Source organism: Lampris incognitus, chromosome 21, assembly GCF_029633865.1.
Source record: "Lampris incognitus isolate fLamInc1 chromosome 21, fLamInc1.hap2, whole genome shotgun sequence".
In the NCBI taxonomy this organism is placed as follows: domain Eukaryota; kingdom Metazoa; phylum Chordata; class Actinopteri; order Lampriformes; family Lampridae; genus Lampris; species Lampris incognitus.
The window spans coordinates 2922235-2994323 of NC_079231.1; the positions used below are offsets into that span (position 1 = coordinate 2922235).

Below are 72089 nucleotides of genomic sequence, written 5' to 3' on the forward strand. Positions count from 1 at the left end.
CAGTGTTTTGAGCCTCTGCAACGCCATGAAATTGACACTTAGGTGAAATCTGACCCTTGTGGGGAGACTGGGATTATATTAACGTTCACCTTTCCACCGCTACAGCCATTTCCCCTTGGGCGTGTCGTGTTTGGCCTTTGGCTCAGAATTCCAGAATTGAAATCAGAGCCGGAATTGATGGGCTCAGAATTGATGGGGGGATTTTCTATTTTTCATGGAAATTCAACAAGAAAACGGTTTATCAGCAATGGGACACATCAAATCTGTCCTGTCCCGTCTCGGTGGAGTCCCTGCCCTGCGTGACCCTCATACCGTCTCCTGTGTGTGACGGCGCCACGTGGTCACGTGACCCCGTCAGCACGTGTGTCTCAGCATAGCTGTAAGGACAGGCCCGGCAGAATTCCCTCTGACAGATATGACCTGTTACACAGCAGCACAGGAATCCCTGTGATGTGCTGGAGATCCCGTCCAGCGCAGCGCTGAGGGTAAATAAATAAGCTTTCAGAGAGTAAATGAGCTTGAGCAAAGTGGCCCTTTGAGTCCCCGTGTTTGCGGAGAAACCATAATGGATTCTTTAGAGCCGTGAAAGGTTTACGGGGCATGACAGCCATGTTTCGCCGAGACGGGCTTATCCCCGCACGAGGCGCTAAGGATATTAGGGAATCGGCGTTAAAGCGGCATGGAAATGATGACTGGTGCAAAGCCTCAGAGCTCACTGCTATTATAAGCCCCGATTCAGCGCCACTCCACGCAGGCAGAGAGCGGAGATACCAGCAGACTTGGCACAGCTCCACAGCCTGATATCCCCCATTATTTGCTGCTCCAGCGCTGCGTTACCCATCCAAATAAAGGCATGTCACTCAGCCCGGGGGTCGGCACAAATTGACTGGAGGTCAACGCTGCCAATTGTGGCGTTCTGCTCTCCAAATGAGCGTCTGCAGCCACCACTTGTGCTGCCGTAGTGGGAATCGATTGCAGAGTCTAACCCGGTGGCAGCTCCTGCCACATCTCTCAGGGGGGCAATTGCGACGATGGCTAAGGTGACCCGTTCAACGGGTAAATTAACCTAAGTCAGCAAGCTAACTTTACATTGTCACATTGCATTGTACAATTTGGTTTTTTCTGATCACCTCAGACAGCAATACCACCAGCAACCACTAGATGGACAAGGATCGTTCCTTAGGCCGCAGTGCTGCAGAATGTCCATCATTTGTGGACTGCTACATCCAGGAGTTGGTTGTACATGTCTTGAATAAAAATATTCTGGCTCTACAGTCGTTGTGACGACACACAGCTATCCTGTAGCCCTCGTCCAGCTGTGTGGAAAAGTTGACCCCCCCCCCGAAAGCCGAACGTTTCAGGCAACTGTCCATAGACGTGTTCCCTTATTTACATGCCTCAAATGTGCGTGCGCTGATTGTGAGGCAAAAAGGGGCCCGGAGTCTTGTGTTTGTAAACGTTACTACGCTCATTTCCGAGAGGTCATCGGGGAGAAATGGATTTAAAACGAAACGAAGCGTCTCACAGTTGTTGCGCTGTCGGTTGTACAAATCGTGAAGATGGTAAAAACAAGCGTCTGCATTTTTATCGCACGGCGAAAGGGAAAACTCCCATCGAGAAACGAAGAAGACGGGCGTGGAGTCATGTGGTCCGTCGGGAGGACTGGAAGACGTGGTCAGAAGAGCAAATGTCAAACGCGAAGGTTTGTGGAGGACGTTTCCTATCTGGTGTGTGTCCCTTTCTTACACAAACAAGTGTTGTGATGAACATACGCAAGTAAGAGCTCTACATGTGATGCTGGCCTAGTAGAGCAACGGCCAGACCCACGTGGGGGGGGAGTTCATGCCTAGCCCTCCTCAAGTTTGACAGCCACTCCATCAGCCTTCTTGTGTCGTGATGTTTGAGGTCATCATTTGACTCCAGGCTCGAGCTCATAACCGTACAAACCATTCATCTTTTGTTGAACACAAACGATTCAACAAACAAACTACGAGGGCTTAGCTTAGATTTGATGAAGAACACTCGTTTTCCTTCGATGGTGGATGGTAAAAGCAGTCTTGGACACGTCCACCCACAAAGTAATGCTGTGCGTCTAACCACGTGGGAGCCTTGGCCGGTTCTTTGGTAAATATACTTGGGGTGGCTGAGGTGCTGAGCCTCAGCCCTCCAGCAGAGGTCCATTATTGGTGAGCTGTTCTGTATTTTCTACTGCGTTGGTCTCGTGTGTGTGTTGAGATGTGACATCTGTGTGTTCAGTCTCACGGTCCGGGTACAGGCTGCTGAGACCTCCACTGATATTCATACTGAACAATAGGACCTTCTGTCAGCCACGCCTGGCATGGAAGGTCAGGTCCTGGAAAAGGTCCTGATGTTGCATTGTTGACAACGATGCCTGTGATGTCCTCTGAATGAGACGTCTTCAGTCTCAGCACCCCACCCTCGTTTAACGCCGACTCACCTGTTTTACAGCGAGGTCACCACAGACGATCGCTCCAAGTTCCAGCCTGCAACATGAGCCGTCCTCCATCTCCTGCAGGCACGGCAGAGTTCAGTCACCATGGCACGGGGCTCGTTCGTGTCCACACCGGACACGCCGGATGTCTCCGCCCAGTCCCCCCGCAACAGCTCCCCCGTCACAAACATGGATGATTAATGTCCCACCTCTCACCCCCCACGGTGAATTAAAGAGCCCGGGTCGAAACTCTTTTTCTTGGTGTATGGGAGCGCGCTAGTGGCTAAAAACTGGGGCAAACACTGTTTATCATCCGTATCGACTGGCGAGGCCCGGGGAGCTGCTGCCCCCTCGCCGTGATTAATCTCACCCTGCTCCTGCTCCAACTCTATCAAAGTAGTCTAAGTGAAGACACACACGGCATTGATCTGTAAGTACAGAGCACACACACACACACACACACACACACACACAGGAACATGGACGAGGACTAGTGCAGGCCAACTTCAAGTGAGGTTCTAGTCAAGGTGGAGGAGAAGTCTTGGTCCATGACTCGGTGGTTGCCATGCTCCTTATCATCCTATCATATCTCATATCAACTCCTTATCATCCTATCATATCTCATATCAGCTCCTTATCATCCTATCATATCTCATATCAACTCCTTATCATCCTATCATATCTCATATCAACTCCTTATCATCCTATCATATCTCATATCAACTCCTTATCATCCTATCATATCTCATATCAACTCCTTATCATCCTATCATATCTCATATCAACTCCTTATCATCCTATCATATCTCATATCAGCTCCTTATCATCCTATCATATCTCATATCAACTCCTTATCATCCTATCATATCTCATATCAACTCCTTATCATCCTATCATATCTCATATCAACTCCTTATCATCCTATCATATCTCATATCAACTCCTTATCATCCTATCATATCTCATATCAGCTCCTTATCATCCTATCATATCTCATATCAGCTCCTTATCATCCTATCATATCTCATATCAACTCCTTATCATCCTATCATATCTCATATCAGCTCCTTATCATCCTATCATATCTCATATCAACTCCTTATCATCCTATCGTATCTCATATCAGCTCCTTATCATCATATCATATCTCATATCAGCTCCTTATCATCCTATCATATCTCATATCAGCAGAGTAACTCAGGTGTTCATCTGCTGTCGAGCAGTTATGGATTCTGTCCCCATGTTATGAATTATATTTTGATTCATGTCAGTCTGTTTCATTTTCATATTTTCTTCACTATTTTACTGAGGTTTACATTTTTGTCGTCTTATTTATTTGTTTGTTTGTTTGTTTATTTATTTATGTCTGCCTTCTTTTGTCAGCATTATTTTTAACTGCACTTTCATGTAATGTAAAGCATACTGAACTGAGCTGCATTTTAATGTGAAAAATGTGTTGTTTACAGAAAGTTTTATCCAGCTATCTGTCTATCTGTCTGTCTGTCTGTCTATCTGTCTGTCTATCTGTCTGTCTATCTGTCTATCTATCTATCTATCTATCTATCTATCTATCTATCTATCTATCTATCTATCTATCTATCTATCTATCTATCTATCTATCTATCTATCTATCTATCTATCTATCTGTCTATCTGTCTATCTGTCTATCTGTCTATCTGTCTGTCTATCTGTCTATCTGTCTATCTGTCTATCTGTCTATCTATCTATCTATCTATCTATCTATCTATCTATCTATCTATCTATCTATCTATCTATCTATCTATCTATCTGTCTGTCTGTCTGTCTGTCTGTCTGTCTGTCCGTCTGTCCGTCTGTCCGTCTGTCCGTCCGTCTGTCTGTCTGTCCGTCCGTCTGTCTGTCTGTCTATATCTTTGTGATTGTTGTAGCTATGCACACAGGCTCTCCACCAGGGTGCACCCTTTCCCTCTCACTTTGTATTATGTTCCCCCCGAGTGATGCAGGAGCTCTCAGGAGGGCAGCCGTTTGGTCAGATTTTCTGATGACCAGCTTCAGATGAGTCCACAGGAATGCTCTCCCTGATTTTATTACTTGGTGTGATCACAACTTCTTGGACTTGGATGTTTCTAAAACCAGGGAACTGATAATTCATTTTAGACAGGTTTTTTTTAATGTATACTTTATTGATCCCCGTAGAGAAATTCTGCTCTGCATGTAACCCATCCTAGCTGTGAGCAGCAGTGGGCAGCTGCCGTGCAGCACCCGGGGACCAGCTCCAGTTGGTCTCGCCATGCCTCGGTCAGGGTCACCGACAGGAGTACTGACCCTAACATGTATGGCTTTCTGATGGTGGGGGAAACCGGAGCACCCGGAAAAACCCACCGCAGACACGGGGAGAACATGCAGACTCCACACAGAGGATGACCTGAGATGACCCCCAAGGTTGGACTACCCTGGGGTTCGAACCCAGGACCTTCTTGCTGTGAGGTGACAGCGCTAACCACTGCGCCACCATGGCACCAGATGTAACAGAGATGCAGCCAGGGTGTGCAGCATCACACATAATAGGGTGTGGGTCACGTCATACACATATGTGGGTACTATTATCGACCACCACCTTATGTGATGTGAACACTGAGGCTACTGTGAAGCGGGGCAACAGAGAATTCACCTTCTCCCTAAACTAAATTCCTTTTCTGTCAGCCCCGTCATCCTCTGCCGCCTTTCTCAGTCTTTTATGGGGATCTCCTGAGTTTTGCTTTCATCCGCTGGTTTCACAGCCTCACGGTAAAAGACAGAAAGAGCCTGAACAGCATTGTTAAAATCTGCCCTCACATCACTGGAGGGAAACAAAGATCTGAGGTGCTTTTGCAACCATCACATCCTCCAGGAAGAAACCAGTATGTTCTGGACTGGTTCTAGCAAGAGCATGTTCTCTGTTGCCATCAGGGCGTCGTCATGTTTTACCTGCTTGGAAATGCGTACAGCCATTACTCTAAACCACTCAGTCCCTCCTCAGTTCAGCTGCTAAATGCTCCACAGTGGGTTTATTGTGTTTACCAAGTTTATCTATCCTACCAGTATTGTTAAGTTTCTTAGAGATCTTATTCCACATTTGGCTCCCTGGAGTGTTATTATTTATTTTTTGTGTTATTTGTATGTTACTGTGTTTTATGTACAAGCTGCTCCAAACAAATGACCCCTACTGGGATTAATCACGTTTTTTGTATTGTATTGCATTGTATTGCGTTGTATTGTATTGCATTGTATTGTATTGTATTGTATTGTATTGTGTTGTGTTGTGTTGTGTTGTATTATATTGTATTGTGTTGTGTTGTATTGTGTTGTGTTGTATTGTATTGTGTTGTATTGTGTTGTGTTGTGTTGTATTGTGTTGTATTGCATTGTATTGTATTGCGACTTTGAGTGTTAGAAAAGCGCTGTATAAGTTTAATTTATTATTATTGTATTGTATTGTGTTGTATTGTATTGTATTGTGTTGTATTGTATTGTGTTGTATTGTATTGTATTGTGTTGTATTGTGTTGTATTGTATTGTGTTGTGTTGTGTTGTGTTGTATTGCATTGTATTGTATTGTATTGTATTGTATTGTATTGTGTTGTGTTGTGTTGTATTATATTGTATTGTGTTGTGTTGTGTTGTATTGTATTGTATTGTGTTGTGTTGTATTGTGTTGTATTGTGTTGTGTTGTGTTGTATTGTGTTGTATTGCATTGTATTGTATTGCGACTTTGAGTGTTAGAAAAGCGCTGTATAAGTTTAATTTATTATTATTGTATTGTGTTGTATTGTATTGTATTGTGTTGTATTGTATTGTGTTGTATTGTATTGTATTGTGTTGTATTGTGTTGTATTGTATTGTGTTGTGTTGTGTTGTGTTGTATTGTGTTGTATTGTGTTGTATTGTGTTGTATGTATATTGTGCATAGGAGGCTGTGCCCCTGTGACACCAGTAGGGGGCAGAGTATCCCCCACGTTACCGGGCCTCCCCTTCACTACTTTACCTGTTTCTTCCTCATGGAGCCCAACAGTTACAACGGCCGCTAGTCGGGCTCGTTAAATCCCACGTGTGTAACGACGGAAGTGGAGGATATCGTGAATAATTACCTGCAGATTATCCTCCGCATCAAACATAACAGCCCGATGTATTCTCCATTCGGAGGGTTTTCTGTTCCCCATAATTTATGATGGCAGGACATCTCGGTGCGTTTCATATGAAATTAGGAAACTATTTAATAAAAAACGAAGAAAATAGTTTTTGTAAGATTTTAGAAACGACTTCCGGTGGGTACGTCACAACAAAGATGGCGGCCTCCGGTCTGCGCACGGCGGCGGCCGTTCTGTCCAAATGTGGAGTTTGCGGCGGCGGCGGCGGCGGCAGCAGCGTGAGCAAGGCGGCGGCGGCGGCGTGTGTGAGCAGACAGGTAACGAGAAAGAAGGTTTATCTGGTCACCACACGTCTTGTCTTTACACCCACACCGAGCTCCGCACACGGCCATAGCCGCCATGCGGAGACGCCGACACGTCCTTGACTCGTAGCGGCTGGCTGCTAGGTAACAGAGTCCCTGGGCTAGTCGGCTACCCCTTCCTTCCATCCTTCCTGCCTTCCTTCCTTCCTTCGGTCCTGTAACCTCCCTTTGCTGCGTGCCATACAGCAACCTTTGTATGTATTTACTGGGTTATGGACCGCGTCCTCTTTGCTCTTATTTACAGTATTGTTGGATTTTCTCCTTCTGCTGAGTTTGAGGGTCCCACCGTACAAGAACCTGAATGTTTTACCGCCCGCCGTCTACATGACGCAGGACTAACCAGCATTACCGTCTTAGCAGTGTCTCTGTCTCTCTCTCTCTCTGTCTGTGTCTCTCTCTGTCTGTCTCTGTGTCTCTCTCTGTCTGTGTCTCTCTCTCTGTCTGTGTCTCTGTCTCTCTCTCTGTCTGTGTCTCTCTCTGTCTGTCTCTCTGTCTCTGTCTCTCTCTCTGTCTGTCTGTCTCTCTCTCTGTCTGTGTCTCTCTCTCTGTGTCTCTCTCTGTCTGTCTCTGTGTCTCTCTCTGTCTGTGTCTCTGTCTCTCTCTCTGTCTGTGTCTCTCTCTGTCTGTCTCTCTGTCTCTGTCTGTCTGTCTCTCTCTCTGTCTGTCTCTGTCTGTCTCTGTGTCTCTCTCTGTCTCTCTCTCTGTCTGTCTCTGTGTCTCTCTCTGTCTGTGTCTCTCTCTCTGTCTGTGTCTCTCTCTGTCTGTCTCTCTGTCTCTGTCTCTCTCTCTGTCTGTCTGTCTCTCTCTCTGTCTGTGTCTCTGTCTCTCTCTGTCTGTGTCTCTCTCTGTCTGTCTCTCTGTCTCTGTCTCTCTCTCAGAATCGGGTGTGTAACTGATCGGTTGGCCCTAACAGCTGCACCTACACCGGCTCTTTCTAGATCATGTTGCCCATCCCTGCTTCAGAGCGATGTTACTCATCCACACGTCTTCCCGTCCTCCTCAGGTCCAGACCAGGCAGATATGCGTCAGCTCCGTCCTTCACAGGAAGAACTTGGCCGCGGCGGGACCGGAGAAGTTCACGACAGAGTTCATCCAAAAGCAGGTGGAGGAGTTCAATATTGGAAAACGTCACCTCGCCAACATGATGGGTGAAGACCCGGAGACTTTCACACAAGAAGACATCGATGTAAGAGGCAGGAGAGTGAAAAAATGTGTGTGTGTGTGTGGGGGGGGGGGGTTCTGTGACATATAGGCGGGTTTCCTGTTTACAAACATTACAGGGTGCGTGCGCAGCCAGGGGGCATCTCATCTTTTGAGCGCCACCAAAGCGGTTCAACAATGAAAAGGTTCAACATTTCCCACCCATCCTGTTGGGGCTTGTGCAGCTTATAGCACAACAGCCGCGTGCCATCTGGGCTGTATCTGAGCTCTGTCTTGGTTAAAACCTCTGCCCTGTAGCTGCTTTCTGCCCCCTAGTTGCACACGCATCTCTGTGATGACGTTGCACGGAAACCCTCCTATTTGTGTCAGCTGCTTGTGAGAATGATGAAATGCAAGCTATTTTGTCCGCCAACCTCCAGAAAACGTTATTTCTGGTTGATAGCGCATTCATCCTGCTGTGTATCTTCTGCGTTAATTTATAGCTTGTTTTGGTTTTGTTTGCTGCCCTGTAATCTCATTTCTGTAACTGGTACACAACACATCGATTTGAAATGGTTTCGTGTGTAAACAGTCATGCAACAAAGTTTTTATCGCTGTTCTGCTGTTGAACTCTTTAGGTTTCTAGTTTCAGCCCAGTCTGATGAAGAGGGTCAAGTCAACTTTATTTCAGTAGCCTGAAATGGCAGCTAAATCAGAGAGCCTCCACATTCTTATTACTTTTTCCAACACAAGTAAATACAGTAAATCACAATGTACAGGAGTTCAGTGTGACCCATGGTTGCACTTTGCCGACTTGTTTTTATTTTAACAATGGCGGCCCGGTGCTTACTGTTATTAAGAAGAAGACCTGTTTGCACTAATCTCCGTCAGTGCTGAATAAGCCGTAGTGGCAACCAGCAGTGGTCTATGCCATGGCCCAGAAGAGTGGCTTCAAATGGCATTTTATGGCAGTTCTGCCCTTAAATTGTTGTTGGTGGATAATTTAAGTTTGCACAAGTCAGAGGAACAAATGAACACAGTAGCTGTGTTTCCATTAATTGTCAAGCAAACTTTTGAAATGTCGCAAAAAAGAAAATGCAAAATAAGCACATTTCCATCAACCGGTTTGGAGTGAATGGACTAGGCCAGTGTTTCTCAACCCAGTCCTCGAGGACCCCCTATCCTGCAGATTTTCTTTGCAACCCTGAATAGGTACCTGTTTATAGTTATTCAACCAATCAGTAATGAATTATGTCAGATGTTGCACACCTTGCATAATTAAGTGCTGTGAGATGATTGGTCGAGTAAGTACAAGCAGGGCTACCTATGCAGCGTTACAATGAAAATCTGCAGGATAGGGGGTCCTTGAGGACTGGGTTGGGAAACGCTGGACTAGGCTACGCAAAGCGTCGTTTTGTCAGAAGTTGGCGGGATATGCTATGTTACACATGGCTGTAATAAACAGTAGAAGAAGAGGTTGAGAACTGAAAACAACCAGTCACCTTGGCCATCTACGACAGAAAATGGAGAGAGGTCTTCAGGAAGTTGTTTCAGTTGGGAAAGTTGTAATCTTTCTTTCATGTCAGCTGTTACTGGCCCTGTTTCATGCTGTTCAGAGACGAGGACAAAGAAGTGTGCGTTTTGGGAATATCTGGGAAAACACCGATGCGGAAACAGCTGATCAGTCATGCGAGTTAAATGTTGACTTAGTTAGAACTTATTTAACACAAGTGTTTCCATATCCCATTTAGCGCAGTAACTTTTTTCGAAAAAGGCAAAAACCACCTCAAGCGAACGTAAAAACTTTTTTGTGAAATTCAGGAAGTTTTTTTGAAATGTTGCCGTTCCATAAGCCTTTTCTAATGCGATACTTCAAAGTGCAGGTAACAATACGTGATGGAAGCATGGCTAGTGTTATGACCACTGCAGCGGTGCTGTTTGAGCCAATATTAAAGCATCGTATCGTACATGTTTTAGAATATTTCTTCGTGATTAAAACCATAGTTAATGTACAGGTCAGCAGCACGCGGCCACTGGGCCCACATGGTTACTGTGATTGTCTTGGGAACGTCAGCCGGACGTGCCTCACATTCACACGTCATGTCACATCCACATATGAAGCCAGGACAGGTTATGACGTCTGCTCAGTTGGAGCTGTCCAGTACAGCCACAGAGTTCTGCTGGAGGCCTCTGAGAAATTCCTGTGGAACTATTGCAGTTTAATGCCTGGCTCAATGGCACCTACCTCAGCTGGAGGTGTTATGGGAGTGGAGAGGCTTTCTACAGTCACTTTCTCACTTGGTGTGGGATTCAAATTGGTGACATTTCAGTCACAGGCCTTTAATCTCTGTCGTACTGACTTTATGTAGTATTGACGTCTTGGGGTGAAGATATGATTACGTTATTGTTGCCGTGTAGACAGCTGGCCAAACTGTCCCTCTGTCTTAACTGTCCTCTCCCCACGACACACAGTCTCAAAGCCATAAATGGTTAAAGCATTCATTAGGACTCGATTGACTGTTTGAAGTCTCTCTCTCTCTCTCGCTGTCTCTGTCTGTCTGTCTGTCTCTCTCTCGCTTGCTCTCTCTCTTGTCTGTCTGTCTGTCTCGCTCTCTGTCTCTGTCTCTTGCTATCTCTGCTGTCAGCCTAGTCACCAGCATCTGGACTGATGGATCCCCCAGGCTGTGACCAGGAGGGGTCTGGGTCTGGGTCTGGTTAATATGCGGTGTCAGGGAAATTAGCAAAGCTCTCAAAACACAAACGTACACACACATGTGCACGCATGCTTGCAGGTGTTGAATGTCCAGTCTTGGCAGCAACACATTACATCCTGTTGCTCCTATCAATTAGCTCGATTTCCCGCCTTTCCCTGTGGTGGCTCCCCGGCATCCCACCGACGCTCATGAAGAAAGCTGTTAGTGCCTTGCTGTGAAAGCAGAAGTGACGGCTAGCGTCCCATCCTCAGATGTCTGCAGATAAAGATGAAAATTAGGGAGGACCAGAGGGAGAACCCCTAACCCACCTCCACCTCACCCCCATCTGTCCTGATCTGATCTGGCGTCAAAACTGTGACAGGCAAAACCAGTCGTGGAAAATCAGTGTGATGTGTGTAGCCCCACCGGGAAATGCCTGCAAGTCTTCTATTACACGATAACTCCATTTCGATAGTGATAGCATGATATTCACCGGCCCCATGGACTCGTTACAACGGACAACTGAACACGAGCGTCATACTACTTTCAACAAGTCTTAATTTAACCCAGTTATCTAAACCACATATGTGGAGGTGAAGGTTAAAAGTTATGATGTGAATGTCCAACATGATCAATGGTGGATGACATGGCTGATCTACTTCCTGGTTCTTCCTGCAGGAAGTAGCAGCCTATGCTTACCGTAGGTCGTAGTAACATCCATAAACTAGGCCCGCACAATAGAGAAGTCATAGATAATGGACCTGTCATGTATATGACATGCATGATGGGAAAACTACAAAAAGAAGACCCAGGTTGTGAAAAAACAGAATTATCCTGTAAACCTCATGTGGATTCAGAATCAGAATCATGTGTATTGGACATGTAGGTTTGCACATACATGGAATGTGACTCTGGTTTCTTGGCTCTCAGTGTACTTAACATAGAATAACAACACTACAACACAACAGTCTTCACATATATACACAAAGATTGACTTATACAGGTGAAATAAGAGGTGATAAAGTGCAGATAAAGATTCTCTGTTTTGAAACGCTGTTTGGTCTCTAGAAATAGTAATGGCGGCTAAAAAAACACTATTCATTTTGTCATAAATAATGGCTTCATCAGAGCTGCTGTAGTGGACTGGATCCTATAGGATCAGGACACTGGACACAGCTGCTGTAGTGGATTGGATCCTGTAGGATTGGGACACAGTGGACACATGTCAGAGCTGCTGTCGTGGACTGGATCCTGTAGGATCGGGACACAGTGGACACATATCAGAGCTGCTGTAGTGGACTGGATCCTGTAGGATCGGGACACAGTGGACACATATCAGAGCTGCTGTAGTGGACTGGATCCTGTAGGATCGGGACACAGTGGACACATATCAGAGCGGTCTTCAGTTCATCTCAGGAAACAAAAATATACGTATTCTTCTGAGAATGTTTTCTTCAACAATATTCAGTTGTATGATGAACTGTTAGACAGGACTTGGTATATATCCGTGAAGACGTATCGCCTCTCATCCAAGAGACTTCCTCAGTTGGTGCCTTTCTGACTAGACCAAGCTAGTCTGACTGGCTGCTGATGAGACTCAGATATTTATCCTCTTTGGAGTTGTTATCAGAGCTATTGATGTGCATGGCTCTTTGTGATCCGATGTTAAGCAGCGACGGTCGTTGGGGGTGTTGGTTTCGACTTCGTTAGTGCTCCATTCAGTGGTCATGAGAGCGGTTGGAGCCGTTAGTGAGCGACTGTTGTTCTTGGAGGCTAGGATTCTTGAGTCTCCTGGGTAGAGATGAAAGGACGGCATTGTAAGTGGGAGATAGGTGGTGTCGCAGACCTCCTCCTCTGTTGAGGGATGGTTTTTCCAGTTTCCTTCACCCCTCTTTCAAACCATCTATCTTCCCTGTCCAAAATGTGTACGTTGCTGTCCTGGAAGGAGTGTGTCTTCTCCTTTAGGTGTAGACAGACTGCTGAGTCTTGTCCTGAGGAGTTTGGCCTTCTGTGTTGGGCCATCCGTTTGTGTAGTGGTTGTTTGGTTTCTCCTATGTATAGGTCAGTGCAGTCCTCATTGCATTGTACAGCATACACCAGATTGCTTTTCCGGGTGTGTGGTACACGGTCTTTGGGATGAACCAGTCTTTGTGGGAGTGTGTTGCTGGGTTTGAAGTATACCGGGATGCGGTGTTTGTTAAAAATTCTCTTGAGTTTCTCGGAGACCCCAGAAACATACAGGATCACTGTGCTCTTCCTTCTGTTCCTTTTCTCCTCGTCGCTCACCTGGTTGGTCTTTCTGGAACATGTTGCAGTTTTCACAAAGGTCCAACTGGGGGAGCCGCAGGTTTTTAAAGCTCCCCTCAGGTGTTTGGGTTCTTCCTGTTGGGCCTGAGTGCTGCTGGGCACATTGTCAGCTCTGTGTTGCAGAGTTCTGATGACGCTCAGTTTGTGTTCCAGCTCTGCAGCTCTGATAACGACTCCTAGAGGATAAATACTGAGTCTCATCAGCAGCCAGTCAGACTAGCTTGGTCTAGTCAGAAAGGCAGAACTGAGGAAGCCTCTTGGACGAGAGGTGAAACATCTTCACGGGTATATACCAAGTCCAGTTGCACTTGATTCAACTCCTTTGGAGAACCATGACGACCTGGATGAATGAGAACATTCACAGACAACTGTTAGATTGTTTTTACTTTCTCTCTCCCCCTTCCTCTCTCTCTCCCCCTCCCTCCCTCCCTCCCTGTCGCCATCTTCTCCTTGAGGAGTTGTGCCATATTGTGTTCAGACCCCGGGGAACAGCAGGTGCTCCCTCATCTGTTCAACACTCCTGTGGTTACCTGTCTCCTTGTCTCTCTTTCCACTTATCCCGTGTCTTCTCCGCACATCTCTATCTTTTTGTTGTTTTTCTCCACTCCCTGACTCACACTCACACACACACACACACACACACACACACACACAAGCACTTGATAACCTCAGCTCTTAAACTGTCTCTCTTCCTCGCCCTGTCTGTCTTTCTGTCTGTCTGTCTTCCATCGTTGTGACGACCTCATCTAGCCGACACCTGCTGCCTCGTAAATGAGACAAACAGACTGTGTTGATGAGTCTCCCCATAGTTCACACACACACACACACACACACACACACACACACACACACACACACACACACACACACACAGAGCCTAGGGTGAACTCTAAATGAACCACTGGTTGTCTGTTGTGTTCGCTTCACTGTCAACATAGCCACTAGCCCGCATCCCACTAAGTCCGTTTTCTCCTCTAACTTCAGTTCCTACCACACACACACACACACACACACCCGACTCCCCTTTTGTTGAACTCCCCTAAACAGCTTGGGATTTATCTCCTGTCACTTTGCCTATCTGCTGTGACTTCCGTCTGTGTGTATCTGTTGGCGTGACCTCGATGTCGGCCATATCATCATCGTTGTCATCATCAATAACCTTGACATCACCACAACTGACAAAATGTCATCTGTTTTTCTTCTGTCTGTTTTATTAATCCCACAGAGGAGCATCGCCTACCTGTTCCCCTCTGGCTTGTTTCAGAAGAAAGCCAGACCTGTCATGAAGGTGAGCCCGCTGTCTGGCGAGTTTGTGTTGTGCTGCCGCACAAAGGCAAATAACAGCGATACTTCTGTGTATGATTTTTAAAGTCCATCCATCCATCCACTATCCAAACTGCTTATCCTGCTCTCAGGGTCGTGGGGATGCTGGAGCCTATCCTAGCAAATATATAATTAAAGTCAAATATACGTGTAATTTGTGTAAATGAACAGGAATAATAGCCAGAAATAGAAATGAAATATTCAACTTTTTTGTTTTTCCAGGTCTAAGTTGACTGCTGTCTGGCTTTTGTCAAGTAGTATTTCTCTGATATGCTCTTTTTTTCCTCACGTCGCCTCACAACAGCCGCCGTGGGCTATGTGCTGCAAACTGTGGCCGCTCACTCATGGACGACCTGAGAACGTGCACTAGTCTTTGATATATTAACAATAATGAGCTAACTAAAGCGCTTCCATTTTATTACATGTATCAGTCCACAATGACTCCATGAGACGTGTGACTCACGGAGCCCCCTTTTGCATTGAACACTGCCTTGCTCCACCTGCACCCGCAGCACAGGTGCACCGTGGGTCTGGACGGTTTCGTGCTTGTTTTCTCAGAATTTGTGGATTTCTAACCAATAATGCTGTATTCAAGTTAATTCTGTTGCTGCTCTGGTTAAGAGTGGTAGATAAATGATGAAAACAGGAAATCAAAATGTCCTCCTCATAGCATATTTTAGTCATGTATATTGACTCTGGTTTGTTTTCATTTTCAGCATCCAGATGAAATCTTTCCAAAGCAAAGAGGTGAGTAATCTGTCCTGTACATACTGTGAGTGCTGTCAAAGGAGATCAGCTTTGAGGAGTTCATCTGATTGGCCGCCTGAACGCTGACTCTTTCCTCCTTTACAAAGCTATCCAATGGGGACCAGACGGACGGCCTTTCCACTTCCTGTTTTACACTGGCAAGCAGTCCTACTACTCCCTGATGCACGTGAGTACCAAGCCCCCCTGTCGATTTAAAATGAGGTGGATGTAAATTTCATCCTGCTGAAGCCATCTGTCCAGTGGCCCCCTCACCCGATCTTCAGTTTCTCTTCTTACAGTCAGTCTATTGTCTATTGCTGAAACGATTCATTGATAAGTAGATTGACAGAAAATTGGTCAATAATGTAATTGATGAATTGTTTGGGTCATTTATCAAGTAAGAATATCAAACTTTTGTTGGTTTCACAAATGCTGGGATTTGCTCATCTTTCCCCAATTCAAATGATCTATCTGTCTAATCTATCTGTGATTTATAGTATATACACTACCGTTCAAAAGTTTGGGATCACCCAAACAATTTTGTGTTTTCCATGAAAAGTCACACTTATTCACCACCATATGTTGTGAAATGAATAGAAAATAGAGTCAAGACATTGACAAGGTTAGAAATAATGATTTGTATTTGAAATAAGATTTTTTTTACATCAAACTTTGCTTTCGTCAAAGAATCCTCCATTTGCAGCAATTACAGCATTGCAGACCTTTGGCATTCTAGCTGTTAATTTGTTGAGGTAATCTGGAGAAATTGCACCCCACGCTTCCAGAAGCAGCTCCCACAAGTTGGATTGGTTGGATGGGCACTTCTTTGAGCAGATTGAGTTTCTGGAGCATCACATTTGTGGGGTCAATTAAACGCTCAAAATGGCCAGAAAAAGAGAACTTTCATCTGAAACTCGACAGTCTATTCTTGTTCTTAGAATGAAGGCTATTCCATGCGAGAAATTGCTAAGAAATTGAAGATTTCCTACACCGGTGTGTACTACTCCCTTCAGAGGACAGCACAAACAGGCTCTAACCAGAGTAGAAAAAGAAGTGGGAGGCCGCGTTGCACAACTGAGCAAGAAGATAAGTACATTAGAGTCTCTAGTTTGAGAAACAGACGCCTCACAGGTCCCCAACTGGCATCTTCATTAAATAGTACCTGTTAGAGCCTGTTTGTGCTGTCCTCTGAAGGGAGTAGTACACACCGGTGTAGGAAATCTTCAATTTCTTAGCAATTTCTCGCATGGAATAGCCTTCATTTCTAAGAACAAGAATAGACTGTCGAGTTTCAGATGAAAGTTCTCTTTTTCTGGCCATTTTGAGCGTTTAATTGACCCCACAAATGTGATGCTCCAGAAACTCAATCTGCTCAAAGAAGTGCCCATCCAACCAATCCAACTTGTGGGAGCTGCTTCTGGAAGCGTGGGGTGCAATTTCTCCAGATTACCTCAACAAATTAACAGCTAGAATGCCAAAGGTCTGCAATGCTGTAATTGCTGCAAATGGAGGATTCTTTGACGAAAGCAAAGTTTGATGTAAAAAAAATCTTATTTCAAATACAAATCATTATTTCTAACCTTGTCAATGTCTTGACTCTATTTTCTATTCATTTCACAACATATGGTGGTGAATAAGTGTGACTTTTCATGGAAAACACAAAATTGTTTGGGTGATCCCAAACTTTTGAACGGTAGTGTATGTATACACGTTACATGGCCAATGTATGGGCACACCCAAACATCACACCCATATGTGCTTCTTGGAACATCTCATTCCAAAACCATGGGCATTAATATGAAGATGGTCCCCCCTTTTGCTGCTATAAGAGCCTCCACTTTTCTAGGAAGGCTTTCCACTAGATTTTGGAACATGGCTGCAGGGATTCACTCCCATTCACCCTCCTTGACAATCTCCTGATGTTTCCAGTACGCTTCTGCTCCCCTCACTGCTTCCTGAGGCTTCCACTTCCTGCCACACTTAACGGTCTTGTTAGCGTGTCTGACTTTCTCATCCTCAGACAGTGGCAGTGTAATGACTGCTCTTGCCTCGGTGGCTTTGAATTCTTCCACCACCATTGAGACTGGTAAGCAGAGCTTGGAGGTCTTGCTATACAGACTGACTGAGCTGAAAGCATCTTCGCAAGAATTTGCTGCACAGTCTCTCCATTGCTTCCACTTGAGTCATGGGGAAGTCATATAGCAGGAATGGCCATTGCGTTCTTGGTATGGTGCCATACTGGAAGCACCACACCTTAAACCTTCCAAGCAGCTGGTTGTTATCAGTTACCTTGAACCAGATGTTTAGTTGAACCATTGTGTCGTTGAGGTTGCCGCTGTCCTTCAGGGTGCTGTCGTAATTCTTTCCAAGGTATCGGATTCCTTGTTCTTGAATCGTTGGAATCTCAGCCCCTTGTGTAATGAAGATACTTTTTGTCAGCTTTCCTTTGAGGATACTTGGGCTCCTAGATCTTACCGAGTTGAATTGCATCCGTGACCATGTAGCCATCTTCTCCAGCAAGTTTAGGATCCACCGTGTTCCCTGGCTCAGTGGAGTCATCACAGTAATATCATCCATGAATGCACTGCAGGCTGTATGTCTTATACCGTCATCCACTTTTGGCCCTCTACATTGCATTCCTCCTGCTTTTAGTAGTTGGCAGCCACAAACAGGGCCACCGATATTGTGCATCCTGCCATGATGCCCTTCTCAAGCCTCTGCCATTTCCCACAGTGAAACTAATTTTCAGCGAATCCATGTATAACATCACAACCTTGACAATTTCTGGTGGTACTTGATAGTACTCCAATGCATTTTGGATCAGCTGGTGAGGTACGCTTGGGCAGGCTTTGGCGAGGTCTAACCATACGACTGAGAGTGTGGTGTTGTTGCTCTTTGCTCCCTTGATGACCTGGCTGATCACTGATGTATACGCCAGACATCCTGAGTACCCTGGGACTCCTCCTTTCTGGACACTTGTGTCAGTGTATTCATTGGTGAGTAGATAAGATGTTAGTGTTTTAGCAATGATGGACCAGCATATTTTCCCTTCAATGTGTAGCAGGGAGATCTCTCGAAACTGGTCAAGTCCTAATGAGTTTAGTTCTTCAGGGACAAAGCAACCTTCAGCAAGTGTCCAAAGCCAGGGTTCCTGTTTTTTCTTCCAGATTGTCTGCAAAGGCTTTGATAGCCTCTTCAGTAGCCATGGGCAGTTTTGTAGATCTTGTAAGTGGTGCCTGGGAGGTGGCGAGTATTGGGCCAGATGTCTTACTTGCCAAAAGGAATACGAAGCGGTGCAGTGGCCTTTCACTTCCTGGTGTAGTGATCACCATGAGTCCATCAGGACCTTAGCATAAGGCCACTCCTATGCAAATGTGTCCGCAGCAGCACCTTCTCATGGTACCTCCTGTTTTTACAAAGTCTGCTGCGGGGGTGACCGGGTTCACGGTGGTATAACTGGGTGGGTCGATTGGACTCGTTAGCCTTGGTTGGCAGCCAATCTAGGAGAAGGAAAACTCTGATTTAAAACCTCTGCTGCCTTGCGGGTATACTTGTCTACGGGAAAGGCTTCAGGAAGAAACCCTGAGGAAAAGTCTGCATCCGTCTCCTGTGCCAGTCGTCTCACTAGATTTGCCACTGGTAGTAGGTCGTCTCGGGTGAGAGAGTGGGGTTGATGATACGCAACTCTTCCTCACTTTAATTATTTTGCAAGTCATCTGTCATCCATCACAGGATGACTAGATGGTCCTCATCGCTGCGATGGATGAACAGCTAAGTGGTGCCTGATGGTCCTGGAGCAGATCCTGCTTGAGCATTTCCCACTACTGCCCTTACTTCAAGAGTGAAGTCTGCCATGTTGAAAGGGGTGCATGGCTTGAGTGTTGGCAGTGTCCCAGTGGGATGTCTCTGCTGGGGTCGCCATGTGCTGCTGCTACACTATTCTCCACTTCTTCCGTAGAACATATCAAGTCTCCTGCTTTTAGGCTTTCTGAGGAGGTCAGCTGTGAACCAGAAGGGGTTGTTAAAAAAGGCTTCCCTCTGTCAACGCTTCTTGCCAGATTGGCTCTGTCTTGCAAAGGTGGAGAGGGTTTTTTTTTTTTGCAGCTCTGAGCTTATTTGGTTCAGGGCTGCTTTTTCCCCATTGTCTGCTTTCCGCCACTTTTTCCTGAGCATCTTTAGTTCTTTATGCAATTCTATGATCTGGCACTGCCTCCTACTGGGATTACAGAGATTATTCATTATTTAAAGTTCCTTATGGAAAAATCCCTTAAGCATTGTTTATTTGGCCCTGGGGAGAGTGGTTTGTTTGTGTCTGCAACTCTTAGGGTTTTTGTCTGGATACATGCTCAAGAATCCAGGTAAGAAAATCAAGGAAGGTTGAATCAGTTCATCTGGACACAAAGTTTACTGACAGATACCTTTCTTCATCATCATCATCATCATCTAAGTGACCTCTTCAGTCTCACCTGACTGCAGGCGCCCCCACCCTTATAAACAATACAGTGACTGCAGGCACCCCCACCCTTATAAACAATACAGTGACTGCAGGCACCCCCACCCTTATAAACAATACAGTGACTGCAAGTACCCCACCCTTATAAACAATACAGTGACTGCAGGTACCCCACCCTTATAAACAATACAGTGACTGCAGGTACCCCACCCTTATAAACAATACAGTGACTGCAGGTACCCCACCCTTATAAACAATACAGTGACTGCAGGTACCCCACCCTTATGAACAATACAGTGACTCCAGGTACCCCACCCTTATGAACAATACAGTGACTGCAGGTACCCCACCCTTATAAACAATACAGTGACTCCAGGTACCCCACCCTTATGAACAATACAGTGACTGCAGGTACCCCACCCTTATAAACAATACAGTGACTCCAGGTACCCCACCCTTATGAACAATACAGTGACAGCAGGCACTTAGTTGAGTGATGAAACGTATCTGTCAATGAACATATCCACATGAACTGATTCAACCTTATTTGATCTTCGGGTTTTTATTTTATTTTATTTATTTTTGGTGTCAGGGTGGAAGTTGTATTTGAGGCTGGCGTGTCTGTCTTGTTTGGCTTTGTCCCGCCATGAGGAAGCTGCTCCTCACTGGGGGATTTTGGGAGGTGAGGAGGAGGAGGGGCGTCTGAAACCCCAAGGAGAGCCTTGCTGCCAAGGGAAGACTTGTCGCAATCAACTCCGCACACACAGGTCTCTCCTCCTCCTCCTCCTCCTCCTCCATCTTTCATTGTCTTAAAGCAGCAGTGCTGACCTTGTGCAAAGACATTTTGTTAATAATAAGAGTGGGGTGTTTTTGTTTCTAGGATTGTTTTGTTTTTTTCATTGTGCATATGTATACAATGAAACACACACACACACACACACACAGCATTGTGCCCTGCAGTGTAAATCTGTACCCCTGCTGGTGGATAAGTGTATCAGACGAGTGTGAAAGTCTGTACTGTCTGTCTGCATGTCACTCACCGTCTGTCACTTACCATTCCTGTCTTTTTTCTTCTTTTCTTTTCTTTGTGTTCTTTGATCTCTATTTTCTCCTCCGCTGTTCTCTTCCTTTCACCCAATCTCCTCTCTCCTCTACTCTCTGGCCTAAGTCTTTGTCATTTCACACATATCTTCAATTCTGTCTCCTTCTCTTTCTCCTTCTCTCCTTCGCTCTCTGTCGCTCTCACACACACACACACACACACACACACACACACACACACACACACACACACAGACTTAAGTCTGACGTACACACTCCAGTGGTGTTGAGGTGTTGCCAGGAGGGGGCAGTGGTGTGTAACATTGGAGTGAGTGGGCCAGCCAGCATGCTTAATAAAACTTCCTCCTTCACTGCTCTGCTGAACACCTGACGGACAGATGCGTCCTCCGAGAGCAACCAGGACCCCTTCACACCCCCCCCCCCACACACACACACACACACACATACCATTAACCCTCCACCCCATCGTTTTACCCCAGTGCCCCAAATCTGTGAGCTGGAGGGGTTTGAGCATAAAATGTATGCTAGCTGTCTTTTGTCCCCACCAGCCAGACTGTTTCATCTGTTAGACTGTATTTCTGTCTGTCAAACCGTCTGTCTGTCTGTCTAACTATCTGTCTGTCTATGTATATCTAACTGTCTGTCTATATCTAACTGTCTGTCTGTCTGTCTGTCTATATCTAACTGTCTGTCTGTCTGTCTGTCTGTCTGTCTATATCTAACTGTCTGTCTGTCTGTCTGTCTGTCTGTCTGTCTGTCTGTCTGTCTGTCTATATCTAACTGTCTGTCTGTCTATCTATATCTAACTGTCTGTCTGTCTATATCTAACTGTCTGTCTGTCTGTCTGTCTATATCTAACTGTCTGTCTGTCTATCTATATCTAACTGTCTGTATGTCTATCTATATCTAACTGTCTGTCTGTCTGTCTGTCTTTATCTAACTGTCTGTATGTATCTATATCTAACTGTCTGTCTGTCTGTCTATATCTAACTGTCTGTCTGTCTGTCTATATCTAACTGTCTGTCTGTCTGTCTATAAACTAAAAGGTTTGTAAAATGTGTTTTGATACTAGCTGTCCTGTCCTTTGTTATATTTTCTTTACATGTTGCTAACATGTAAAGCCAAACCCCCTTCACCCGTCATCCGTCTTTTTGTAATGTACAGATGTACAAATAAAATTGACTTGACTTAAAGAGAGACTGACATGCCCTTTCTGAACACATTTTTTAACATTGGGAGTTTGAGTCATAACTGAAAATAGGGGTGGTTTTATGAATTCAAAGCTATTGGCTACCGTCTTCCTGGGTGGTCGTTTGGGTGTGGCTCAGTGTTCGCGTGGGTGGGGCTCAGTACTGCTCGTCACTTGCTGTAGAAAAAAATGAGAAATTCAGTGGTGCGAGGATTTGAATCACTGAGCTAGCTAGCTAGCTGCCGTAGTTAGCCATGTGGCAGTGCAATACAACTTGGCGAATAATATGTTCGATGATACATATAATTTATATAGATCGATGATACATTTTTAGGTAAATAGAGAGATAGATAGATAGATAAATAGACAGATAGATACATATATAGATAGATAGCTAGATAGATAGATGATAGATATTTAGATAGATAGACGGATAGATACAGTTGTGTTCAAAATAATAGCAGTCCAACATCACTAAGCAGATCAATCACTGTTTTTGGTAGAAATTATATTTCTACATGTCAAATAACTTATTAGTAGGTGTAGTAGAGTAATAGAAAACCAACAGACACAACAGTCATGACATGCATTTTGCTGATTCGGTGTAATTGATTCATTAATTGAAAGGGGCGTGTTCAAAATAATAGCAGTGTGGAGTTCAATCAGGGAGGTCATTCAGCTGTGAAAAAACAGGTGTCAAACGGGTGGCCCTTATTTAAGGACAAAGGCAGCAAATGTTGTACATGCTGGTTCTAGTGCATTTCTCTCTGAAAATCTGAGTAAAATGGGTCGTTCCAGAGATTGTTCAGAAGAACAGCGTACTTTGATTAAAAAGTTGATTGGAGAGGGGAAAACATATAAAGAAGTGCAGAAAATGATAGGCTGCTCAGCTAAAATGATCTCAAATGCTTTAAAATGGCAAACAAAACCTGAAAGATGTGGAAGAAAATGGAAAACTACCATTGGAATGGATCGAAGAATAGCCAGAATGGCAAAGACTCAGCCGGCGATCAGCTCCAGGGAGATCAGAGAAGGTCTAAAGTTTCCTGTGAGTACTGTAACAATTAGAAGACGCCTATGTGAAGCCAAGCTTTCAGGCAAGAAGCCCCCTGCAAAGTCCCATTGTTGAAAAAACGACATGTGCTGAAGAGGTTACAGTTTGCCAAAGAACACACTGACTGGCCTAACGAGAAATGGCGCAACATTTTGTGGACTGATGAAAGCAAGATTGTTCTTTTTGGGTCTAGGGGCCGCAGACAGTTTGTCAGACGACCCCCAAACACTGACTTCAAGCCACAGTACACCGTGAAGACAGTGACGCATGGTGGCACAAGCATCATGATATGGGGATGTTTCTCATACTATGGTGTCGGGCCTATTTATCACATAACAGGGATCATGGATCAGTTTAAATACATCAGAATACTTGAAGAAGTCATGCTGCCTTATGCCGAAGAGGAAATGCCCTTGAAATGGGCGTTTCAACAAGACAATGACCCCAAACACACCAGTAAGCGAGCGGCATCTTGGTTGCAGACCAACAAGATTAACGTTATGGAGTGGCCAGCACAATCCCCGGACCTTAACCCAATAGAAAACCTGTGGGGTGACGTCAAGAGTTATGTCTCTGAGGCAAAACCAAGAAATGCAGAGGAATTGTGGAATGTAGTCCGACGGTCCTGGGCTGGAATACCTGTTCACAGGTGCCAGAAGTTGGTCGACTCCATGCAACACAGATGTGAAGCCGTTCTCAAAAACAGCGGTTATACAACTAAATATTAGTTCAGTGATTCACAGGAAGGCTACATCTTCAAGCATTTTTCAGTTTATACAGTAAATGTTTGAGTTTGAAAGAAAAATGCAGACACTGCTGTTTTTTGAACAGCCTAATATTCATTTTTCTTCACTTTCTGTAAAGGAATAACACATTTGATACATTTTTTGTTAATGCTTTGATTTGGAATCGAATGTGCAGTGTTCCCAAGGCATTTGCTTGAATGGAAATAAAAGCTACGAGAAGGATTTGAGCTTTACTCACTTTTTTACACACACTGCTATTATTTTGAACACAACTGTACATAGATAGATAGATAGACACATATACATATATAGATAGATAGATACATATGTAGATAGATACATATGTAGATAGATAGATAGCAGTATGTCGTAGCAAGATCGATAATAAAGTCTTAGCGAAACAGCACAAACTGGAGCCAAGTAGCTAGCAGGAGGGGGTGAAAGAACGGCTTCTCTGTGGTTTCATAGCATCTCGCTACGGACACACCCTATATGCAAATTGACTGGTGTCTCCGTGTCCACCGGCACAGTTTGACATTGGACACCATCTACAGTCAATCACAGTTCTCTCTCGAGTGGCCACAGATAGGCTGTTGTGGCCACTGAATTTCTTCGTGGTCACATTCCAACCGGGAACATAGCCTATCAGTAGGAACATACCCTATCAATAGGAACATAGCCTATCAGTAGGAACATAGCCTATCAGTAGGAACATAGCCTATGAACATAGCCTATCAATAGGAACATAGCCTATGAACATAGCCTATCAGTAGGAACATAGCCTATCAATAGGAACATAGCCTATGAACATAGCCTATCAATAGGAACATAGCCTATGAACATAGCCTATCAGTAGGAACATAGCCTATCAATAGGAACATAGCCTATGAACATAGCCTATCAATAGGAACATAGCCTATGAACATAGCCTATCAGTAGGAACATAGCCTATCAGTAGGAACATACCCTATCAATAGGAACATAGCCTATCAGTAGGAACATAGCCTATCAGTAGGAACATAGCCTATGAACATAGCCTATCAATAGGAACATAGCCTATGAACATAGCCTATCAGTAGGAACATAGCCTATGAACATAGCCTATCAATAGGAACATAGCCTATGAACATAGCCTATCAGTAGGAACATAGCCTATCAATAGGAACATAGCCTATGAACATAGCCTATCAATAGGAACATAGCCTATGAACATAGCCTATCAATAGGAACATAGCCTAACAGTAGGAACATAGCCTAACAATAGGAACATAGCCTATGAATATAGCCTATCAGTAGGAACATAGCCTATCAATAGGAACTTAGCCTATCAGTAGGAACATAGCCTAACAGTAGGAACATAGCCTATGAATATAGCCTATCAGTAGGAACATAGCCTATCAATAGGAACATAGCCTATCAATAGGAACATAGCCTATGAACATAGCCTATCAGTAGGAACATAGCCTATCAATAGGAACATAGCCTATGAACATAGCCTATCAATAGGAACATAGCCTATCAATAGGAATTTTCAGATTTTGATGTCAGTATCACTTTAAGGAAAATTCTCCTTCAACCGAATGTTTTCCTTTTTCCTCTTTCTCCGAGTTCTCTATAGTTGAATGGAGTGATAGTGGATTAGGTAACACTCTGAAGAAGGAAAGACTGAATAAATCAAACATCTGGTGAATGATAGACAGGGGAATTAGTGGGGGGGGGGGTCTGCCTCAGGGCCGTGACCTTCCTGTCTGTCTGTCTTTCTGTGTGTCTTCCTGTCCGTCTGTCTGCCGCTTGCTGTCTTTACATAATAAATGAAAAGTGATTTATTCATCAACACTTATTGTTACAGGGTGCTAACTAGTTATGTTAGTGTGTGTGTGTGTATATGAACTTGACCCTTTTCTTCCATGCGTGGTGTCTTTTTGAATCATTATCTCTCCCATTCCCTTACTTCCATCGTTCTCGTCAGCAAGCCTCGTGTTGCTCTGCTGAATGTTGTGTTATTTGTCTGGTTCCTGTTTTTAGGACACCTACGATAAAGTGTTGAACATCGAGATGCACCAGGATCGTCTGAGAGCCAAGGGCCTCTTCTCCACCGACACCAAGAACATGTAAGTTAGGATACTTTATACTGTCCCGTTCACTCCTGGTGTGCAGTCTGGATCTGTTTGTCTTCATCCTAATAATGAAAAACACGTACTTTCACAACACAGAAACAAATTGAGATCAGCTTTGACCTCTGAAGGGTTAAAACAACACAAAGGATCCTCGTGTGACACATGGTCTATATGAGATGTGGAGCAACAAGCAACCATCTTCACTAACGCTTTTACTCGTGTGTGTGTGTGTGTGTGTGTGCATGTGTGCCTGTCCATCAGCTCCTTGGGGAGCAGCAGGTGGCTGATAAAGGAGGAGCTGGAGGAAATCCTGGTGGAGACCATCTCAGATCACGATGTAAGCAACAACCTTCCTCCTCTGCTCTCTTCCTCTCTTCAGGATCTAGGAATATCTCTCCCACACTGTCTCAAACTCTCTCATTTGTCATCACTCCTCTGATTGTTTGGTATTTTAATAACATAGCTCACCAGAAATGAAATATGCTACTTGAAATGCTGTTGCAGGTCCTCCAGAAACCACCAGGTGTTGCAGTGGAGTCTGGACAGAGTGTATTTTTAAATTTACGTTCTCTCATTTTTAAACACAGTGACTCACAAAGACGGTCAGCAATTGGCAGGATTTATCCAAGTAGTACTAGTCGTATTATTGAAGTACTACTGGTTGAAAAGGTCCCAACAATTGTAGACTGTGGTTTTACTGGTCAACTTCCAGTAGACTGTGGTTTTACTGGTCAGCTCCTATTAGACTGTGGTTTTACTGGTCAGCTCCTAGCAGACTGTGGTTTTACTGGTCAACTCTCAGGAGACTGTGGTTTTACTGGTCAACTCCCAGGAGACTGGTTTTACTGGTCAACTCCCAGTAGACGGTGGTTTCACTGGTCAGCTCCTAGTAGACTGTGGTTTTACTGGTCAGCTCCCAGTAGATGGTGGTTTTACTGGTCAGCTCCCAGTAGACTGTGGTTTTACTTGTCAACTCCCAGTAGACTGTGGTTTTACTTGTCAACTCCCAGGAGACTGTGGTTTTACTGGTCAACTCCCAGTAGACGATGGTTTCACTGGTCAGCTCCTAGTAGACGGTGGTTTTACTGGTCAGCTCCCAGTAGACTGTGGTTTTACTGGTCAGTTCCTAGCAGACTGTGGTTTTACTTGTCAACTCCCAGTAGACTGTGGTTTTACTGGTCAACTCCCAGGAGACTGTGGTTTTACTGGTCAACTCCCAGTAGACGATGGTTTCACTGGTCAGCTCCCAGTAGATGGTGGTTTTACTGGTCAGCTCCCAGTAGACTGTGGTTTTACTGGTCAGCTCCCAGTAGACTGTGGTTTTACTGGTCAGCTCCCAGTGACCTACAGTAGGACATTGGCTGAAAAGAGTGTGTGTGTGCTCAGTCAGTTTTCCACGTTAGTAGTCGTATTCTGAAGTGTTCATAAACGTTTCACACCATCACTTTTGTCACATATACTGGTAGCTTGTCTTTTTTGTCTTTGATCAGCTTTAATCTGAAAAAGAGGGTCAATAGACCACCTGCCAGCCTGTGAGTCATCCTGGACATCTTCATTAGCATCTGTACTCTGAGAAGCTAACGTTCTTTATTTTATTTTCTACTTAAACCTGCTATGTAGTACTTTGTCGTTTCTAGTTAAGTTTAATAAGATGTGTGTGAGTAACCCTGCCTTGCTCCCTATATGTACAAAGGTAGCTGGCTAGTAGAACTGCTGCTGATTCTTAATAGCCTCCATCCGGTTTAACACCATCTGGGCTGCTGGCCCCAGGGCCCCCCGTGGTGTCTTGTAGAGAAAGAGGATAAAGGTCAAAAGTTCTCAATGTGTTTTAAGTCCAGATAGTTGCTGCCTGACAGTTGACTGTGTAGTGAGTTTTGAATTGTATACCAGCAAGTAAACTGACTGATTCCACCGTTTGCAGAGAGAACAGATTGTGTCAGAGCTCATTAGCTAATGGTGTGTGTGTGTGTGTGTGTGTGTGTGTGTGTGTGTCTCTCCTACCAGTACATGCGATTCATCAAGCTGATGGAGCGCATGCTGTCGCTGCCTTACAGCGTCATCGAGGAGGAGTTTGTCCTGCGGTTCCGCCGGCAACTGGAGGTTCAGTCCACGAAGCAAGTGGTGCCGCAGTTGGAGAGGGACGAGCGAGGCGTGGCCTTCAGCACCACAGAAGGTCGACACTTGCTCACTGATTTACAACCTCAAATCTATATCATCAGAATATTAGGAATTCCAGCTGGAGTTTTACTGAAGCTTAGTGAGGCTACATGACTTCAGTGCAAACACAAGGACACAAACGCAGTGTTTTCAAGTTGCAGAAGTAATCCTACAGTACTTATGAAAAAGTAAAACTTAAAACTGCTGACTTAAATTGTTTATTGTATTTCTTTCTGGGATTGTGTTTGCTTCTTGTTAATGTGAAGCACTGTGAGCTGCATGTCCTGTTTGGGAGGTGCTGTATGAATAGATGTTGTTGAGATGTTGTTATTACATTTACCAGTCACACTTATCAGTTTGTCAGAATTTGGTTTGTGATATTTCCAGATCCTGTCTGTCATAGAATATAACTAGAAAAAGGTGTAGAATGTCTTCGTGTCTCTGTTTTTACACACCTACAGGCCGCAGAAAGACGTCAAATTGCTCAGTGGTCCTGAGAGACTGCGGCTCTGGACACGTCAGCATTAACGGCCAAGACTTACTCCTTTATTTCCCCGTACTACAAGACAGGTGAGGGAGGGGCTGTGTGAGCGTTGGACTCTCTCTCTCTCTCTCTTTGTCTGTCTCTCTTTTTCTCTGTCTGTCTCTGTCTCTGTCTCTCTCTCCGTCTCTCAAATCTCAGATAGCTTTATTGGCATGAACAGAAAATATGTCATTGCCAAAGCAGTTTGCAAAAGACTAAAACATGACATCACATCATATTAAACACACATCACATTCACATGACATCACACATTAATACATAGGTGTCCTCACATAAGCATGCTCCATATCTCTGCCCACCGAAGCAGTCAACCCCTTTTCCCTCACTGCCATACTGTACAGTGCAACAAATGTTGTACAGTTTAACACAGTGACTCAACAGCATATAATTTTGGGGGTCTCACAGTGGTTGTGAGTCCTGCAGGCTGTGGCAGCAGATCTGTATTGAGCTGCCGGGGGGGGGGGGGGGGGGGGCTGCTGTTCGTTCCCCAGGAGAACTGCCAGGTTCTCCTCTGGACTTAACAGTAGGAAGTTTGGTGTTTTCTTGGCTATTTCCCCGAAGGGGAAGTCTCTTACTGAAGAGAACTTCTCACAGTGGAGGAGGAGGTGCATCTCTGTTTCTACCTCCCCTGTCCAGCACCGACCACATATACGTACTACGCTCCTCGCTGGGCAGCCATGTTGGTCTGTGTCTTCCTGTTTCTATATTGGTGGTCACTGAGCCTGTATGTGGTCAGGATCCGTCTCTGCTTCGTATCTCTGACAGAGTGGAGATACTCGGCCAGTCTATATTCTCTGTTTAGGGTCAAATAACAGTTTAGTCTACTTTGGGTTTTAGTTTCATTTCTCCAAAGTTCCAGATACAGATCTTTTGACTGATTCATAACTTGTGTTATTCTGCTGTGTTTTCAGGCAGTACTGATCTCTCTCTCTCTCTCTCTGTTTCTGTTTCTCAATTCAATTCAAAGGGCTTTATTGGCATGAAAGCTTTAAAGACAATGTTGCCAAAGCATCAAAGTGCAATTTGTTTGGACAGTACACAATAACACTAATAATGAACATTAACACAACATTACACTGATCAATAAATCAAAAGGTAGAGCAAGAATTGTGAGGAGACCAAGTACAGATTAAGCAAGTGTCTATCTCTCTCTGTCTCTCTTTCTTTTGATTGAATTTAATTCAATTCAGTATGTGCTTTATTGGCGTGACATACGTTTGTGTACATGTTGCCAAAGCATGTAAAACAGCACAACACAACAATGATTGTCATAACAGCAACAATGATTATGATATCAAACAACAGCAGCAATAATAGTTGATGGTTCCGCGGCCTAGCCGGCAAGAACACGGCACCAACAACGCCGAGGCCGTGCGCTCGGCCCCAGGGGGCCACACTCGTTGAGAATGCGCCACCAACAGCCTGCACGTCGCCCCGGACCGAGAGCATCTGCCAAGAGGCATTCACTAAATAATGACGACAGCGAATAACAACCAGTGATAGGTGCCGTCCCCCACTGTCTCTCAGGTTGTGGCAGGAAAATATAAATTTTGCTGCAATGCTCGCCGCTGGCCCCCCTCCCAGGACCACCCACAGCTTACCTGCGTCCTCCATGTCCTGCTACTCTGGAGTCACATGGTCCAGTTCCTGGACAAAAGCCCGGCACTGTTTTTCAAATCTGTCACATTTAAGGAGGAAGTGCCCCTCTGCCTCCACCTCATCTGTCCTGCACTGACCACATGTTCGATGCTCTTTTGGCCACCACGTCTTTTTGTGTCTCCCCTTTTCAATGGCCAGACTGTGGTCACTGAGTCTGTATTTGGTGAGGGTCTGTCGCTGCTTCCTGTCTCTGACAGTTAAGAGGTATTCTTCAGGATCATAGTTTGTTTTTAGGGCCCGATAGACTTCTAGTTTGTTCGGAGTTTTGATTTCAGCGTTCTAATGTTTCAGATAATTGTTCTTGCTTTGTTTTATAGCTGATTTATCCTCATGTTGGTTTGTTTTATAGTCTGATTTATCCTCATGTTGGTTTGTTTTATAGCTGATTTATCCTCATGTTGGTTTGTTTTATAGCTGATTTATCCTCATGTTGATTTGTTTTATAGCTGATTTATCATGTTGGTTTGTTTTATAGCTGATTTATCCTCATGTTGGTTTGTTTTATAGCTGATTTATCCTCATGTTGGTTTGTTTTATAGTCTGATTTATCCTCATGTTGGTTTGTTTTATAGCTGATTTATCCTCATGTTGGTTTGTTAAAAGATAAACTGAGTTTATCCGAGCACTCAAGATAAAGTGAGTGCTCGGACTGATACACCCTGTAGAGCCCAGCTGGGCTTGGGGGAGAATGTGAAGCCAGTCTGGAGGGGCTTATACAAACCACCGTTAATTAAAACAGCTGGTGATCAGCAGTGGAGGGTCTTGCATGGCATAGTGGCGGTCAATGATTTTGTTTCTGTGCTAGACCCTAATGTGAATGACAACTGTCCCTATTGTGCGCAGAGAGAAACAGTTTTTCATTGCTTTTCAGAATGTGTGAGGCTTACACCCCTGTTCCTGCTACTGGAACGCTTACTTAGATCATCTGGGGAAAGTTTCTGCAAACAGAATTTTAATTTTGGTTGCAAATATAGCCAACACTTAAAATATAAATATCAACTGTTAAACTTCATTGCAGGGCAGACAAAGATGGCTATCTATGTGAGCCGGAAAAAGAGAATTAAAGAGTGTATAGCATGTCATGTTGAACTGTTGTTTAGCAGGGTGGTCCAGACCAGGATAACTGTTGTTTAGCAGGATGGTCCAGACCAGGATAACTGTTGTTTAGCAGGACGGTCCAGACCAGGATAACTGTTGTTTAGCAGGACGGTCCAGACCAGGATAACTGTTGTTTAGCAGGGTGGTCCAGACCAGGATAACTGTTGTTTAGCAGGGTGGTCCAGACCAGGATAACTGTTGTTTAGCAGGGTGGTCCAGGCCAGGATAACTGTTGTTTAGCAGGATGGTCCAGACCAGGATAACTGTTGTTTAGCAGGGTGGTCCAGACCAGGATAACTGTTGTTTAGCAGGACGGTCCAGACCAGGATAACTGTTGTTTAGCAGGACGGTCCAGACCAGGATAACTGTTGTTTAGCAGGGTGGTCCAGACCAGGATAACTGTTGTTTAGCAGGGTGGTCCAGGCCAGGATAACTGTTGTTTAGCAGGATGGTCCAGACCAGGATAACTGTTGTTTAGCAGGATGGTCCAGACCAGGATAACTGTTGTTTAGCAGGGTGGTCCAGACCAGGATAACTGTTGTTTAGCAGGGTTGTCCAGACCAGGATAACTGTTGTTTAGCAGGGTGGTCCAGACCAGGATAGCTGTTGTTTAGCAGGATGGTCCAGACCAGGATAACTGTTGTTTAGCAGGGTGGTCCAGACCAGGATAACTGTTGTTTAGCAGGGTGGTCCAGACCAGGATAACTGTTGTTTAGCAGGATGGTCCAGACCAGGATAACTGTTGTTTAGCAGGATGGTCCAGACCAGGATAACTGTTGTTTAGCAGGATGGTCCAGACCAGGATAACTGTTGTTTAGCAGGGTGGTCCAGACCAGGATAACTGTTGTTTAGCAGGATGGTCCAGACCAGGATAACTGTTGTTTAGCAGGGTGGTCCAGACCAGGATAACTGTTGTTTAGCAGGGTGGTCCAGACCAGGATAACTGTTGTTTAGCAGGATGGTCCAGACCAGGATAACTGTTGTTTAGCAGGGTGGTCCAGACCAGGATAACTGTTGTTTAGCAGGATGGTCCAGACCAGGATAACTGTTGTTTAGCAGGGTGGTCCAGACCAGGATAACTGTTGTTTAGCAGGGTGGTCCAGGCCAGGATAACTGTTGTTTAGCAGGGCGGTCCAGACCAGGATAACTGTTGTTTAGCAGGGTGGTCCAGGCCAGGATAACTGTTGTTTAGCAGGGTGGTCCAGACCAGGATAACTGTTGTTTAGCAGGGTGGTCCAGACCAGGATAACTGTTGTTTAGCAGGGCGGTCCAGACCAGGATAGCTGTTGTTTAGCAGGGCGGTCCAGACCAGGATAACTGTTGTTTAGCAGGGTGGTCCAGGCCAGGATAACTGTTGTTTAGCAGGGTGGTCCAGACCAGGATAACTGTTGTTTAGCAGGGTGGTCCAGACCAGGATAACTGTTGTTTAGCAGGGTGGTCCAGGCCAGGATAACTGTTGTTTAGCAGGGTGGTCCAGGCCAGGATAACTGTTGTTTAGCAGGGTGGTCCAGGCCAGGATAACTGTTGTTTAGCAGGGTGGTCCAGACCAGGATAACTGTTGTTTAGCAGGGTGGTCCAGACCAGGATAACTGTTGTTTAGCAGGGTGGTCCAGGCCAGGATAACTGTTGTTTAGCAGGATGGTCCAGGCCAGGATAACTGTTGTTTAGCAGGGTGGTCCAGGCCAGGATAACTGTTGTTTAGCAGGATGGTCCAGACCAGGATAACTGTTGTTTAGCAGGGTGGTCCAGGCCAGGATAACTGTTGTTTAGCAGGGTGGTCCAGACCAGGATAACTGTTGTTTAGCAGGGTGGTCCAGGCCAGGATAACTTGTTTAGCAGGGTGGTCCAGACCAGGATAAGAGTAGACTTCAATTATTACAATGCAATGAAAGATATGGACACAGTCACAGCTGTGTGGTGTTATAAAGGGCTGCTGTGTTCCACCATAAAGGATGAGCTGGGTTTTTCTGCAGAGCAGGATAAAAGAGGTCTTACCTGTTTTTTATTTTTTGAGTTGTTGTTGAAAGATTGTTTTTTGTGATTGTTAAAAGATGCTTATTGAGTGTTTGTACTTTGACAAGTATTGTTATGTTTAGGAAGATTTCAAGTCTGTTTTTTGTTGAATTAAGACTTGCTTTAAAATTCAAAAATTCTCTCTGTCTTTCTCTCCCTCAAACTATTTGTCATTAAACATAAGTGGTGATGTGTTCCCCTCACGAAAATAAATTGAAAAGGAGCTTTTTCACTCCTCAGTGTAGTTTTTATTTAATTTATTTTCTTTTAAGTTAATTACACAGCTGAGTGAATGCGTGTCAGTGTGTGTGTCTCAGCAGTCAGTGCCATAGTGTTGTCACACAGGTTGAGGACAGACCTAATTGAAGTAGAGAGGTGACAATGGACTCTGTCAGCAACCACAGGCTGTTGTACTTCAGACGCCAACTAGAACACACACACACACACACACCTTGTCCCGGTCTTGCTGAGTCGGTTTCCCGGTGAGACGTGACGGTGTGATTCTTAGAGCTCTTTTCAGTGAACGTATTTCCTCTGTGTAGCCAAGCGCTCAGTCGTGAGTTGAGCTTCTGCTGTCTGTTGAATAACCAGCCTGCACACTCCTCCTCATTCAGTCTTCTTTCTTTCCTTTTTACTGTCCTAGCTGGTCTCTCCTCTCTCCTCGTCGTACAAACACACACCTCCACGATGCTCATTCCACTCTTTCACCTTCTCTCTTCCTCTACTGTGACTGTTCTTCTCCCTCTCCCCGTCTTGCATCCTCTGTTCATCAGTGCTGTCTGCCCCTCATGTTTTCTTTCTTCCTGTCACTCACTCTTTTTCTGCATCTCCCTCCCTTTCTCTAGACAGCAGCTCATGTTCCCTCTCCAGTTTGTGGGCATGCTCGGTCGTTTTGACCTGGAGTGCTCGGTGAGCGGCGGTGGTCGCTCCAGCCAGGCAGGGGCGCTGCGCCTGGCCATCTCACGTGCCCTGCTCGGCTTCCTGTCTGAGGGAGAGATGGAGAACATGAGACAAGGTGGGTCCGTATGCTTGACTGTTTCCAGCTAATGACATAACGGGGGCGCAAAGTCATGTGACCACAGGACATTCAATCATTTGTTTGTTCCTTACAGCACCAGGGGTAGGGTAGACTGTCTCTGTAGACAAATGGCAGAAAGCAGGATGACCCCTTGGACAGACTGTCTGTCCATCACAATGCCCAGACACACAATCATTCACGCTCCATTTGAACCTGTGTGGGAAAATGGAGGTCGGATTCCTTGTGTCAGTGCTAAGCCGCCTTTGAACAGAGGCGTAGAAAAGCAAGCCAGCGTGCCGTTATCACACCTCCTGAAATCGGTCTGAACCTGACATTATCGCTTCCATCTCAGCCGCTGGACATTCATGGTCATTCAGGAAAAGCTTTCACATCCAGAAATTATGAAAAGTGAGTGAGAAGAAAGTGAGAGTGGTGTAGACGAGAAAAAGAACAAATCAGAATCAGTTGATTTGGCCAACTACAGTTAGGTCCATAAATATTTGGACAGTGACACAATTACCATAATTTTGGCCCTGTAATTTACCACAGTGGATTTGAAATGAAATAATCAAGATGCAATTGAAGTGCAGACTTTAAGCTTTATTTTGAGGGTATTTACATCAAAATTGGAGGAAGGGTTTAGAAACTGCAACAACTTTCATACTTAGTCCCCTCATTTCAAGGGCCCAAAAGTAATTGGACAAATGAATATAATCATAAATAAAAAGTTCATTCTTAATATTTAGTTGAGATTCCTTTGCAGGCGATGACTGCCTGAAGTCTAGAGCCCATGGACATCACCAAACACTGGGTTTCCTCCTTTGTGATGCTCTGCCAGGCCTTGACTGCAGCTGTCTTGAGTTGTTGTTTGTTTGCAGGTCTTTCTGCCTTAAGTTTTGTCTTAAGCAAGTGAAATGCATGCTCGATCGGATTGAGATCAGGTGATTGACTTGGCCATTGTAGAATATTCCACTTTGTCTTGAAAAACTCCTGGGTTGCTTTGGCAGTATGTTTTGGGTCATTGTCCATCTGTATTGTGAAGCGCCGTCCAATCAACTTTGCTGAATTTGGCTGAATGTGAGCAGACAGAATGTTCCTATAGACCTCAGAATTCATGCGGTTGCTTCCATCTTCTATCATCAATAAACACTAGTGAGCCAGTGCCCTTGGAAACCATGCATGCCCATGCCATCACACTGCCTCCACCATGTTCTACAGATGATGTGGTGTGCTTTGGATCATGAGCCGTTCCACGTCTTCTCCATACTTTTCTCTTCCCATCATTCTGGTACAGGTTGATCTTGGTTTCATCTGTCCAAAGAATGGCTTTCCAGAACTGGGCTGGCTTTTTAGATGTGTTTTGGCAAACTCTAATCTGGCCTTTCTATTCTCAAGGCTTATGAATGGTTTGCACCTTGTAGTGAAGTCTTCTCTTTATGGTAGACTTGGATAATGATACGCCTACTTCTTGGAGAGTCTTCTGCACTTCACTAGATGTTGTGAAAGGGTTCTTCTTTACCATGGAAAGGATCCTGCGATCATCAACCGCTGTTGTCTTCCGTGGACGTCCAGGCCTTTTGTGTTGCAGAGCTCACCAGTGCTTCCTTTTTTCTCAGAATGTACCAACCCGTTGATTTGGCCACTCCTAATGTTTCTGCTATCTCTCTGGTGGGTTTTTTCTGTTTTCGGGGCCTAAGGATGGCCTGTTTCACTTGCATTGAGTGCTCCTTTGACCGCATGTTGTGGATTCGCAGGAACAGCTTCCAAATGAAAATGCCACACCTGAAATCAACTCCTGACCCTTAACCTGCTTAAGTAATGATGAAATAACGAGGGAATTGCCCACACTTGCTCATGAAACAGCTTTTGAGCCAACTGTCCAATTAGTTTTGGTCCCTTGAAATGAGGGGACTTTGCAGTTCCTAAACCCTTCCTCCAATATTGATGTAAATACCCTCCAATTAAAGCTGAAAGTCTGCACTTTAATTGCACCTTGATTATTTTATGTCAAATCCAGTGTGGTAGATTACAGGGTCAAAATTATGAAAATTGTCACTGTCCAAATATTTATGGACCTAACTGTATGTGTACAAGGAGTTTGACTCCGGTTCCTCCATTGCTCTCAGTCTACTTACACAGAATACAGATAAAACAACGAACAAAGTAAGCGTAGACATTTAAGTGCTGTGTACAGATATAGATGTATGTCAAGTATATTTTAAAAAAATGACATTATGGCAGGAAGACAATGGGGCAGAGTGCAAAGATGCTGGAATGAATATGTTAACATATTTACTGTATGTACATGAGGTTGGTGGACAAGGCAGAATATGCATGTATACAATATGTACAGCATGCTTAGATTTTTTTCTCTCCAATTGTATCTGGCATATTACCCCACTCTTCTGAGCTGTCCTGGTCATTGCTGCTCCACCCTCTCTGCCAATCCGGGTAGGGCTGCAGACTACCAAATGTCGGGGCGTCCGGGTGGTGTAGCAGTCTATTCCATTGCCTACCAACACGGGGATCGCCCATTCGAATCCCTGTGTTGACTCCGGCTTGGTTGAGTGTCCCTACAAACACAAGTGGCCATGTCTGTGGGTGGGAAGCCGGATGTAGGTGTGTCCTGGTTGCTTCACTAGCGCCTCCTTTGGTCAATCGGGCGCCTGTTCAGGGGGAGGGGGAACTGGGGGGAATAGCAGGATCCTCCCACGTGCTCCGTCCCCCTGGTGAAACTCCTCACTGTCAGGTGAAAAGAAGCGGCTGGTGACTCTCCACATGTATAGGAGGAGGCATGTGGTAGTCTGCAGCCCTCCCCAGATCAGCAGACGGGGTGGAGCAGAGACCAGGATGGCTCGGACAATAAGGTAATTGGTCAAGTACAATTGGGGGGGGGGGAATCCCCCCCCAAAAAAACAGACGATCACGTCTCTAAATGATGAGCGTCTTGAGAGAGTGGGTGGTGACGGACGCCCAGACGTTCCAGTGCTCACAGCCAGGTGAAGGCGTCGTCATGCCAGGCATCCTCATGAGCGGGTATTTCAAAAGAGAATATCCCTTTTTGGTTGACCTGAGACAGAAATCATTCAGTTACAGGTGGCCAGGTCAGACACCTCTTGCTGTACCTGATGACATCAAGGAGGACAGTGAACCTGCCTGCTGTGTTCTTGTGCAAAGCCACCGGTTATACTTTGCCACATGGAGAATTGCATCAGATGCAAAAGCTAATGGGCATGTTTGCACTGTAATATCATCAGCACAATACCTTCTGTGAATCGGACCTTGAGACGAGGCAAGTAGCGGTCACATCACGCGTAGCTCATGGTGCTGTCAGCAGCCACAGTCCATTCTGTGTGAATTCACCCGTCAATACAGAGCGAGTCTTGCAACAACCAGACAGCCACAGACAGAAAGAGATGAGAGAGGAGGGGGAGTTAACAGATAATTACAATAGTTATAATTATCATTAAATTAAGTTCTCTTTCAGATCAAACATCCCAAGATATGAGTGGAAAATATTGTTCTTGTAGCTACATTTACATTTGTAACCTTTTTTTACTGGAACATTGCTGAACCATGTGGTGTGATGTGCTGCTTCAGTACACTTTAACAACACATACTACTGGGACCACTACACAAAACTGCAGATGAACATCCAGCAAGTCACATTATAGACACCACCACTGACTGTCCCTGTGACACACTGCCGCAGTCCAGGCATAGACTAGGCTTTGACCTGGTCTTGTCTTTTTATTGATTTTGTTTTGGTCTTCTGATTTTTTTGTCCCTTTGTTCTGCTTTTTTCCAGCTGGTCTGCTGACCCCTGACCCCAGGGTGAGAGAGAGGAAGAAGCCCGGCCAGGAGGGCGCGCGCAGGAAGTTCACCTGGAAGAAACGCTGAAAAGGAAGTGGAGGAAGATGAACTGTGTCGAAAAATGGAAAACTGACACCTGAACCAGAAGATGGAAGACATGGACTGATGCAACAGATGTGAATCCCACATTCATTTTCCAGGACTTCTGAAATCATATCATGGCAATTAAAATTAAATTAATTTAAAAAATCTGAAAATATAATATCTCATGATCATTCAGGGCTCTGTACTTTTGCATTCTCTCACAACTTTCTCAAAGAAAATCTTATCAGAAAGGTTTCTTTTTTCCCCTCTTTCTCCCCAATTGTACTTTGCCAGTTACCCCCCTCTTCTGAGCCGTCCCAGTCGCTGCTCCACCCCCTCTGCTGATCCGGGGAGGGCTGCAGACTACCACATGCCTCCTCCCATACATGTGGAGTCGCCAGCCGTTTCTTTTCACCTGACAGTGAGGAGTTTCACCAGGGGGACGTAGCACGTGGGAGGATCATGCTAGTCCCCCCCCCCCCCCCCCGAAAAGGCGCCCCGACCAACCGCAGGAGGCGCTAGTGCAGCGACCAGGACACAATCTGTGACTGACTCTCCCTCTGTGACTCTTATGTCATATATCCATTGATCTGAATGAATTTAGAATAATAATAATGAATCCATCCATTATCCAAACCGCTTATCCTACTCACGGTCACCAGATAATAATAATAATAATTTGACAGGTCATATCTCAGCAATGACAAAACTTTAGCCCACCAAATTGATCCCGTCTTAATCTAGTCCCCCTCTACCAGTGTAGATAACTTTTGTCCTGTGTCGTCCTCATGTGGCGAAGAGGTAGCACTACACTCTGCTGTCATATATCCATAGATGGGAATGAATGGGGTATAAAATGATTTGACAGGTCATATCTCAGCAATGACGAAACTTTAGACCACCAAACTGATATCCTGCCTTAATCTAGGGCCCCTCTACCGGTGTTGACAATTTGGCAAAGACTGGAGAAATTTGAAAATTTCAGCCAAAAAACCTTAGTGGTTTTTTTTGGCTGAAAATTTGGACTTGATCAAATTTTCACCAAATTTGCTGTAAATGTAGGGGGAGACGTCACAGAGTCACATTCATAAAAAAAGAAAAGAAAAGCATTTGGTTCGTTCGAATAAAAAAGTATTTTAAAAAAAATCTGTGACTGACTCTCTCTGACTCTGCTGTCATATATCCATAGATGTGAATGAATTTAGTATAATAATTCAATTCAATTTATTGTCGTTAAAAATTAAATTGGGGCTGTGGCTTCACCAAACAGTGCAAGACAGACACAGACAACACAGTATAAGATATACACACATGAAGACCAAAAGCTAACAATAAGTTAAAAAAGAGCTCGAGCACAAAATATCTACAGACATTCAGTGGGTAGCCAGGTTCAGGTGGGCAACAGCTTGTGGAAAGAAGCTGTTTTTGAGCCTGGTAGTGCGGGCTCTGAGGCTCCTGTAGCGCCTCCCAGAGCGCAGGGGGGGAACAGTCCATGGTTGGGGTGGGTGGGATCTCTGCTGATGCTCAGACCCCTTCGCCTTGACGACCCGCTGCAGAGCTTTCTGGTCTACTGAGGTACAGTTGCCGTACCACACTGAGATGCAGATGGTCAGGATGCTCTCTATGGTGCAGTGGTAGAAGTTGGTGAGAATTTTGGGGGGTAGACGGGCGCTCCTCAGGTGTTGTTGGGCCTTTTTCACAAGGGCCTGGGTGTTTAATGTCCAGGAAAGGTCCTCGCTGATGTGGACTCCAAGGAATTTAAAGCTGGAAACACACTCCACTTCCACCCCATGGATGTGTATGGGGGAGTGGCTGCAGCTTCTAGACCTCCTGAAGTTCACAATCAGCTCCTTTGTCTTTCAAAGCACTTCATGGCAATGGGGTAGAGTGCTATGGGTCGGTAGTCATTCAGACATGTGGAATTTTGGTTTCTTGGAGACAGGAATGATAGAGGTGGTCTTAAAGCATGCCGGGACTTTAGATTGGGACAGTGAGAGGTTAAATACAGGTGTGAAGACCTCAGCCAGCTGGTCGGCACATTCCCGGTAGACCCGACCCGGTATGCCGTCCGGTCTGGCAGCCTTCCGTGTGTTCACTCTGCGCAGTGATTCTCTGACCTCTGCGACTGATACAGTGAGCACCTGGGTTTTCTGGGTGGCTGGGGATTTTTGTGGCAGAGTCAGTATTGTCCTTGTCGAAGCAACCATAGAAATGATTTAGCTTGTCTGGCAGGGAGGCATCATGGACAGTGGGACCGCTATTGGAGCTTTTGTAGTCTGTGATAGACTGAATGCCTTGCCATATTCGCCGGGGATCAGAGTTATTGTGAAAGTGGTCCTCTATTCGTAGGGAATATTTATGTTTGGCTGTTCTGATGCCCTTTTTGAGGTTGGATCTGGCTGCGCTGTAGGCCTCACAGTTACCTGACTTGAACGCTACATCCCGGACTTTCAGCAGCTGCTGGACCTCACTGGTCATCCAGGGTTTCTGGTTTGGAAAGGTGCGGACTGATTTTTTTGTTCTGACACTCTCAGTGCAAAAGTTAATGTAGGCTAGTATGGCAGATGTCTGTTCATTAATGTCTGTATGGGAGCCATGGGTAGCTGAATGTGCAAAAATACTCCAGTCTGTGTTGTCAATGATAATAACAATAATGAATCCATCCATTATCCAAACCGCTTATCCTACTCACGGTCGCCAGATAATAATAATGATAATTTGACAGGTCATACCTCAGCAATGACGAAACTTTAGCCCACCAAACTGATCCCCTGTCCTAATGTAGGCCCCCTCTACCAGTGTAGACAACTATTGTCCTATGTCGTCCTCCGGTGGCGAAGAGGTAACACTACACTCTACTGTCGTATATCCATAGATCTGAATGAATGGGGTATAATATGATTTGCCAAGTCCTTTCTCAGCAATGACGAAACTTTAGACCACCAAACTGATATCCTGCCTTAATCTAGGCCCCCTCTACCGGTGTTGAAAATTTGGCGAAGATTAGAGAAATGTGAAAATTTGGACCTGATCATTTTCACCAAATGTGCTGTACATGTAGGGGGAGAGGTGGCGGAGTCAGATTCATATATATATTTTAAAAAAAAGCATTTGGTTCGTTCGAATATCTGAAAGTATTTTTTTTTTAAATGTGACGTCATATATCCGTATGACATCACAGATGTCGCTCTGACTCTGCTTTCATATGTCCATAGATGTGAATGAATTTAGTACAATAATAATAATAATAATAATGAATCCATCCATTATCCAAACCGTTTATCCTACTCACGGTTGCGAGATAATAATAATAATATGACAGGTCATATCTCAGCAATGACGACACTTCAGTCTACAAAACTGATATCCAAACTGATATCAGCCAAAAAAAACCCACTGAAATTTTCTAATTTCTCCAGTCTTCGCCAAATTGTCAACACCGGTAGAGGGGCCCTAGATTAAGACAGGATATCAGTTTGGTGGTCAAAAGTTTCGTCATTGCTGAGATATGACCTGTCAAATCATTTTATACCCCATTCTTTCACATCTATGGATATACGACAGCAGAGTGTAGTGCTACCTCTTCGCCACAGGAGGACGACATAGGACAATAGTTGTCTACACTGGTAGAGGGGCCTAGATTAAGACAGGGGATCAGTTTGGTGGGCTAAAGTTTCGTCATTGCTGAGATATGACCTGTCAAATTATCATTATTATTATCTGGCAATCATGAGTAGGATAAGCGGTTTGGATAATGGATGGATTCATTATTATTATTATTATGAGACTAAATTCATTCACATCTATGGACATATGAAAGCAGAGTCAGAGAGCGACATCTGCGATGTCATACGTCAGACTCAGAGGGAGAGAGTCAGTCACAGATTTTTTTTAAAAATACTTGCAGATATTCGATCGAACCAAATGCTTTTTTTTTTATATATATATGAATCTGACTCCATGACATCTCCCCCTACAGGTACAGCAATTTTTGTGAAAATCTGATCAGGTCCAAATTTTCAGCCAAAAAAACACCAAGGGGGTATAGGGGGTATACAGATTTTCACCAAATTTGCTGTACATGTAGGGGGAGACGTCACGGAGTCAGATTCACTAAAAATAAATAAACCAATAAATCAATAAAACGGCTCCCAAAACATTCACCAAGGGCCCTTGGTGGTTTTTTGGCTGAAATTTTTGACCTGCTCAGATTTTCACCAAATTTGCCTCACATGTCGGGAGAAACGTCACTGAGTCAGATTCACTAAAAAATATTTTTTTAAAAATGTCTTCCAAAAAAACAATAAGGGGTACACGTACCCTTTATTGTTTTTTGGCTGAAATTTTTGACAGCGTTGCTAAACATCGGAACACAAAGAGCCATGGACATCTGCAGCTCTGATAACGACTCCAAAGAGGATAAATGCTGAGTCTCATCAGCAGCCAGTCAGACTAGCTTGGTCTAGTCAGAAAGGCAGAACTGAGGAAGCCTCTTGGATGAGAGGCGAAACGTCTTCACGGATATATACCAAGTCCAGTTGCACTTGATTCAACTCCTTTGGATAACCATGACCTGGATGAATGAGAACATTCACAGACTTTCTGAATCATAATTAAAATCTATTCATATATATTTTGTTATTCTTCTCTGAGTTGTCCTTTATGCAGTGTGTTATTGTTATTTAGCTTCTTAAGTGTTTCTTGGCTTTTCATTGTGTTTGTTTCTTTCAATAATTCTACTAGAAGAAAAATAGACAGGCTGCAGTCTCGTGTAATGTTTCTCAGCTCACTTTCTTTTGTAACTTCCATAATGATAGTAGAAAAGGTCACATCTTCGGAAGAAAGTGCTTGCTGAAAAATAAGCACGAGTGACAATAGTGTGCTTCATGGACACTTAATGAATCCTATAATATGATGAACTTTTATCTATTCAGTTGTATAGAAGCGCAGTAAACGGGTCTAGATGATGCAACACGGCCTACAGAATAACGGTAAAAAGAGATGAGGGGTTCTGAGTCCTTACCTCGGCAGCCTGGGTTCGAACCCACCCCGGGCCCTTTGTTGTATGTCATCCCCCCCTTCCTTTCCTGTCTCTCTCTACTGTCACTGTTGAAGCAGAAAATGCTGAAAAAATAATGATAAAAAAAGACCATTAACAAATAATGTGAAATAAGTTAAAGATGTATTTTTGATCACTTTAGCGAAAAATTGTGTAAACGCATTTTGATTGCACTAGAATCAAACATTGTCCCAAGTGATAAAGGAAAATTACATTGTGGAGGATTCTGAAGCAGAATAAACTGTTTAGCATAAAATTTATTACAGATGTATTGAAGGAACCAGGCATAGACCAGAGGAACAATTTTCAGAGGAGACGTTCTCAAAGTATTTCTTATAGTTTAAACTCTAAATTCACATTTGAATATACGTAATAAAATATGTGTATGTATTTTGGACTACTTACTGTTTTGATGTAGATTTGTCAAGAAGCATCAGTTGTTTGTTTGTATTTTCGGCTGCTCCCGTAAGGGGTCGCCACAGCGGATCATCCATTTCCATTTCTTCCCACCCTCTGCATCTTTTTCTGTCACACCAGCCACCTGCATGTCAATCAATCAATCAGACTTTATTTGTATAGCACTTGTACTATACTATGTCCTCCCTCACCACATCCATAAACCTCCTCTTTGGCCTTCTTTTTTTTGCTTCACATCTAAATGGTGGAAAACCAGAACGATTGACATAAGTGGTCCAAAGGGTAATGCAATGCAGTGGTGGCTGGATATATGCAGTGTTTCCTGCTGATACGATACACAGAATGCAAGATACACAAGGTGGGTTTTGAGGTCAGAGTTAATTAACATCATCCAAATTATGGCAAATCATCACAATTGCACAAAGCTGATTTTAGTTATTAACTATTAGAGGTCACATCCTAGCCAAACCTGTCTGCTTGTTTTATAGCGTAAGCATCCACGAGAGAGAAAGTAAGTCTGAGAACAGGCTGTAAAGTAGGGCTTAACATGAGTTCACTGTGATGAAAACACAACCAAACTCCGAGGGAGGTTTTTACTTCTACTAGCCTTCTATTTTATCAACATACAGCCAGAGGAAAAGGTTGAGATGCTCTCACAGATGACACTGAACTGTGTCTTGACCTAATGGCTTTATGGGTTCAACTCCTAATGCAAGTGTCGGTTTTTGAAACTCCCATCCATGAAAATAAGGACCAGAAAGACTCAATGGATTTGTGATGTATTTCTGAAAGCAAAGAAATCTTGAAAAATTCAATAATGGTGGCGGAAGTGAGGAAACTCAGTAGTCCAGTGGTTAGGGCTCTTAAATGATGTTGCTGATATTATGGGTTCAAAACCAGACAAATGTTCTGTTATGTTTTGAAAGTGAATATCCAAAGGGAATAGTGATTATACTCCATGGTGGTGGCTCAGTGGTTAGTGCTCCTCTCGGATATTTCAAAGGTTATGGATTCACAGCCATCAATTAGCACTTTTCTGCAACCTTTACAAGGTAATGGGTTCTAAACCAGTATTTATCATTCTATCTAGGTTTTTAAAGCTAACATCCAAAGTTAATATTTACACGTGTTCAGAGAACAGTGGTCAGTGCTCTGCTGCAACACTGACAAGGTTATGGGTTCTAGACCAGCATTTATCGTTCCACTTAAGTTTTGAAAGTGCCCATCCAAAGGGAATACTGAAATAGTCCATGGTAATGGAAAAAGTCGGAGGACTCAGTGGTTTGCGCCCTCCTCAGATATCACAGAGGTTATGGGTGCTAGACCAGCATTTATCTTTCCACCCATGTTTTGAAAGTGAATATCCAAAGGGAATACTGAAAAGTTCATGGTAGTTGGAAAAATAATGGGACTCCATGGCTTGGTGGTTAGTGTTCCGCTTGGATATCATAAAGGCTATGGGTTAAAAGCCACGAGTTAGCACTCTTCTGTAACACTGACGAGGTTATGGGTGCTAGACCCGCATTTATCCTTCCACCCATGTTTTGAAAGTGAATATCCAAAGGGAATACTGAAATAGTCCATGGTAATGGAAAAAGTCAGAGGACTCAGTGGCTAAGTGATTAGCGCTCCTGCTGGTTATCGCAGAGGTTATGTGTTCAAAACCACCAGTTAGCACTCTTTTGCAACATTGACAAGGTTATGGGTTCTAGACCAGCATTTATCATTCCACCCATGTTTTGAAAGGGAATACTGAAATAGTCCATGGTAATGTAGCAAGTCAGAGGACTCTGTGGCTCATTGGTTAGAATCCCTAACACAGAGGTTATGAGTTCATAAACCACCAGTTAGCACTCTTTTGCAACATTGACAAGGTTATGGGTTCTAGATCAGCATTCATCATTCCACCCATGGTTTGAAAGTGAATATCCAAAAGGAATACTGAACTAGTCCATGGTAATGGAGAAAGTCAGAGGACTTAGTGATTTGTGCCCCTGTCAGATATCACAAAGGTTATGGGTGCTAGACCAGCATTTATCTTTCCACCCATGTTTTGAAAGTGAATATCCAAAGGGAATACTGAAATAGTCCATGGTAATAAAAAAATTAGAAGACTCAGTGGTTAGAGCCCCTGCCAGATATCGCAGAGGTCATGGATTCAAAGCTGCCAATTAGCATTCTTTTGCAACATTGACAAGGTTATGGGTTCTAGGCCAGCATTTATCTTTCCACCAATGGTTTGAAAGTGAATATCCAAAAGGAATACCAAACTAATCCATGGTAATGGAGAAAGTCAGAGGACTTAGTGGCTTAGTCGTTTGTGCCCCAGTCAGATATCACAAAGGTTATGGGTGCTAGACCAGCATTTATCTTTCCACCCATGTTTTGAAAGTGAATACCAAAGGGAATACTGAACTAGTCCATGGTAACAAAGAAGGTCAGAAGACTCAGTGGCTTAGTGGTTAGAGTCCCTAGCAGATGTCACAGAGGTCATAGGTTCAAAACTACCAGTGGGCACTGTTTTGCAACACTTGGAAGGTTATGGGTTCTAGACCAGCATTTATCTTTCCACCCATGTTTTGAAAGTGAATATCCAAAGGAAATATTTAAATAGTCCATGGTAATGAAGAAAATCAGAGGACTGGGTGGCTCAGTGGTTAGAGCCCCTGTCAGAGCTCACAGAGGTTATGGGTTCTAGACCAGCGTATGTCATTCCACCCATGTTTTGAAAGTGACTATCCAAAGGGAATAATAAAATAGTCCATGGTATTAAAGAAAGTCAGAGGATTTGGTGGCTCAGTGGTTAGAGCCCCTGCCAGATATCATAGAGGTTATGAGTTCGAAGCCACCAGTTAGCACTCTTTGCAACATTGACAAGGTTATGAGATCCAGACCAGCATTCATCATGGTTTGAAAGTAAATATCCAAAAGGAATACTGAACTAGTCCACGGTAATGGAGAAAGTCAGGGGACTTAGTGGCTTAGTCGTTTGTGCCCCCGTCAGACATCACAAAGGTTATGGGTGCTAGACCAGCATTTATCTTTCCACCCATGTTTTGAAAGTGAATATCCAAAGGGAATACTGAAACAGTCCACGGTAAAAAAGAAAATCAGAAGACTCAGTGGCTCAGCAGTTCGCGCCCCTGGCAGCTATCACTGAGGTCATGGGTTCAAAGCTACCAGTTAGCACTCTTTGGCAACATTGACAAGGTTATGGGGTCTAGACCAGCATTCATCATTCCACCCGTTTTGAAAGCGAATATCGAAAGGAAATATTTAAATAGTCCATGGTAATGAAGAAAACCAGAGGACTGGGTGGCTCAGTGGTTAGAGCCCCTGTCAGAGATCACAGAGGTTATGGGTTCTAGACCAGTGTATGTCATTCCACCCATGTTTTGAAAGTTACTATCCAAAGGGAATAATAAAATAGTCCATGGTAATGGAGAAAGCTAGAAGATTTGGTGGCTCAGTGGTTAGCGCCTCTGCCAGATATCACAGAGGTTTTGCGTTCAAAGTCACCAGTTAGCACTCTTTTGCAACATTGACCTGGTTATGAGATCCAGACCAGCATCCATCATTCCACCGATGGTTTGAAAGTGAATATCCAAAAGGAATACTGAACTAGTCCATGGTAATGGAGAAAGTCAGAGGACTTAGTGGCTTAGTCGTTTGTGCCCCCATCAGACATCACAAAGGTTATGGGTGCTAGACCAGCATTTATCTTTCCACCCATGTTTTGAAAGTGAATATCCAAAGGGAATACTGAAACAGTCCACGGTAAAAAAGAAAGTCAGAAGACTCAGTGGCACTGAGGTCATGGGTTCAAAGCTACCAGTTAGCACTCTTTGGCAACATTGACAAGGTTATGGGGTCTAGACCAGCATTTATCATTCCACTCATTTTGAAAGCGAATATCGAAAGGAAATATTTAAATAGTCCATGGTAATGAAGAAAATCAGAGGACTGGGTGGCTCAGTGGTTAGAGCCCCTGTTAGAGATCACAGAGGTTATGGGTTCTAGACCAGCGTATGTCATTCCACCCATGTTTTGAAAGTTACTATCCAAAGGGAATAATAAAATAGTCCATGGTAATAGAGAAAGCTAGAAGATTTGGTGGCTCAGTGGTTAGAGACCCTGTCAGAGATCACAGAGGTTATGGGTTCTAGACCAGCGTACGTCATTCCTTCCATGTTTTGTAAGTGACTATCCAAAGGGAATAATAAAATAGTCCATGGTATTGAAGCAAGTCAGAGGATTTGGTGGATCAGTGGTTAAAGCCTCTGCCAGATATCACGGAGGTTTTGAGTTCAAAGCCACCAGTTAGCACTCTTTTGCAACATTGACCTGGTTATGAGATCCAGACCAGCATCCATCATTCCACCGATGGTTTGAAAGTGAATATCCAAAAGGAATACTGAACTAGTCCATGGTAATGGAGAAAGTCAGAGGACTTAGTGGCTTAGTCGTTTGTGCCCGTCAGATATCACAAAGGTCATGGGTGCTAGACCAGCATTTATCTTTCCACCCATGTTTTGAAAGTGAATATCCAAAGGGAATACTGAAATAGTCCATGGTAACAAAGAAGGTCGAAAGACTCAGTGGCTCAGTGGTTAGAGCCCCTGGCAGATGTCACAGAAGTCATGGGTTCAAATCTACCAGTTAGCACTGTTTTGCAACATTGAGAGGGTTATGGGTTCTAGACCAGCATTCATCATTCCACCGGCTTTGAATGCGAATATCCGCAGGGAATACTGAAATAGTCCATGGAAATGGAAAAAGTCAGAGGACTCGGTGGCTAGGTGGTTAGAGCCCCTGTCAGAGATCACAGAGGTTATGGGTTCTAGACCAGCGTACGTCATTCCATCTATGTTTTGAAAGTGCCTCTCCAAAGGGAATAATAAAATAGTCCATGGTATTGAAGAAAGTCAGAGGATTTGGTGGCTCAGTGGTTAGAGCCCCTGTCAGAGATCACAGAGGTTATGGGTTCTAGACCAGCGTACGTCATTCCATCCATGTTTTGAAAGTGACTATCCAAAGGGAATAATAAAATAGTCCATGGTATTGAAGCAAGTCAGAGGATTTGGTGGCTCAGTGGTTAGAGCCTCTGCCAGATATCACAGAGGTTTTGAGTTTAAAGCCACCAGTTAGCACTCTTTTGCAACATTGACCTGGTTATGAGGTCCAGACCAGCATTCATCATTCCACCGATGGTTTGAAAGTGAATATCCAAAAGGAATACTGAACTAGTCCATGGTAATGGAGAAAGTCAGAGGACTTAGTGGCTTAGTCGTTTGTGCCCCAGTCAGATATCACAAAGGTTATGGGTGCTAGACCAGCATTTATCTTTCCACCCATGTTTTGAAAGTGAATATCCAAAGGGAATACTGAAATAGTCCGTGGTAACAAATAAAGTCAGAAGACTCAGTGGCTCAGTGGTTAGAGCCCCTGGCAGATGTCACAGAAGTCATGGGTTCAAATCTACCAATTAGCACTGTTTTGCAACATTGAGAGGGTTATGGGTTCTAGACCAGCATTTATCGTTCCACCGGCTTTGAATGCGAATATCCGCAGGGAATACTGAAATAGTCCATGGAAATAGAGAAAGTCGGAGGACTGGGTGGCTCAGTGGTTAGGGCCCCTGTCAGAGAACCCAGACGTTGTGGGTTCTAGACCCGCGCATGTCATTCCACCCCCCCCCCTTGTTTTGAAAATTACTATCGAAACGGAATAATAAAATAGTCCATGGTATTGGAGCAAGAAAAAAAATTTGATGGCTCAGTGGTTAGAGCCCCTGTCCGATACCACAGAGGTTATGGGTTCAAAGCCACCTTGCGGCAGTGGAGTTGTTGGTCCTAGAGGGAGGGGGCTTACAACACAAAGATATTTTGGCATGTCATCAACAACTACTGCACATGAACAATCAGTCAGAATTGCATGTGGTCACCTTCTTAAAATAATGACCGATATTTTCAAAAAATGGAATAAACAAACTGAAGCAAAATTTGTCAGTTTACTCTGGTAGGGAAGGAGGGGGAGCCGTACCAACTAGACATAGAATAAACAAACAAAATGTCAGTTTATTCTGTTTTTTGTAAAACTTGAAAATATGACCTAAGCCATTATTTTAAGAAGGTGACGATGTATCTAACTCAATCAATCTATCTGAGAAGTGCATGTATACATCAAGGAGCTGGGCAGTGTTCAGAAAGTGAACACACTTGCATAAAAATCAAAGCACCTGAACGCACATCAGTACCTATACTATGTAAGAAAGAAGAAAACGTTGTAATTAAGAAATTGTTTCCATGTGGTGGCTATTTGCATAACACATACCTGTTGAGATGGGCTGGAGAGTCCATCCAATTGGCTACGGTCTCGGCGAGCTCAGGCATCCTGTGAAAGGGTAACTTGATAGGAGGAACCACCGTCAATCTCCATTGAAACCGCCTCCTTGCCAGTGTTATCAGCCTGTGAGAAAAGACAGGTGAATGAATCCTGAGGAAATGTTTTGTTTTTATGATGTTTATCTATCTGATCTTATTTGGCATCTCAAGGGCCTTCACTAGCTCATTAGGGATTGGTGGGCCAGTAGAGGGCAGTCTCCCCTCTGGTCCTAATAAAAAATAAAAATCCCAAACCCCAGTGCAGTGATGGAGACACTGTTGATGAGACTTTAAACCGTGGTCATTAAAGATCCCATCACAAAGAGTAGGGGGGGGTCTCCCAGTGTCCTGTCAAAATTCCCAACCTGACTCTCTCCATCTGGCCACCTAATCATCCTCCCAAGCTCAATTGTTCTGTCGTAGCTGTTAAAAGTCGAATTCTTTAAAAAGTGTTGTATTGAATCGCTATCTGGTCATTGGCTCATGTAACTGGTTTCTGTTCAGGTTAAGAGGTACAGGGCAGTGGTTCCTAATACTGATAGGGTGAATATAGGTCAAGAAATTAATTAGTGACAATGCTGAGGTTTCCTCTGATTACGAATGACGAGTTAGAAAAGCTGGATAGAGAAGAAAACACTTGGAGATGAACATATGATTGATTGTAATATCAATGAGCGGATTTATGGTCTTAACACTGTGAGAAATCATGTTTTAAACCTATATATACGTATTAGAAAAGTGGACATAAATTCCTATGGGTTTTCAAGGCAGGGGCCAGATAGTGAAAAGAAAAAACCAAACAGATTAATACGATTTCTTCCATCTTTCTTTCGCTTAATAGAGTATGGGATCTGAGTGATGAAAGGCTGTTCCTTTTTTTTCTTTTAGATTTTTGATCTTTATATAGAACCTGAAGCTGAGAGATAGCGAGTTTGTTTATGTTCTATGGAGACCTGCGTGTCATTTACCTAGGTTGGCTTCACATTTATCTTTATACTTTATGGGCTTGCATACTTCAAACCGCTTGTAATACTTGTCAATATACAGCTCCGAGTCATATATTCATGTTCACGTGACGGCAACCTTCCTTTTCCGGTTCTGGTCCCCATAAATATATATCATCACATTCAACATGTAAAACCGTCACGATATGAAGTTCATCAGCTATCATAGGTGTGATTGGCAAAGGACAAAAAAGAAGGAAAATATACGGCACACCTACCATGACGCTGAGTGGACAACAAAATCTCTTTTAGTTTTTAACTATTCCCTTAATTATCTTCATTATCACTTATGTATGAATTTGAGCTTTGATGACAATGTAATGTTCATTGTTATCATTAAGAGTAACTTTAAACAAAAACACTAGCATTGGCACACCAAAAAAAAAAATCATTAAATGAAAAGGAAGCTCAGCAAGAACTATGGAAAAACCACATAGGGAAGAAACAGTCATCTGATATGTGTCTATGATTGGTTGGACTGGATATAACTTGTCTGTGTGTGTGTGTGTGTGTGTGACCACATACTATTGTATGGTAGAGAACATCTCAAATGGAAATTCTTTTCTCATGTCATGAAATAGCATCATATGCATAAATGGAATCTTCTGACAATTACACACACCTGTGTATTTCATGATGAAAACCAGCTTTCTCCTCTTCCGTAAGCTTCACAGCTGGAAACATGCCCAGCAATTTCTTCAGGTGAGGAATGAGGTGTTGGCTTCCCCGGGCATTCGGGTCCAAGCATGACAGGGTCCTCAGAACTGGATTGTCCAGAGGCAGTTTTGCTTGCAGATCAATTGCACATCTGGTGTAGGCTTGGATAACCTGTTATAATGAAGACAAATGCTTGATTAACACAGAGAGACACAGTAAATGGAGGTTAGCCCAAGACCAAGTTTTTTTTAAAATGTGTACAGTTATTTCAAATAAAATCTGTGTAAACAAGCTGCACTGTATACCATACCTTCCTATTGAAAGACTTGGCCACGGGATGATTTTTTCCAAGCTTTTTGAGAATGGATGTGGCCTCATATCCGATAAAAGGCTCTGGCAGATGGGTCTCAGTTGACCTTAAATCAAGAAGCTTCATGTTTGGTCCCAACAAGGTCTTCCCCTCTCTTATGAGTTTCTCCAGCTTGATGCAACAGGACAAGAACTCTCTAAGGAGTATTTCTTGCTCATCGTGCAGTCTGTGGATCTTTGGCTCCTTGCATTGAAAGAGGAGGATGTATTGTTTTAGCACTGGAAGGAGAGACGCATGAAAGTGTAGCTCAAGTAGTGTTCTCTTCTCCTCGAAAACACCTGCCAAAGCATAGAAGAGCATTATAGGTTTAAAACAATTACTATAAATGGTTACAATTAATGTCATTCTTGACAAATCAACTAACAAAAATACTGACAATAAGTATATTTATCATAGTAACAATATCTACTGTTTGAGCTTTGCCTCTTCTGCATAATTTAAGAGTTGAGGATTGTATGCCGTTTCTCACCTTTTTGTAAATTCTAGCTTTTCTCATCTTCCCATCAATTGTCAAGTTTTTGGACCCGATTAGCAACTCCTTCCACAACTCCTTTATGCGGGTCCTGTCTGCTTCTTGTACCCCACGCTTTTCAAGAATGCCACAGACTATGTCTTTGTATGTTGCCCTATCTTCATTGCCCAGGAAGGCAAAGTAACAGATGACGAATGCATCCCACATGCGCAATGTGTCCAGGCTAACATCCAGCACTGACAGCCACCGGTGTGCGATATATCGCTCAGCCCATGAGGCATGGATTCTGAGGATGATCGCAACTTCTCTGAGGCCACCTCTCATGTCTGCTGACCATCTGTGGTCTGTGTGAAGATCTGAGAGCAAACCTTCGACCCAATGCTCGAATGGCGTGCAGAATTTCTTGCTGGCATTGTGCATATGGTGGCATGAGTCATCATCTATGTCAAGCATTTGAGGGGCACGCCGATCTCTGATAAGTTTCTCCAGCCCATTTTTGGAGCCTCTCATTACAGCACGAGTCCATAAGAATGGAGACCAAATTATCCCACAGCAGACCCATCTTTTCAAAGAACTCGCCCAGTTTCTTGAAAAGGGATTCCGCAGTTACAGACACTACCTCCAGGGCTGTTAAGTGTTGCACAACCATCCTCTGAAGTTTCTCAGACCAGTGGCTAACAAGCACACCCAATATCCTCTTGTACGTTTTACTTGTCGCCTCATCAATGTTGAGGGAGAAGGGGACACTTCTTATTTCCGCCACCATTTCATCTTGAATTGTCTTCTTAACACCATGATTGAGCTTGTATGAGGCAGAGGTCCTGTCCATAGATAGTTCTGCAAGACCTTCTGGGTCTTTTGCCAGCACCTTTGCTAATTCAATAAGCCCTGGTGTGATTGATAGAGAAAGTGAATTCTCAGCAACAAATCCAAGAACAAGTGCCTGTAAGGTAATGAAATAAAAAAAAAAGTAAGAGTGTTTTCAGGTGCAACTGTACATCCTAACCCCTCATAAGTCTCTGCTTAGTAATTATACAGTACATACACACAAACAAAAAAACAATACCCTCTACACTCTTCTGCAATTACAAGCAAGTTGTTCACTGCTATTTCTACTTATGCCACATAAATCCAAAACCACAAAATTAGTCAGCACTTACTTGATCCTGTGCAACTCTGTTGCATAGAGGAGGAATTCTGGGTTGCACTGGGTTGTTGGGTAAAGCTGCAACAATTATATTATCCAATGGTGTTATATCGATGCGCATGTTCTGCTGTTGTGTCTTCCAAGCCTTTATATGCTTTGGATGCTCCACATGCTTCTTTAGGTCATTCTTCCCACTTTTTCCGTAATTTATATGTGTCGCAAATTGCCCTGCCTGCTTCCCTAATTTTGCTGAAACTATTCATTGGCATGGTCTCTCCTTGGACTTGGACAGTCTCCTGCAACCAGCTCCATTTAAACCGATTCTTCACCCCCTCATCGATGTATTTTACATCTGGGCTGTTCAAAGCAAGTTTGGCCATGACTCAAAGAATGCTGGGAATGTAAGAATAAAATAAATTATACTTAGGCAAGCATGTGTATTTGTTGCGTAGTTAGTATGACAAACTTTATTTTTCAACACCCCATGTTATTTTGTCATAGAAATAGAAATCATGGTAAGGACCAACGAATCTAGAATATTTGGTCTAAAGATGGGTGGTAATGGCTTAAGCCTTAAGCTAACATTATTTATAACATAACAAATGGCTCAAGACAATTTACTTTCTATGAAGTTCTAATGGATTGTATTACACTGCAGGACTTGTATTCATTGAGACTCCAGCTCACGCCATATTTCAAGCATGTTGGTTGGCTTCAGAAAATGGTTATAACCCAGCTAGGGCTAGCCACTGCCACTGTATGTTGTGCCATTGGTAGTAAAACTAAACTTAAACAACATACCACTTCTCTAGTTCTACCTATACATGGATGCTATATGTAAAACCATTTCACAGTAATAGAGACCATCCATAAAAGCAAATGTTTCTAATTTGGCTTCCTTGAACTTCAACGTGTAGTGCTGGTTACCATTCAGCATAGCTAGCTTCTTGCTAAGCAATAACCAACCTGGCTTGCAGTGTTTAACGTTACTTTGCTAGCCCAGAATCGCTTTACATTAATGTTAATGGCACCATGACAAAAATGATCAATGGATCACTTGATTAAGTTTAAGTAGACCTGCATACAAAAAGGAAAGACACTATTGGCTTTGCCTACCTGAGTCATCCGTGTTCCGAACTGAATTCTTTCGACAACTTTTTATTCAGCATTGTCTGGAGATGACGCATACCAAATTTCATGCGAATCGGATGAACAGCCTCATACTAGTTCATTTTAATTCCACTTTCGATTTTTTGAAAATAGCGGGGAAATTTGGCAGGCAGAAATTGGCAGGAATGGGTGCCTTAGATTCGGGAGCTTCCAAGGAATTAGAGGGGGAAAGAATTTCTCAAAAATTCCATACAGAGCCCCAACTATGACCCAAAACGTAAATGTGCCTATTGCAGCGCCCCCTAGAGGTGTGTCGAGGTAATATCTATTCTGTAAGATCGTTAAGAGGTGTGGAGCCTACCTACCAAGTTTGGCATCTGTGCAACCTATAGTTTTTGCTGACCAGACACTTTTAGGGAAGAATTTTGCAAAAACAACAATAATAATAGTAATAATAATCCTTAGAGAAACAATAGGGTTCCGCAGCTATCACTGCATGGACTCCTAATTAGGAAATTGTCAGGAAAATACCTGCATTGCACCTTTAAACAAAATTAGCAAAACGATTTTACAGTTCCTTTTAACAGAATTAGTTAATACCTTTATAGCTCCTTTAACCAGACTGCATAGTCGGTGTGCATTATCCAGTAGTGTCTATATGGCTGCCACGCATTTAAACCTGAGTACAGTTGAGTCAATGGTAAATCAATAAAACAGTTAACAGTCTTGTTTTAACTTAAACACAAATAGCAGTTTTATATCTCCACATCCAACAGTGATAAACTTCTTAAACTGGAACACATTGACATCACTATTTTAACCGTACAATATAAAATGGATACAGACCAAACATGCTGCCTCACGAAATGGCGGCCATTACGTTTGTACCGCTCTCTCGCCTACGTGACACCAGCTAGCAAGTGTGCTACAGTCGAGCAACATTTTCATGGTTAGCCGAACTAGAATCACTTGCTAAAATTACTCGACAGATATTTTACTCTCCACGTATTCTATAGAGCATAGAAAACATATATACATTGTTAAACATATTATAACCTTCGTTCTTACCTGTAAGGGGGAATATGAAAGGAATGAATACAGAGACGATGTTGCTGCTTCAAGTCCAAAAGTTGTAATAAACGAGCCATTCATGTAATGAACGAGTCATTCAGTACCCCGGTACAACTGCAGGCTAGTAGTTGAAGTGCTGTACCGCAGTCATCCTTCCCCCTGTTGCTCGCATAGTTCCATAAGGCACTGGTGGGTCCCAGTACATGGTGTTACTTGGGAGTCCAGTTCTGTAACAACAGGGATTGCGCAGCTGGTCATATGTGAAAACACTCGGAGCTCATCTCTCTCACTGGTCACTGGTATCGTTGTTCGTTTTCACTTTGAACTGGGGACAGTGGTACTGGAATTCTCTCTTCCAAGGCAATCTCCTCTTGAGTGGTCATCTTCTCTTGGTCTGATGTGTCCTCTGTCACCATGTCTCCCCTGTTCTGATCCAGCTGAGGAATGTCTTGTTGCATTTACCTGAGGCTGTATCGCAGGCAGAGGATCCCGAAGCATATAGTATCCAACGTCATGTCATCATCATCACTATCATCATTATCTTCTTGATGTGGTTGATTCCTGTCTGTACTGGTCCGAGCTGTGATTTGTCTCTTTGATTTTGCAGGTTTTAACTGAATCTCAAGGGGCAAGTGGTCACATGGCAACAGGAGGTTACGGTGCAGAATTCTACTTCCTCTCCCTTTGCCTTGCTCTGGTATTACTTCATACGGGCATATCTTTCCCACCTACAGATGACTTTGTGGATGCAATCTTCCCAATGGTTCTGGAGCTTCCTCGTTCCTCCTCTAGGTGTCATATTCTGAACTAGGACCCAGTCACCCTTGCGCAAGACAGAGCTCCTTACTTTGTTGTCATGGTTCTGCTTGCTCCTTTCAGCACGCTTTTTGCATTTTCTGTTGTCATCTCGTATGCCTCTTGCATCTGTTGTTTCCACTTTTTCATGTATTCTTGATGATCAGTAGTTCTAGTCTCGGGTCAAGCCAAACAGCAAGTCAACAGGTAGTCTTGGTGATCTCCCAAAGAGGAGCTAGAAGGGAGAGAGGCCTGTGACTTCACATCGAGTGCTGTTGTATGCATAAATGAGTTTGGTCATGACTCTCTCCAACTTGACGTCTGCCTCTCAGTAAGCGTTTTCAGCATTTGCAGTAGTGTTCCATTTGGACGTTCAACTTGCCCGTTGCCTTGTGGGTGATATGGTTTTTTCTTGAGCCCATCACTCCAGTTTTTCTTTAGCTGCACAAATAACTGATTTTCGAATTCCCCTCCCTGGTCATGACGGATCCTTAAGGGAAACCGAAACTTCAGCACATAATCGTTGAATATCTTGTCAGCAACCGTTTTTGCAGATTTTGATGTTGTGGCATAGGCTTGTGCAAAGCGTGGGAAATGATCGATTATCACCAATATGTATTCATATCCACCTTTACATTTGTTTAAATATTTCTATGCACAAAATTGTGCATAGAAACAGAAGTAATAATAATAAATCAATCTTATATAGCGCTTTTCTAGAACTCAAAGTCGCTTTACAATAAATGGAGTCAAACAAGACGACAGATGAACATAACACAGACATACAGGGGTGGATGGGAATGGGGGCTACGAAACAGAGAAGTGGCAGCCACAGACGACACCAGCAGTGCTCGCCGACTTGGAGAGATATAAAGGGAAAGAAAAACAAACATCATAAATCACAGATGTAGGTCAAGCGCTCAGTCCCCAGCCTGCCCCAGACCAGGGGTGTATGAGCAGGGGGGGGGGGGGGCAAGTAGTCTGATCCGACATCCCCTTACTACTAAGCAAAACCTCACTGAAAAGGGCAGGAGCTGTTTTGGACTTAGAGAACGATACAGCGATAATGTTTAAACAATCATTAGCTCTAGAGGTCACTATTGTGTAAACATATCAGATAAACCCTCCCCCAAGTGATACATATGAGAACGTGGTACTAGCCATTACAGAAAATGACTGAGGAACAAAAGTACAAAGCTTTACTGAAACTTCACAGGCAGTTTGGCCATGCATCAGCTGAACCCCAAAAAATTGCAGATGAATGCTGGAAATGTAGATGAGAGCACTCCTATTGTGGAAGAGATAGTAAGTAAATGTGAGATATGTCTCAAACACGGCAAGCCTAAGCTCAATCCTGCTGTTGGTCTACCCATGGCTTTCCGATACAACGAGACTGTGGCAGTTGATTTACACAAATTAGAACCAAATGTGTGGTACCTCCACATTATCGATCACTTCGCTCAGTTCAGCGCTGGTAGTATTGTCACTTCCATAAAACCAAGTGTGATAGTGACACATATCATGCAATCCTGGATCAGTGTCCACGGTCTGCCGGAGCGACTTTTCAGTGACAGCAGAGGAGAGTTCAACAATGAGGAAATGAGAGACATGGATGAGAACTTCAATATTGAGATTAAGACCACTGCTGGCTACAGTCCGTGGAGCAATGGCTTGCTGGAGCGCCATAATCAAACACTCACGGAAATACTGTTGAAAGTAAAACTCAACAATTGATTGTGACTGGATAACGGCCCTGGATTGGGCACTCATGTCAAAGAACACAATGCAGAATGTACACGTTTCAGTCCATACCAGGTGGTATTTGGACAAAATCCAAATCTTCCCTCTGTCCTAGTGGATATAATGCATCCGGAAAGTAGTCACACCCCTTCACTTTCCCCACATTTTGTTATGTTACAGTCTTATTCCAAAATGGATTAAATTCCTTTTTGCTCTCATCAATCTACACACAATACCCCATAATGACAAAGTGAAAGGTTTTGTAGAAATTTTTGCAAATTTATTAAAAATAAAAAACTGAAATATTGCATGTACATAAGTATTCACACCCTTTGCTATGACACTCAAAATTGAGCTCAGGTTCATCCTGTTTTTACTGATCATCCTTGAGATGTTTCTACACCTTGATTTGAGTCCACTTGTAGTAAATTCAATTGATCAGACATAATTTGGAAAGACACACACCTGTCTATATAAGGTCCCACTGTTGACAATGCACGTCAGAGCAGAAACCAAGGCATGAAGTGTCTCTGGACCTCCGAGACAGGGTTGTATCGAGGCACAGATCTGGGGAAGGGTACAAAAAAATTTCTACAGCTTTGAAGGTCCCGAAGAAAACAGTGGTCTCCATCATTCATAAATGGAAGAAGTTTGGATCCATCAGGACTCTTCCTAGAGCTGGCCGCCCAGCCAAACTGAGCAATCAGGGGAGAAGGGCCTTGGTCAGGGAGGTGACTAAGAACCTGATGGTCACTCTGACAGAGCTCCAGCGTTCCTCTGTGGAGATGGGAGAACCTTCCAGAAAAACAACCATCTCTGTAGCACTCCACCAATCAGGCCTTTATGGTAGAGTGGCCAGATGGAAGCCTCTGCTCAGTAAAAGGCACATGACAGCCCACTTAGAGTTTGCCATAAAGCACCTAAAGAACTCTCAGACCATGAGAAACAAGATTCTCTGGTCTGATGAAACCAAGATTGAACTCCTTGGCCTGAATGCCAAACGTCACGTCTGGAGGAAACCAGGCACCTCTCATCACCTTGCTAATACCATCCCTACAGTGAAGCATGGCGGTGGCAGCATCACGCTGTGGGGATGTTTTTCAGCGGCAGGAACTGGGAGACTAGTCAGGATCGAGGGAAAGATGAATGAAGCAAAATACAGAGAGATCCTTGATGAAAACCTGCTCGAGTGCTCAGGACCTCAGACTGGGGTGAAGATTTACCTTTCAACACGACAACGACCCTAAGCACACAGCCAAGACAACGAAGGAGTGGCTTCGGGACAAGTCTGTGAATGTCCTTGAGTGGCCCAGCCAGAGCCCAGACTTGAAGCCCATTGAACATCTCTGGAAAGACCTGAAAATAGCTGTGCAGCGACGCTCCCCATCTAACCTTACAGGGATCGAGAGGATCTGCAGAGAAGAATGGGAGAAATACCGCAAATATAGGATAGCCAAGCTTGTATCTTCATACCCAAGAAGACTTGAGGCTGTAATCGCTGCCAAGGGTGCCTCAACCAAGTACTGAGTAAAGGGTGTGAATACTTACATGCAATATTTCAGTTTTTTATTTTTAATAAATTTGCAAAAATTTCTACAAAACCTATTTCGATTTGTCATTAAGGGGTATTGTATGTAGATTGATGAGAAAAAAAAGAATTTAATCCATTTTGGAATAAGGCTGTAACATAAAATGTGGGGAAAGTGAAGGGGTGTGAATACTTTCCGGATGCACTGTAAGCCACCTGCTTTGGAAGGCACTACCATGAGTGCATGGGTGGGAAAACACAACAGCGCTACACACAGCAAGGAAAGCATTCAAAAAGGCAGAGTGCTCAGAGAGAATAAGGAGAGCTCCAAGAAAGCAGCTTCGTCCCACAGATGTATAATATGAAACTGGGGACAAAGTTTTCTACATGAGGACGGACTGTGTCGAATGGAAAGGCCCTGGAGTTGTGATAGGACAAGATGGGGTGGTGGTACTTGTACGTCATGGTGGGACCTATGTCAGGGTTCATCGTTCTAGGCTAAGGAAGGCCACAGTGAAGTAGTTGGTGCTGAAAGTCTAGAGCGCCCTACAGAAAATGACACTCGGGGTAATACTGACACTGATAATGATATGGACAATGATGCTCGGAATGTTGTAGGGGATCACAACAATGCTATAGATGACACTGAGGGTGTCAATCAACAGCCACTAGGCATAAAAGCAGGAGGCTCTCTAGCACTAAAAACAGGACAATTAGTTATATGAACAATGACACCGGTGTTACTCACACAGCAAAAAAAGATGGGAAGAGCAGGAAAGGCTACAGGAAAGCACAAGAATTGGTACAACTTACTGTACTCAGAACCCGCTGACATTGCAGGTACTATGAGGTCAGCTGATCTTACTCAGGTAGGCAATCTTCAGATTGAGCCACTGAACAATATTGAAATATTCTCTGATATACATGAAAATGATTTGTTAAGCACAGAGGATGTTTCATTTGACAATGTAAAACCTGATTAAATTGTGCACGAAAATGATGTGTCAGTCACAGAGAATGTTTCATTTGACAATGCAAAACTTGATGAAATTAGTAACTGGAAGAGAAATGCGGTGTTTGAGGAGGTAAAAGACATTGGTCAAAAGCAGGTGTCCACCAGGTGGGTGTGCACACCGAAAGAAACTCCTGATGGTATAATACCCAAAGCACGTCTAGTAGCAAGGGGCTTTGAGGAATTTAATGCTAAAGAACTTCCAAAAGACTCTCCTACGTGCTCCTCAGAGTCACTCGGATTACTTATGTCAGTTATATGCCAGAGACAGTAGACAGTACATTCCATGGACATCAAGTCAAGTTTTCTTCAGGGAGCTGAGCTGTCTTGGGACATTTACATTCATCCTCCTGCTGAAGCCAAAAGCGAAGGAATTTTGTGGAAGCTCAGGAAATGTGTCTATGGACTAGCTGATGCATCACTCTACTGGTATAATAGAGTCAAAGCAACACTGATGAGAACAGGGGCCACAATGTCGCAAGTGGATCCTGCTGTTTTCTACTGCCTTGATGAACACTGCAGTGTAACTGGCATCCTTGCTTGACTTCATTTGGGGTGGCTCGCACACATTTGCCACTACAGTCATTCTCCACCTCAAAACGACTTTTCAGGTGGGACGTGAGGAGCATAACAGCTTTCGTTATGTGGGGATGGAATTTGCCACAGTAAAAGGCAGAGTGGACATGCAACAACAGATCTACATAGCGACTCTTCAGTCCATTCTCATGGACTCATCAAGAACTTTGAAGCATGATTCTCCTCTTACAGACTGAGAGACTGACAAACTAAAGGTCAAAAATAGGTCAACTCCTATGGGTGAATAGACAGAGCAGGCCAGATATCATGCATGATACGTGCATCCATCCTAAAACAAGCTACTGTGCAAATCACGCATGAAGCAAACAAAGTAGTAAGGAAACTCAAATCAGAAAATGTTATCCTAAAATTTCAGAACTTAGGTAAGATAACTCTTTAAAGCTTGTCACTTTCAGTGATGCTTCTATGGGTAACCTACCTGACGGCGGAATACAAGGAGCGCATCTCATCGTGCTGATGGGCAAGGAAGGGACATTCTCACCTGTCTGTTGGCAATCCAAAAGGATCAGGAGAGTAGTTCGGAGCACTCTGGCAAGAGAAACACTTGCTCTTGCTGATGGTATCGACAATGCCATATTTCTGTCATCCCTCTACTCAGAACTCATCACAAGAAATGTCACACGGCATCTTGCCTGTGGTATGTGTCACAGGCAACTACTTCCTTATGGATGCCATCAAGTCCACCAAATCGGTGACAGAGAAAAGACTGAGACTAGAAATAAGTGGCATCAAAGAACTTATTCAGAACAAAAGGATTCAACGCATCATTTGGTCAGCCACAAAGGAACAGCTGGCAGATTGTCTAACCAAAAGAGGAGCCTCTCCCCTGGTGCTTCTGAAAGCACTGAAGGATGGACAGTGGAAACTTGGAGTAACTGTCAAAAAAATACATATATAGATATATAAATACTGTTAAGTCTGTTAAAGACTGGACTGTTATGTTTTTCTTACAGAATGTTTTCTGACAAAGCATAGACATTTAGTGTTAACCTTTTTGCAGGCATTTTTCTTAAAAAGAGGGGAGATTGTTAACTTTTGTTGGTGCCTCTATATCACTCTACGGTAGCTCGCTCTGTGTTATGTGGCACACGCATTGTGATGACATTTTTGCTGGTGGACGGTGGCAGTGGCCACGCTGGTATGACCTGCTGTTGAGAGCAAAAAGTAAAGGAACGAAACCAAATGGAAAAAGTGTAATTATTGTAAATTAATAGTTTCTCTACAGGGCTTTTTCTGTTTGAGGCAGGCACATACTGTGTGTGAGTCCTTCGTGTCTACGGCTTGTACTGTAGCTTGGACTTGAAGAAGAGGACATTTGCGCTGTGCATTCTTCCATCACTGTTTCGATGTCACAGGACATTCTTGAAAGGCCTTCAGCATCACCGTTCTCTTTGCCTGGGGGGTATTCGATAGTTAGGTGGAAGTTGGCTATTTCAGCAACCCACCTACATCCCGTTGCGTTGAGTTTGGCTGTTGACAACACATTGGTAAGTAGATTGTTGTCCGGGTATATGGTGCAAGATGAGCCAATTAGGTAGTCCCAAAACCGTTAGGTAACGGCCCATTCAAGGCTAGGAATTCAAGTTTCCCACAATGACGATGGTAGTTTTTTCAGCTTTGGTCAGTGTGCGAGAGGCATAGGCTATAACACATAGCTTCCCCTCCTGCTCCTGATACAACACTGCACCTAGGCCTTGGTTTGAAGCGTCTGTGTGCAAGATGAACGGTTTGTTGAAGTCTGGGAAACCAAGTATAGGTGGCTCAACCAGGCAGTCCATCCATTTTTCCAGTATCTGTTGGTGTTTGTCAGTCCATGTTATCAGTTTGTGTGAGGGTGTCCTTTAGTTCTTCCCTTTTACTTTCCTCATCCTTGTGTTACTGTCCTTTTGTTTATCTGATCCAGGGTCCAATTCGGTCAGGGTATATAGAGGTCCAGCAATTCCAGAGAAGTCCATAATGTACTGACGGTAGTAGCTTAGTAGTCCCATGACTACCCTCAGCTCTCCCACAGTCCACGACCTCTTCTCCTTTAAAGCTCTCACTGCAAGAGTATCTGCGGGGACCATTTTACTGCCCTCAGCAGACACGATGCGCCCTAAGTAGCAGACTTCATGCCTGAACACTTCACATTTAAAGGGGTTTCAGCTTTATTCCATAACACTGTCCTCACATCCTCCACATGATCCCCGAAGGACCTACTGAAGACCAGGCTGTCATCTAGGTATGGAACGCAGCGGTCATCGCTCAACCCTTCCAAACATTCTTCCATAAAGCATTGGAAGGCAGCCGGCGCGTTCATCAGGCCAAAGGAGATTCTGATAATAATAATATATTTATAGCGCTTTTCAAGGTACGCAAATAAAGACCCCACATTGTTACGAAAGCAGTCAGGGATCTGCTCTCCTTTCTCATGAAGCCCCGATGATATACTTCCCCTTGATCTAAGAGAGAACTAGGAGTTTCCTCCTAGGCCGTTCATTATGTACTGCACCCTGGGAATAGGCTGGCGATCGGGGAGAGTCTCGGTTCCCTTCAATCAATATACAGTTGTAGACTCCCATCTTTTTTCTGAACACAGACGGTGGGTGATGCGTATGCTGAATTAGATTTCTCCTCCCATATCTCTCAGTGCCTAAGCCAATGTACTGGGAAATGAAGGACTACTTGAATGACCTCATTGCCCAGGGCTGGGTGGCGAAATCTAATTCACCATATGCATCACCGGCCATCTGTGTTCAGAAAAAAAGATGGGAGTCTATGACTGTATATTGATTGAAGGGAACCGAGACTCTCCCCGATCGCCAGCCTATTCCCAGGGTGCAGTACATAATGAACGGCCTAGGAGGAAACTCCTAGTTCTCTCTTAGATCAAGTGAAAGTGTACCATCAGGGCTTCATGAGAAAGGAGAGCAGACCCGACTGCTTTGGTGACACCGTGGGGTCTTTATGAATGGATCAGAATCCCCTTTGGCCTGATGAACGCTCCAGCTGCATTCCAACGCTGTATGGAAGAACGTTTGGAAGGGTTGAGGGATGAGAGCTGCATCCCATACTTAATGACACCCTGGCATTCAGTGGGTCCTTTGAGGATCACATGGAGGATGTGAGGACAGCGCTACAGTGACTACGGCAGCATGGAATAAAGCTGAAACCCACTAAGTGTGAAGTGTTCAGGCGTGAGGTCCGCTACTTAGGGCGCATCGTGTCTGCTGAGGGCAGTAAAATGGACCCCGCAGATACTCTTGCAGTGAGAGCTTTAAAGGAGAAGAGGCCACGGACTGTGGGAGAGCTGATGGCAGTCATGGGACTACTAAGCTACTACCGTCAGTACATTAGGGACTTGTCCCGAATCGCTGGACCTCTATATGCCCTGACCGAATTGGATCCTGGATTAGATAAACAAAAGGACAGTAACACAAGGATGAGGAAAGTAAAGGGGAAGACCTAAAAGTCATTCTCACACAAACTGATAACATGGACTGACAAACACAAACAGATACTGGAAAAATTGATTGACTGCCTGGTTGAGCTGCCTATACTTGGATTCCCAGACTTCAACAAACCGTTCATCTTGCACACAGACGCTTCAAACCAAGGTCTAGGTGCAGTGTTGTATCAGAAGCAGAAGGGGAAGCTATGTGTTATAGCCTATGCCTCTCGCACACTGACCAAAGCTGAAAAAACTACCATCTACATTGAGGGAAACTTGAATTCCTAGCCGAACGGTTTCGGGACTACCTAATTGGCTCATCTTGCACCATATACCCGAACAATCCACTTACCGGTGTGTTGTCAACAGCCAAACTCAACGCAACGGGATGTAGGTGGGTTGCTGAATTAGCCAACTTCCACCTGACTATCGAATACCCCCGGGCAAAGAGAACTGTGATGCTGACGGCCTTTCAAGAGAACCCTGTGACATCGAAACAGTGATGGAAGAATGCACAGCGCAAATGTCCTCTTCTTCAGTCCAAGCCACAGTACAAGCCGCAGAGTATGGTCCATGATGGCTGTCGGATGTGCAGAAACAGATGAGGGCACATCCAAGTCCTTTTCAAGAGCAGCTATCTGTCAAGCTCAGAGAGGTGATCAGAATACTGGCCCCGTCATAGCCTGCAGTCAGATGAAAAGCCTGTGGGACAGCAGCTAAAATCATTCAGCACACACAGCAAGTGTTTACTCAGTGAGTGGGAAAAACTCAGCCTGGATGGAGATGAGATACTCCACCGAAAGACTGCAACCAGAATACAACATGTTGTACCCGAAATATACAAGTCAACAGTCCAGAGACAACTCCATGACGAAATGGGACATCAAAGTGTGGAATGCACAACATCACCTGTTCCGGATCGCTTCTACTGGCCACACATGCAGCGAGAGATAGAACAGTATGTGTCTCAAAGCTGTGCCTTCCTCAAACAGAAAAAGCCCTGTAGAGAAACAAGAGCTCCACTCACCTCAATTGTCACAACCCAGTCCTTCGAACTCGTATCCATTGACTTCCTGCATTTAGACAAATGTAAAGCTGGATATGAATACATATTGGTGATAATCAATCATTTCCCATGCTTTGCACAAGCCTATGTCACAACATCAAAATCTGCAAAAATTGTTGCTGACAAGATATTTAACGATTATGCGCTGAAGTTTGGGTTTCCCTCAAGGATCCATCATGACCAGGGACGGGAATTCAAAAATCAGTTGTTTGCGCAGCTAAAGAAAAACTGTGGAGTGATGGGCTCAAGAAAATACCGTACCACCCACAAGGCAACAGGCAAGTTGAACGTCTAAATAGAACACTACTGCAAATGCTGAAAACGCTTACTGAGAGGCAGACGTCAAATTGAAGAGACTCATTGCCCAAACTCATTTATGCATAAAACAGCACTCGATGTGAAGTCACAGGCTTCTCTCCCTTCTATCTCCTCTTTGGGAGATCACCAAGACTACCTGTTGACTTGCTGGTTGGCTTGACCCCTGAGACTGGAACTACTGATCATCAAGAATACATGAAAAAGTGGAAACAACAGATGCAAGAGGCATATGAGATGACAACAAAAATGCAAAAAAGTGTGCTGAAAGGAGCAAGCAGAACCATGACAACAAAGTAAGGAGCTCTGTCTTGCATGAGGGTGACTGGGTCCTAGTTCAGAATATGACACACAGAGGAGGAACGGGGAAGCTCCGGAACCATTGGGAAGATTGCATCCACCAAGTCATCCGTCAGGTGGGAAAGATATGCCCATATATGAAGTAATACCAGAGCAAGGCAAAGGGAGAGGAAGTAGAATTCTGCACCGTAACCTCCTGTTGCCATGTGACCCCTTTCCTCCTGAGATTCAGTTAAAACCTGCAAAATCAAAGAGACAAATTACAGCTTGGACTAGTACAGACAGGAAACGACCACTCGAGAAGATAATGATGATAGTAATGACGATGACGTTGGATACTATATGCTTCGGGATCCTCTGCCTGCGATACAGCCTAAGGTTAATACAGAGAGGATGCTGATAGGGAAATCACAGAACCCTCACAGGATGGCGAGCCTCAGCAACAAGAAATTCCTCAGCTGGATCAGAACAGGGGAGACATGTTGACAGAGGACACATCAGGTCAAGAGGCGATTGTCCTGGAAGAGAGAATTCCAGTACCACTGTCCCCAGTTCAAAGTGAAAACAGCAATGAAAACAGACAATGATACCAGTGACGAGTGAGAGAGAAAGAGATGAGCTCCGAGTTTTCACATATGACCAGCTAGGCAATCCCAGTTGTTACAGCACTGGACTCCCAAGTAACACCATGTACTGGTGCCCACCAGTGCCCTATGGAATGATGCAAGCAACAGGGGATGACTCCGGTATGGCGCTTCAACTACAAGCCTGCTGTTGTACCGGGGTACTGAATGAACCGTACTCACACATCCACCATAAACTCATGGACTGTGAAAAGCTGAGTGCCAACACAAACACACAAACATGCACCATACACTCGTGGACTGTGAAAAACTGAGTGCTAACACAAATATACACACGTGTACTCTATACCAGGGTTTCCACTAGGATTTTTCCTTGCCGGTCCAATGTCCGGAAAGAATTTATTTTACCGGACAAATGTGAAATTACCGGACACGTTCAAAAACAGTTTGTTACAAATGCAAATATAACAGCCTACACTTAGGTTGAAGAAATAATGACAACAACCTCACATCTATTTAATGAAGAATACATATTAAACAAAACTGTAATGATTGTGCAAAACAAACAATAGCAAAACACTCATAACCAACAGAATACTCGTAACATTTAGCTCAGACTATAATAGCAAAACACTCAAAACCAACAGAATATTTGTAACATTTAGTCGAGACTATAATGGCAAAACACTCATAACCAACAGAACACTCGTAACATTTAGCCCAGGCTATGTATGATACAGCTAGCAGACATTTTTATTTTCTCCGTTTTTTGTATCGTGGCAAACTCCTCTGCTGTCGACTTAAAATCAAAGGTGTCTACAGTGTCTGTGCAGCTTGCAATGTACCTAAGCCGCGTCACTCTCTCCTGGTCCAGCCGATTTCGTTGCGCCGTCTTAAGTCTGTTCTACAGAGAGAAGCCTCTCTCTGCTGGCACGCTCCACACGGGCAAGACACGGGCAATTTTAGCCAGTGTAGCCCAGTCGGGACCACATACATAACCTTTTCGTGAATTATTTTAATTTGTAAAACTACAAGCCACCCCAGCTATTTCCATTCAATGCAGCTTTGGACTGAGGTAGAAAACTGGACAGCGGTGTCATGGCGACGCACATTGTTTGGCCAGGAATAAGGTGGTGGTATCGCACAATTAAACAGCGGACCCCTATGGCAGAAAAGAGCACTTAAGGCTGTTAATGGTCTGTTTCGCTGTCAAAACAGAAATGTCAAGGTGAGGGACAGCCAACATAATATCTAGGCTATGTTTTTTATGTGCATGCCTACCGGAAAGTTTGACCGGCAAGTTTTTATTTTTCTGGTTTTTCATAAATTTTACCAGTCAAATACCAGTATTTACTAGCTAACGGAAACCGTGTTCTATACATTCGTGGACTGTGAAAAGCCGAGTGCTAACACATACACACACATACACCATACACTCATGGACTTTTGGACAAGCCAAGTGCTAACACAGACACACACACGCTCTCTATACACTTCATGGCCTGTGAAGGACTGAGTGCTCACATGCATACACAAATACACTCCATACATTCATGGACTGTTGAAACAGCCGAGTGCTGACATACACACACGCTCTATACACTCATGGACTTTTGATAAAGCAGAGAGTTTACATGTATGAACCGTTGCGAGGCTGAAACAATAGCATCATATGCACTGGGTAACTGCTTGAAAAGTTGACTTAACTCGTTTGTTGAGATGTCAGGACAACGTCGGTGTTGAAGGGTTGTGTGTAATGGAGATGAAAATGTCTACTAAATGCACTGAATGGGGAAAAGATAGTGTTAAAAACGTCCACTAGATGTGAACTGAATAAGTTAAAATGTCAGTTTGCTCCAAATAAGGTCACGTTTCCTGTTGTCACTCTGCAGGCCAGCTAACACAGTGTGAAGAAACATTTTCTTCACTGACCCGAGGTCATATTGGAAACCTGACTGATTCCTGCAAAGCAAACAAGATCTTTTGTATCAGATCAAAAGCACAAATAAGGAAGTTCTGGGGGGTTTGTTTCAGGCCCTGCACCTCTGAGGTCAAGTGCTGATGGAGATCGGTTGCACTTTTCTCCTGGTAATGAGAACAGAGTATTCGCCTTAATGTGGGTAAGGTCAAGTTGGCTTTCCCCTCCAGATGGCTACTAAGTTGCCTGCCAGGGGATATTGCTCTTATCACTGCATCTATGATCTCAAGTTTGGGGAACCCCTTACTTAGATCATGTTCGATTTGATGAGCTAAGCTTAAGAAGGTTAGTCTCTTTCCGACTGGGTCACTGATTTGACCGGATATCATAAGGTCTGTGCTCGGTGCTACCATCCTGCTTGGAACCATGTTTTTAATCTCCCTGTTCTCTTGCTTTCTTTCTCATTCTGTGTGGTTGCCAACTGAAGTTGCAAGGCCTCAATTTCCTTGATATTTTTTTCCTAATCTTCGTCCTGTTTTTTTCTGTTCCTCATCTGCCTCTTTTAGTGTGCCAGTTTTACGAGCTGCCTGGAGCTCAGAAATTTTGTCTTGAAGATGGAGCAAGTTAGCCATTTCTTTATCCTCAAGTTTTTCTAGCTCTTCACTCTGTATGTAGTTTGAAATTAGTGTGATGAGAGCTGTTCGAACCTTGCCAGTAACATGCTCGAACCCTGATCCTGCAATGAATAGATGGTCACACAACTCCACCAAAGTATCTCTGGGCAGCACACATAATTCTCTTATGTCTAGCTGTAGTTTCTCTAATCTTAATCTTTGGGGAGTGGTAGCAGCCATCAGTATGTAGAAATACCTCAAATCACGTGTGCTCAGCTCTCAGACTGTCGGGAACCCACTGTAGCCGATTCACCACTTGCTCTCGATGTCTGGGTTGTAAAATGACTACGTGACGGCTGGGGACATCTGTTGTAGATGCTGACCCATGCTGCACACAATCCCAGCAGTTCCTCCAGATGTTATGCCCCTGTAAGCGGGAATATGAAAGGAATGAATACAGAGACGAGGTTGCTGCTTCAAGTTCCAAAGTCGTATTTTTACATGCTCACCGAAATCCTCAGTAAACATTGTACTGTCCCTTTAAGAAACTGCACATTTGGAAAATAAGAGTATTGTGTCTTTAAGAAACTTTACAGTAAGAAAAATCCCAATATGAATCAATATCAATGCCTTTCGTCACCTTAAACTACTCAGAAAACACATTGGAACTACATTACAGTCATTTAGCCGATGCTTTTATTCAAAGCAACTTACAATAAGTGTATTTAATGTAGGAAATCAGGACAACTACTAGTCAGAGGTCATAAGTGCATCTTCTCTCTAAACAAGCATCTAAGAACAAAACCAGTGCTAAAGTAAAAGCGCAAGAAAGAGATTATTTTTCTTTAAATGAGTGAATACAATAAGTGCTAAGAGCAAGTAACAGGGTAGTAGTCATCAGAAAATATCTGCATTGTACCTTTAACTGAATTAGGAAATTGTCAGGAAAATACCTGCATTGCAACTTTAAACAAAACTGGCAAAATACTTCTACAGTTCCTTTAAACAGAATTAGAAAATAACTTTACAGCACCTTTAACCAGACTGCACAGTATGTGTGCATTACCCAGCAGTGTCTGTACGGCTGCCACACATTTAAACCTGAATACAGTTGAGTCACTGGTGAATCAATAAATCAGTAAACAGTCTTGTTTTAAAGAGACACCTGTATCAAAACCCAACTTTTCCTGTTGTTAATCGATGTAAGGAGTGTGGATGTGATCGATGAGACCAATGGTAGCCCTAAAGTCACATTTATGGCCAGACGAGAGAGACCGCCGGTCGAACCATTTCCGGTTGGTAACTTACCGCGTCACGAATGATCATTAGCATCAAGGGCGTGTCCGTAGCGGGACGCTATAAAAGCGGAGACGCCCCCTTCTGGCTCGGAGGAATACGGCTGTACTGGCTGAGGCCACTGAGCAGCATATGCGTGACGGTGAGGCAAGTAGTCAACTTCCACTGAGAGAGAGGACTCGTGTCTTCCGCTTCCACGTCCTCAACCTCAAAGCTGCTGTCGGTGGTCTCGTCGCTCGCCATTTCTGTTCTGTTTTGTTTTTTATAAAGTGACGACAGAGCAGGCGGCTTAGCCCGTGTTTAGCCCGCCCAGCCACGCCCACACGACCGCCCTGAATTTCAGTAGCCAATAGCTACGAACCATAAAACCACGCCCCTTCCTCCTAATTCAAACCACCCGTGTTAAAATGTGCTCCGAGACAGCATGGCGGCGTCTCTTTAACTTAAACACAAATAGCACTAACAGGCAAGTCCAGAAAAATAGGTTGCAGCAGTTTTATAGCTCCACATTCAAGTAACCGTGATGTACTTCTTAAACTGGAACACATTGGCGTCACTATTTTAACCGTACAATATAAAACGGATACAGACCAAACATGCCGCCTCACGAAATGGCGGCCATTACGTTTGTACCGCGCTCTCGCCTACGTGACGCCGGCTAGCAAGCATGCTACAGTCCAGCAACATTTTCATGTTTAGCCGAACTAGAATCACTTGCAAACACTACTCTAGACAGATATTTTACTCCCCACGTGTTCTATATAGCATAGAGAACATATATAAATGGTTAAACGTATGTTTACCTTGGTTCTTACCTGGAAGGAGGAATATGAAAGGAATGAACGCAGAACCGACGTTGCCGCTTCCAGTCCAAAAGTTGTAATGGACGAGCCGCAAGCAACACGTTTCCCTCACAGGCAGAGCAAGGCGAGAGCAAGCCACAACACATCAGCAGATTACGGGCGGATAGGTGAATTTGGGGAAATGAAGAAACTGTAAAATAGCGACAGGCAACATGGCCCAGAAAGGTCCGGTGTGGGTGCAGGTCTTTGTTCCAATTAAGCAG

At 44.0% G+C, this 72089-nt stretch overlaps 1 protein-coding gene across 2 annotated transcripts; it reads left to right on the forward strand.

Moving 5' to 3' along the window:
- Positions 1-6756: 6756 nt before the first annotated feature.
- On the forward strand, positions 6757-39288 carry mrps9 (mitochondrial ribosomal protein S9). Of its 2 annotated transcripts, none has more exons than XM_056301373.1 (11): positions 6757-6876; positions 7925-8107; positions 14287-14349; positions 15101-15131; positions 15239-15318; positions 25661-25746; positions 26014-26089; positions 27757-27925; positions 28371-28479; positions 34069-34238; positions 38050-39288. In XM_056301373.1, the coding sequence occupies exons 1-11, from the start codon at positions 6757-6759 to the stop codon at positions 38139-38141; spliced, it is 1179 nt and encodes a 392-aa protein (XP_056157348.1). In that variant the 3' UTR covers positions 38142-39288. The 2 variants fall into 2 exon arrangements, with proteins under 2 accessions (XP_056157348.1, XP_056157349.1); XM_056301374.1 differs by lacking the exon at positions 6757-6876 and adding an exon at positions 6975-7005 and having other exon boundaries at positions 7860-8107.
- The last annotated feature ends 32801 nt before the right edge of the window (positions 39289-72089 follow it).

Excerpts from the sequence above, each read along its gene's own strand:
- mrps9 (XM_056301373.1), top strand. The coding sequence starts at position 6,757 with ATGGCGGCCTCCGGTCTGCGCACGGCGGCGGCCGTTCTGTCCAAATGT. Across the intron at positions 25,747-26,013 it reads TCCACCGACACCAAGAACAT|CTCCTTGGGGAGCAGCAGGT; the intron begins GTAAGTTAGGAT and ends CCTGTCCATCAG. Across the intron at positions 34,239-38,049 it reads GATGGAGAACATGAGACAAG|CTGGTCTGCTGACCCCTGAC; the intron begins GTGGGTCCGTAT and ends GCTTTTTTCCAG.